Source organism: Puma concolor, chromosome A1 (genome assembly GCF_028749965.1).
Source record: "Puma concolor isolate L17-30 chromosome A1, mPumCon1.1.hap2, whole genome shotgun sequence".
NCBI classification, from domain to species: domain Eukaryota; kingdom Metazoa; phylum Chordata; class Mammalia; order Carnivora; family Felidae; genus Puma; species Puma concolor.
Window position 1 is genome coordinate 1,340,219 of NC_141667.1, and position 71,307 is coordinate 1,411,525.

The 71,307-nt window shown below is 54.0% G+C and overlaps 1 long non-coding RNA gene across 1 annotated transcript; it reads left to right on the forward strand.

Moving 5' to 3' along the window:
• The first annotated feature begins 23,774 nt into the window (after window positions 1–23,774).
• LOC147583983 (uncharacterized) lies at window positions 23,775–27,675 on the forward strand. The gene is made up of 2 exons (XR_015255053.1): window positions 23,775–23,929; window positions 25,330–27,675. It is a non-coding gene; the product is annotated as an uncharacterized LOC147583983 (long non-coding RNA).
• The last annotated feature ends 43,632 nt before the right edge of the window (window positions 27,676–71,307 follow it).

Sequence of the window (71,307 nt, forward strand, 5' to 3'; positions counted from 1 at the left end):
AAAAATTTAAGAACAGTTTATACACCCAGCATATATATATATATATATATATATATATATATACACCGAATATGTAAACTATGCAGCCACTGAGAGAACTATAGAAAATGCAAGTGTGTCTGTAGGGACAGAGAGCAGATTGGTGGCTGTCTGAGGGTGGGGGGGCAGGAGCAGGAGGGTGGGATTCAACAGGGAAACTGGAACCTTCGAGGACGTGCTCGGGGGGTTAGTGTGACAGATCCGCTGGTTTTTTTTTTTCAACTTTTTTTTTTATTTTTTTTTATTTTTTATTTTTGGGACAGAGAGAGACAGAGCATGAACGGGGGAGGGGCTGAGAGAGAGGGAGACACAGAATCGGAAACAGGCTCCAGGCTCCGAGCCATCAGCCCAGAGCCCGACGCGGGGCTCGAACCCACGGACCGCGAGATCGTGACCTGGCTGAAGTCGGACGCTTAACCGACTGCGCCACCCAGGTGCCCCTGATCCGCTGGTTTTAAGGGAAGGAGGTAGACTGTAAACTTGAGAGGATCCATTTTTCAAACGAGCGAGTCCGACTCCTGTACCAGTCCCAAAGCTAACGCGAGTGTGATCTCTGGACACACGTGGGCCGGGTTTTAGTAAAATTCCAAGGAAACGGAAGCTTCAACGGTGCCTCGATGGGAATGAGCTAGAGGCCTCCTGCAGCCTGGCGGACCGAGGCGCCCCCTCAGCGCTCCTGTGAGGCAGGCGCCTGGGGCGGCAGGTGCCGGGGGCACGGTGACGCTGTGCGGCCTCCGCCAGGCCTTTGCGAGCGAGCGGGAGGAGGCCCCTGCAGGGACAGAGGGTGAAGAGCCGCAAGGGGAGGCTCGGTCTAGGAGGAGAGGCTTGTGTGCGGACGTGCCTTGCGTGCGGACGTGGCCGGGGCAGAGCTGTGGCTGCGTCCTGTGGCCCCGTGGTGACACACGTCTGTGCGGGTCTGTCTCCGGGTCACTGTTGTGCGTGTGTGTCTCGTGGCGCCTGGTCCCCTCAACAGTCAATAGCCCTTCCTTGACATATTCAGCGTGTGGTTTGACTTTAGCTTATTCCTCACTGCAAACTTGGGTGTGAGCTCATTTCTGTGCGATGAAATTGTACTTGTTTCCACTGTCAGCCCCAAACGTTTTCTGCTGTCGTAAGGAGCCCCCACTGCCGACAGAACCCAGAAGGACCCCAAGGAGGAGGCCATCGGTGGGGAGGGGGACGTCTTTGCTTGGGGCCACACAGATGCTCTACGTGCTATAAACACCTGCCTCAGTATGCTTTCCAGAGCACAGGTGTGGGGAGTGAACTATAGGAGTTTGAGAGCACACCGTGGCCCAGTCGCCAGCGGTGGGGACGGGGCCCGCGGGGAGGGGGGGACATCCCTCCCAGAGCCCCGGCTTGGCCCGCAGCTCCCGCCTGCCCGCCAGCTGGGATTCAGTTTTCCAGCAGGCTGCCACTCGGGGCAGGGCAGCCTGCGGGGTCCGAGGGTCACTGTCCGTCAACTTCAGGCAATCCCGCGTTCTGCGGGATATTGCGCCTGAGGAGAGCACTTTCTCCGAAGGAAGCAATGGTTGTAAGTGCACGGATTGGCTCAGTTCATGCTTCCGTAACAAAATACCACAGTCTTGCTGGCTTAAGTGATGGAGATTTGTGCCTCACGGCCCCGGAGGCTGGGAAGTCCAGGGTCGTGGGGCGGGCAGATTGGGCGTCTGGCGTGGACCCGCTTCCAGGTTGCAGACCGACGTCTCTTTGAGTCCCCGTGTGTCGGAGAGAGTGGAGGGCAGAAGCAGGGCTTGCTTCCGCTTACGGGGTCCGTCTCACGAGCTCACCGTGCCCCAGCACCACCACAGTGGGCTCAGGATTCCAGCATACGGATTTGGGGAGTCGCACTCAGTGCGTTCATGAGTGTTTCAGACACGGACATGAGAGACCCGCCTGGGGCACATGGCAAGTGTGACCATCTAGCCGTGGTCAGAGAAAGCCCCTGCAACCCTCAGATGTTCAGGAACTTTTATTTTGGGAGTCGAAGCACTGACCACTCATGTTTCGTGGTACCCAACCACCACCCCCCATTTGTAACTCTTTCCTGACTGGAAACCGTCAACGGAAAGTCAAGTTCTGTGACCTCAACTTTTATCTATCTATCTATTTATTTATTTATTTTTAATGTTTGTTTATTATTATTATTTTTTTTTAAATTTTTTTTTCAACGTTTATTTATTTTTGGGACAGAGAGAGACAGAGCATGAACGGGGGAGGGGCAGAGAGAGAGGGAGACACAGAATCTGAAACAGGCTCCAGGCTCTGAGCCATCAGCCCAGAGCCTGACGCGGGGCTCGAACTCCCGGACCGCGAGATCGTGACCTGGCTGAAGTCAGACGCTTAACCGATTGCGCCACCCAGACGCCCCATAATGTTTGTTTATTATTGAGAGACAAGAGAGAGACAGAGCACGAGCATGCAAGGGGCAGAGAGAGCGGGGGACACAGAATCGGAAGCAGACCCCAGGCTCCGAGCTGTCAGCCCAGAGCCCGACGCGGGGCTCGAACTCACAGACCGTGAGATCATGACCTGAGCCGCAGTCAGAGGCTCAACCGACTGAGCCACTCGGGCGCCCCATGTGACTCAACTTTTAAAGGAGCGAAACACGAAACACAAGACACAAGGAGACTCTCCCCCAGGTCTCCGTAGCATCCTTCCAAGCCGTCCCCGGGGCTGCCACGACGATGACGATGACACTCTTGTTCTGAACGTGGGCCCCTGTTCGACACCCCGTGATTCCCAGACCTCGCCGAGTGAGCGAGGCGGGCTGAGCGGGCTCTGCCAGGGTGACAGACAGATTTATGTGGGACGAAGGCAGGTGGAGCCTGAAGGGAGCGCTATGTGTGGTTAGCTGTCCGAAAATAGAGCAGAAGACTTGCCCCTTCCCCACCAGACCCAGGCTCTCTCTCCGTGTTCAGATGCTTCCTTGGCAGGTGCGTTAAGGGGATGCATCCGTCAATTCGACATTCGGCACTTGAGGCCTGGGGTGCCGGAGCGACTCCCACCATCGGACAAAACGTAAACCTCAGTAAGTGGTTCACACTCCCTTCTGTGTGGATGAGAGATGAAAATACGTTCCAGCGGATTCTCTCTGGAATCTAAATTGTCCATTAGTTTTGTGGTCCTTCCAACTGAGCAAAGCATTTGAGTCAATATCTGCGACCTTCCCGCGACCCCAGCAGCAGAAACGTCTCCTGCGGCTTCCGAGGTGACAGGTGATGGCGGCTGGGACCGCGCAGTCCCTCCCCCGGCTGGGGGCGTCTCAGCGCCTCTCCTACCCCATGCCCCGCTTTGCTTCCCGGCTGCGCCCGCCCGGGCCTTGATCTCATCTCCTTCTTCAGGGAAGCTGGCCCTGTGCGGAGAATGTGCCCGAAGGCCGCCTCCGCCCCTGGCTGCGCTCGGCAGGCACTCCGGCCTCGGCTTTGCGATCGCCGGCGACCGAGGATCCGGGGTTGACATCTCTATTCTTTTGTCTGACAAAGCTGCGCACTGGCTTGTGAGAAAAATCAATACTGCTTCTCCCCGGCACTTTCTGCACAGGTGAGCTGACGGGTCGTGTCAGCCCTTCCCAGGCCCATCCCCGTCTCCGCGGTTTCCTTCTCTTGCCGTAGGGCCGAGCGTCCGGTAACGTCTCCGGTGGGATGAAACAGATGAGCTTCCACGACCTTGTCCCCTGGCGACGGGGTCCCTGGTGACTGAGCGCCGGCCGCGCCCGTGTCACCCAGGGTCTCGCGCCAATTTATGAGGCGTGTTGCCGAAGAGGCAGCATCTGTGGCTCTGCTCTTCCGCCGAAGGCCACCCCGGGCACTGTTCCATTACCCGTGTTCCAGAAGACGCACCTCTATTATATGAGCGTCTCCTGGGCCGGCGTCGGGGGCGGGGGTGGGTGGGCAGGGGACGGGCAGCAGGGAGGCTGCAGGAATCCGTCACCAAAGGAACCTGCTTGTCTGGCAAGAAGATCACATTAGGTAGAAACCCCCAGGGTTTTCCTGCCCCGGGTAGCCTGTGAGGGCCCCAGCCCTCTGGGGCAGGGACGGATTTTCAGCTGCGCCCTGGACCCCTGTGTGGCCCCCCCACCCGACAACTCCCCTCGCTGCAGAGGGAGCCCAGGGTGGAGGGGGGGGAGGGGGGGGCTCTGAGCACAACGGAGGTTTGCGGGTCTGAGCTGGTGCCTTCCTCTCTCCCCTTCCCAGGGTGACGAATCTCACTGTCACGCCCCAGATGAAGGTCCGATGGCAGCTCCTGGGGGCGGGTGGCCTGGCTGAACGAGGCATCTGCCCTGCAGCCAGGCTCCTACGTCCAGGCCTCAGCGGCCTGGAGGGTCATGTCAAAACACAGCCACTGGTTGTGTCTCCCCCCCTCTTCCTCCCTCTCTCCCTTCCTCTCCCTGTTTCTCTCTCTCCCTCTCTCCCTGTTTCTCTCTCTCCCTCTCTCTCTACCTCCTTCCCTCTGTCCCTCTGTCCCTCCCCCTCTCTCCCTCCCTCCCCCTCCCTTCCTCTCCTCCCACCCTCTCTCTCCCTCCCCTCCTTCCTGCCCTCCCTCTCTCCCTCTGTTTCTCTCGTTCCCTCCCTCTGTCCTTCCCTCTGCCCCTCTCTCTCCCCCCTGCTTCTTTCCCTCCCCCCTCCCTCCCTCCCTCCCTCTCCCTCCCTCTCGCTCACTCTCGCTGTCTTGCTCACTTTCTGCTTCTCTCATTATAAACTTGTCTTCACTTGAGATTCAACCACTGACCAAATGCTGAAATTTATGGGGTATTTATTATAAAAATACTTTCTATTTGCAAATGGCTACAGAGAAATTTAGGGTGCTTAGTAGAAATGATACATATAATAAGTGTGGTTAAAATCTGACAATCTTCACGCAAGAAGCAGTTCTTTGTGGTAACGCATCAGCTCTGGTGACAGTTGAGAGACAAGCTGTCCCTTGGGCTCTCAGTGACCTCAGCCTGCCCTCCACGGGCTGGGGAACGATGTCCCGTGTGCACCCGCCCTCCACGGCCTTTCTGAAGACATTCTCACAAGCCGGCGCCTTTTCCTGCAATTTTCACAAAAGCTTTCCTTTGCCGTAAACAGAATCCTCAAGATTAACCTCATGGCTATTCATTCACTCAAAAAAAAAAAAAAAAAAGCCCAACAAAAAAGAAAAAGAACAAGAAAGAAGTGTCCGCATTTGCAGCCGTGCTCCCTGCACGGGCTCCAGCCGCGCTGACCCTCCCAAGGCGCCCTTGGGAAGGGGCCTCCGTGCCCAGGGCCCGCCCCCGGGCCGTCTTCCTTGCGTTAAGTGCATAACGTGTTAAGCGTGTTCTAAATTCACCTTCAGGTGTCTCTTTGCATCTCAAATTATTGTGGTTGCATCTCATGCCTGAAGATTCTTCCGCTTTTGCTCCAAATCCGCAGTGGGTGGCCCCAGCGTGGAAGGGCCCCAGCGTGGAAGGGCCCCGGCGTGGAAGGGCCCCAGCGTGGAAGGGCCCCGGCGTGGAAGGACCCCAGCGTGGAAGGGCCCCGGCGTGGACGGGTCCCGGCGTGGACGGGCGGGCGGCATGTGCTGTTTCCGCTACAGGATCCTCCTCCCAAGTAAACCCCCCAGTGGAGAGTCCTCCTCCTCAAGTGGCAACAGACGGTCCTGTTCTGACGGCAGTATAGACGAGGTCTCTGGGGCCCAGCGGGACTCCCTTCTCCTGCCCCCCATGTCCGGGGTGCGCTCGAATCCCTCTTTGTGCAGGGACCTCCCGTCCTGCCCTCCGGGAGCCCAGGACCTCATCCGGCGACAGGAGAACATGCTGGAAGACTGCCGAGGAGCCTAACGCCACACTCCTGTTACCCCGGAAATGAGACCAAGACCCGAGACAGAAAGGCAGTGTCAGGTCGCCTCCCAAGCTTTGCCTCCAATTCGCATCCCTCGATAAGGTGTGGTTCACACTCGCCCCCAGGACAAATCCCCGAATCGGGGGAGAAGGTCTTCCGCCAGGTTCTCTAGCACATGAAGAACAAGACGGGGGCTCCCCAGATTACAAACTCCCCTGGGGCTGAGCTTGTGGGCGGCTTCCTGGGACCCAACAGCTGGGGGGGGGGAGAGTGGCCTCACGTGGACTCTCCCTCTGTGGAGAGCAGCACCCAAGGGAGCTGCGAGGTGTGTGATTTGTTTTACTTTTCACCCCTTTACCCCTAAGATGGAGGCCAAAGAAATCAGGGTAACTAATGGGTTCACGTGCAATATTCTAAAATCATCTATTTCCTGTACATGGATGGTTGGCCAGAACATTTGTGATTTCTTAAAATCTTATTTATCTCATTGTACCATGGTCTTAAGTTCTTGGGTACCTTTCCCTAGACCTTGAATACGTTTCTCAGTAACCCTACTTTAGCCGGTGATGGGATAAGGGCCCAGAGTCACCCGAACAAATTATAAATTCGAGTAAAAGTGAATATCGAGCAGCCTCTGTGAAAAACCGCGCTTTTTCAAAGAGTCAAAGCTAGAACTACCGGACGACCCACGTCTGCTGCTCCGGGTACGTCCCCCTGCAAGAAGTGAATTCAGGGGCTCAAGCAGCCGCCGGGCGCCGGGCGCACAGCCTACAGGACCCACAGCCGCCGGGAAACCGTCCCCTGGGCCACCGGACGCCGACGGACAGCGACGCGCCATCTACACAACCAGGATGTTACCGACAGACGGGAAGGAAATTTTCCACGCCACGGATGTACCTTGAAAACACGCTAATCTGGATGTGCTGGACACAGGACGGGTCCTGCACGGATCCACCTGCACAAGATGCCTGGAACCGGCAGGTAGCAGAAGTGGGGATGGGAGAGCATCACCCGGCTGCAGGGCGGAGGTGAGGCTGCATGTTGGGGCGGAAGGTAGGCGTGGGGCGCAGGCGTGGACCTCAGGCGTGGACTGCAGGCGTGGACCGCAGGCGTGGACCGCAGGCGTGGGGCGCAGGTGTGGACCTCAGGCGTGGACCGCAGGCGTGGACCGCAGATGTGGACCGCAGGCGTGGACCTCAGGCGGTGGTGACGGTGATGCAACATCACCATGGATTCAGGGCCACCAAATCGCCCAGGAGGAAATGGTTAACATGGTAACTGCTGTTACATAGGGTTTATCACATAAACGTGAGTGCCTCTAGGATGTGCATGTGCTCTGAGCTCACGTCCCAACCCCACAGTCGGGGATTAGTCTGGATTACTTAGCTCGTCAGTTACGGATGGACTAACGACAGGTTCAGGACCCCGTCCACCAGCCAGCACTCTGCGACATCAGGCCGTCTCACCTGCCTGGGTTTCCTCATCTGAGGACCAGGGATGAAAAGCGACGCCTTCCTCGCGGGGCTGCTGTGTGGACCCAGTGGGGTGGTCACGTGCCCACACTGGGGCCAGGGAGCTCAGCCGTTATGACCCGGAGTCCCCAGGTCACCGGGGCCAGGCTGTGATTCGGGAAAGGTGGGTCTCAGGAGCGGACCTCCATTTGGGGGGGGTTTGGGGCCCAGGGTGGGGGGGGGTATCGGCGGCCCCCATAGTGCCCACTGTGGTCCTGCCTGGTGCCGTGACTATCCACGTGCTGCGGGACAGCCCTGGGAGCGGCTCCCCCAGGACTGTGTCCCTCAGGCTGCTTCGGGGGCAAATCCGAGAGGAGGGAGCAGGTGGTAGCTTCTGCTGTGGCCGTGGGTTTCTCTGCTGGTGGGGGGAGGGGACTTCCAAGAGGGGAGACCAGGCGTTGCCGGGCCCCTGTCACACTAGCCTCCACCCACCGCATGGCCATGGGACACTGGCAACCCAGGGTTCACGCGGGAGGCTAACTCCTGGGGATGGAAGGGGTGGCCTTCTAAAGAAAGGGCACATGGCCACGGAGGGGTGGCCTCAACCACCTCCATCCCAGCAGGAGCGAGGGGCACCACTAAATTACTCGGAAATGTTTTGGAAAAGGAGATGTGTATCTTGGGTAGAATACGGACCATTACTGAGCTATCATTATTGGGTGCTGCTGGGGTCTGACGTGCTCATGAAATGGCATGCTTAGTGACAAAAATTTAGGTCCTAAGCCTTACAATCGGTCTGAGAGGCAGAGGATAGTATTTATGTTTCAATTTTACAGATGGGGAAACCGAGGCTCAAAACACTGAAAGGACTTGCCAGGGTCTGGGCCCAGGTTCCACGAACGCCGTGAGTAGCCCTGCTTTTGGGAAAGGACCTCGGATCTGTCTGGAAGGGCGTTGCGGGAGAAAGGACCTGGGACCTGTCTGGAGGGGCCTCACGGGAGAAAGGACTCAGGACCCGTCTGGAAGGGTGTCACCAGAGACCTTAGAGCAGGTCCTGAGGGTTTGTCCTGACGGAGTGCCGCAAAGAGCACCACACTTTGTGGCGCTATGGGCAGGATTCAGAGGCGGGCTTGGTGGCTGTCGCTCTGTCCGGGTGCCCTGCACCCCCCGCCCGTCCCAGTCTCCTCCAGCCGGGCCACACAGCCTGGGTTTGCGGCCCTCCCTCGTCTCTGTAGGTCTGGACCAGCAGCGGCCGCCGGTGAAGGGCGATTGTGTCCCTGGGACCTGGCGGTAGCAGAGGTCGTGACAAAGGAAAATAAGGGACAGGGAAGGCGCGCTCACGCGGGTGAAGAAACGTCAGGAGGTCGTCTGTGTGCTGCTGGCTGTTAACTGGCCGAGTCCACACAGAGGCCCCGTGTCACCACAGAGGTGAGTACCTCTGGGAGGAAGCTGCCGTCGGCCCCCTGCTCCCCAGGACCTTGCTGTTGTCAGAGCGGCCCCTGGAGGCCCCTTGGGGGTTCCCTCTCTGGAGACGCGGGTCCCGGGTCCGCCAGGCCGGGCCAGTGTTTCCTGATTTGGGGCCCTTCAAAGCCTGTCGGTCGGGGTGCCGGGGGGCCTTTCCCTCGTTATCGGAGGTGGAGCTGTCTTTGCCCCCGATCATTTCTGGCGGTTTGCAGAGAAGGGCCCCTTGTTCACTTACTGCACCGGCCGCCGGTGACACTGAGTCCTGGCAGCCAGATCTAGCGGCTGTAGTCCTCACGGGGACAGCAGGGCCGTGCTCAAAAGCCCCAGCAGGCTGCTCGTTGTGGGCGTTTCCCTGTGTACGAAGCGCCAGGGGGACGGCGAATCGCTGCGGCAGAGGAGGCCGTCTGGGAGGCGGGAAACCGAGCATTTCGCGTGCTGGTTTGCCGCTTGCCCGGCGCTGTCAGAGCTCTCGAGGCTTTCGGATTCAATGCTGGTGAACGTTCCGGGGAGTTTCCGTCTTCCCGGGACGTGCCGAGTGTTGCGCGTAGACGATGTCACTTGTTCCTCACTGTCACCTTGGAAGCGACAGAGTAAGTCTATTTTGTAGATAAGAAAACTGAGTTTTAGAGCAGTTAGCCGGCTCCCCAGGCTGCGAGGCAGATGGGGGCTGCGGCCTCGTGTGCGTCTGGCCTCACCTAACCCCAGAGCCAGGCGCTGAGCCTGACGGGGTGTGGTTCACACGCGCACCTGAGACCCCCGCTCGGGCCAGGCTCCTGGTCCGCTCATGCCGCTGTGCCCCAGAACCCAGTTCCAACTTGCTGGTTAGCTACAGGAAAGGATGGATGGATGGACGGATGGACAGGTGGGACAGTGGACGGACGGACGGACGGATGGAAGTGTGCGTTCAAAACAACGCAGATAAAACGAAATAAATTCCTGGGGGACAGAAATTGGGCCTTTAAGCTTCCACCCCGTATTTCTGTGCGTGTGTTAATATTGCCGTTTCCGAGTGATCCCTTTGGTGTCGAGATACAGTTTTTTAAAAAGCGAATTTAACAATTCTGAGTTAGAAATATTTCTGCGATTTGGGCATCTCAGCAGCATGAGACACAAAGGACGTGTGTTCTCGGCTCCGACAATGTAACGGCTGCCTGTCACTTGCCGACAGGAAACCCGATCCGAATCTGCAGGCTCCCCCTGCCTGTCTGAGTGTCGATAATTCTCCATTCCAGGGCCCGGCCCATTAACACCGAACAGCTTGAGAATACACTCCTCATTGATCAGATAAACAAGTCGTGAGATACTTTATTACAAAATGATGGACCAATTTAGCCATCTTTTCACCCGCGATGGACTTACATTGAATGTGAAATGGCGAGGAGTCTGCTTCCTCAGAAGAAATACGAAGTGAAAGCCAATCATGAAAATGCTTCGTCTAACTGCATTTATATTGAATTCAACACAAATTTAAGTCAGGCTCCTGATCAACGCAAGTTTTACGGAATGCGGATTGGTTTTTCTTTGTTAATCTTGCTCTGAATCATTTGTAACATTTTGCTTTGCAGCTATGGCATAATTTTGGCTTTTTCAGGGTGTTTCTTATCGAAAAACATTAATTACGTTTGTGACTTACATAAGCATTGCTTGCTATGCTTCTTAATTCATCTTAGGTCATGAATGAGTTGATTTAAAAATTTTTTTAAATGTTTATTTCTGAGAGCGAGAGAGAGAGCAGGGGAGGGGCAGAGAGAGAGGGAGACACAGAATCCGAAGCAGGCTCCAGGCTCTGAGCTGTCAGCACAGAGCCCGACATGGGGCTCGAACCCACGGACTCATGGACTATGAGATCATGACCTGAGCTGAAGTCGGCCACCCAACCGACTGAGCCACTCAGGTGCCCTTAAATGAGTTGATTTAAAAAAAAAATTTTTTTTAACGTTTATTTATTTTTGAGACATAGAGAGAGACAGCATGAGTGGGGGAGGAGCAGAGAGAGAGGGAGACACAGAATCTGAAACAGGCTTCAGGCTCTGAGCTGTCAGCACAGAGCCCGACACAGGGCTCGAACTCACGGACCGCGAGATCGTGACCTGAGCTAAGTCGGACGCTTAACTGACTGAGCCACCCAGGTGCCCCAAGAATGAGTCGATTTTAAATCCATTGCATGAAGATTTTAAACTATTTTTAACTTAAAACCATAACAGTTATCGACTGGGGCACAGTAGCAAAGACGTATTTATAGACAGCTACGTTTGTGCACGTCACAGAGATAGCTCACGTGACTGATAAAAACTGCAGAAAGCAGGGAGAATCAGGTGTTTGCGAGAAGAACAAAAGGAGGCTGGGGATTGGCCTTACCAGCATTATTTCTGGGTAACCCTCTCCTGCAGAGTTTGTGACAGAGCTGGGTGCAGCTGTACCCTGGAGAAAGCCTGTGAGTGCAGAGGTTGTAAGCCAGCACGGTGCCACCCGGGGCTGCCCTGTGGGGCTCAGGGGAGGCCCCATGAGGGTCACTTCCGCCTCAGCACATACTCGTGGCTCTCCCCGGGATGCCCCAGGGAGAGCCTACAGGGCTGTGTGTGGCGGTCCTGCTTCTACAAGGGAAAGCCATCCCGGGAGCAGGTATTTTCCCGAGGGTGTCTTCTGACGTCCAGTGGGTCAGAGCCTGCATGTCCAAGGTCCAACATGGTGGAACAGGAGGCGGGGCCCGGGCAGGCTGAGGGATTCTGTCAGAAGCTCCTGCAAAGTCAGGACTTGTGGGGACCAGTATCTCCAGTGGACGAGTGGGGAAGACGTGTCCTCTGGACTAGGTTGACCCTAGTAGATGGTCAAAGGAGAAAACCCTATTCATTCCGCGACACTCAAGCAGAAGCAGACGCAGGTCTTTTCTGAAGGAAGACACTTTATTTTTTTTTTTTAATTTTTTTTTTCAACGTTTATTTATTTTTGGGACAGAGAGAGACAGAGCATGAACGGGCGAGGGGCAGAGAGAGAGGGAGACACAGAATCGGAAACAGGCTCCAGGCTCTGAGCCATCAGCCCAGAGCCCGACACGGGGCTCGAACTCACGGACCGTGAGATCATGACCTGGCTAAAGTTGGACGCTTAACGGACTGTGCCACCCAGGCGCCCCTGAAGGAAGACACTTTAAACAACAGCAATGACTTCAAAGAGTTTTACGGATGAAGTTCCACGAAACGTGAGCTCAGGATGAGGATTCCATAAACAAAGGAGATGGGTTGTCACAGCCAAGGGGAGGCAGAAACCACACACACACCAGATGTTGGACTCATAAAAAGGATATAAATGCATACATGTAATTCACTGAAAAAAAAACAAAAGAGGAAAATTGTATTGTGAAGTAGCAGAAACTATCAAAGCCGATGCGTCGAGTTGACGAAGAACCTGACAGAACTTTCAGAAATGAGAAATCGAATAATTGAAACAAACAGCGAGTGGGTCACACAGAAGTTCAGAGACTGAATTGGAACCGAAGTTCTTACATACGAAATCCAGGGCACAGATTTGAGGTAGCAGCACAGAGTGCACCACAGAGTTAGAAGGAGGTGAGGGGTAAGCAGGAGTTAAAAGAACGCGGCACACGGAGTAGAGGTGGGGGAAGAGGCAACGCGCAAGGAGGCACAGCAGGGATTTTCCAGAATCCACAGCAGACACCAGACCTCAAATTCACGAAGCTTGGTGAGTCCCAAGCAAGAAAAATAAAGAGAACTTCTCCCCCGGGTACAAGAAGTGAATGAAAACACCAGTGAGAAAACTAAGATCGGTCTTCTCGAGACGGTAACAAAGATTTGCTGCAAAGGGGAGGACTGGCAGACAGCGGGAGGCTGAGAAGCTCTCAGAACTTACACACGTGTGGGGACGGCTCATGTTCCAGCCAGCTAGGGTGTGGAACCTTGTCACACATGAGGTACGGTGTGCGGGAGGCCGTCGCTTCCATGGGGCGGCCAAATGAGCCCCAGACTGGGCGCCACTGAGACTTTCCCTCCTAAGGCTTCACGAAAGTTCTCAAAAGAGCTAATTCCCAAAACCTAAATGTGAGCAAGAAAAGTACAATATTTTTTTTAACAGAGTACAACAAAGTCTAGCACCCAACACTATAGAATGAACAGTTTCCAACATCCAGGAAATGCCATATCAGGCATGTGCCCAAGTGGACACAGAGACCCGGGACCAGGAGAAAAATCAGTCTAGGTGACAGCTATTCCAAAGCTGGCTTCTCGTTAGCAACCAGGGAGGCCAGAAGACAGTGGACCAACGTCTTCAAAGTGCTAGAAGCAAACAGCTGGTCAGGCGCAAATATTATATAGGATTCAAATGAAGATTGGAGGCAATAGACATTTTCGGCTCTAACTACAAGCACTTGTGGCCAGCAGGCCTCCTCTGCTACAGGAAATGCTGAGGGTGGTTCTTTGGGTGTAGAATGACACCACACGGAAGCCACAACACGAGACAAAAGAGAGTAGCAGAAGTGGCAGGTGTCTGAAAAGGCAGATGCCTTTCCCTCTTGATTTTGTATAATCCACAAAACTGCTTAAAGCAAAAGCTGTAACATTGTCTCACGGGTTTATGATGCATATAGTTGTATTTTACATAACAGGCTCAGGCATAACAGAAAGGGTAGGGAGTATGGACATTACTGTGGCAAGCTTTCAATATTTTACATGAAAATGGACCCATTAAAAGTTAGGAATATATATTGTAATCTCTAGAGCAACCATGAAAAGAAACGAAATTCTGTAAACTTTGTAGCTGTGCCACGTGTGACAAAAACAGGCCAAAGGACAAGAATGAAAGGGAAACAGATGACAGATACAGATAGATAGGTAGATAGACAGATGATAGATAGATAATATAGAGATAATACATTAGATAGATGATGGATAGATAGATAGACAGATGATAGATATAGATGGATGGATGGATAGATAGATGATATATGATTATATGGATAGATAAACAATAGATAGATGATAGATAGATAATACAGAGATGATACATTAGATAGATGATAGATAGATAGATAGATAGATAGATAGATAGATAGATATAGATGGATGGATGGATGGATAGATAGATGATATATGATTAGATAGATAAACAATAGATAGATGATAGATGATATAGATAGATAGATGATAGAGACAAGGAGGGAATATATGATAAGAGATGACAGATACATAGATGATAGACAAATGGTAAGTAGATAGACTGCCATTGAGCTACTGAATCAATACAAGCGATAAAATTGTCATAAAAGCATTAAATTAATCCAAAATAAAGTAGAAATGAGGAAAACAAAGGTCAAATGAAAAATATGGAAAATACCTCGAAAGATGCCAGATTTAAATCTAACTCTATCATTAATAACATTAAATGGAAATGGTCTGAAAACTCTGATTAAAAGGCAGATGTTGTAAAACTGGATAAGTGAGACCCTAAATAAGTAGGCAAGCACTAAATCAGTGCACAAGAAACTAACTTTAAGTGTAAAAACACATATAGATTAAAAGTAAAGCATGTGCCCATACACATCACGCCGATGTTAACCAAGGATTGGCTGTATGATATCAGAAGAACAGAATTCTAGAATAAGGAATATCACCAACGATAAAGGGGTCGATTCATGAGGAGAACATATGAGAACACATGAGCAGGGCCAAAATGTGCGTGGCCCAACACCAGAGTTTCAGAGCACACAGAGCAAGAACTGACAGAAAGGAAATGAGAAATGGAATAATCCACAATTATGATTACAAATGCCGCCATTCCTCTCTTCGAAATTGGTAGAGCAAGTTGATAGAAATTCAGTAAATGAAAGGCTTGAACAACATCATCAACTGACTTAATTTCGAAAACACAGAAGAGTTCATAAGAGAAATCATATTCTGGACCTTAAGCAAGACTCCACAAATACAAAAGGATTGAAATGATAAAAAGTATGTCTTTGGATGTTAATGAAATTAATATAGAAATCAAGACGGGATGCTTGAAGTTTCCTCACATCCTTGGAAGTTAGACAACCTGATTCCAAATAGCCTGTGCATCTCACCTCTACCCCCTAATACGAAAAATTAGCAAGTGTTCTGATCTGAATGAAAATGAAAACACAACTTATCAATGTGCAGCTAGAGCAGTGCATAGAGGACAATTTATAGCATTAAATGCTCTCATTACATAAAAAGAAAGCCTCAAGTTAATTATCTAAGCTTCTCCTTATAAAAAGTAGGAAAAGAAGAACAAATTGAGCTTAAAACGGGCTGAAAGGAAGAAATAGAAATCAGAAAGACAGTAGAGAAAAGTGGATGAAAGTCAAGAGTTGTTCTTTGTAAAAGTCAACTCAGTAACCAACCTCTGGTCACGATGGTCAGAGAGCCAGGGCATGGCTCATCTTCCCAGGCCTGTCTGTGCAGTGAGCGGAGTACAAGGCGCCTGGAAAGGGGTCAGGGGGAGAGGGCAGGTGGGCTAGGACTCTGTGTAAGTAGTCCAGAAGGGACATGCGAGTGGCTGGCCCAGTTGTACTGGAGACCACCAGACCACACTAGACACACTGTGTGCGGTGCCAGGCAGCACATAAAGGACTCAAATTGGGTGGGAGGGAGGAGAGAAAACAAGGTGACATCTAAGATTTGACCCGGGGCTGGTGGTTTCATATCTGAGATGGGGAGACCAGTGCAGGTGCTGGTTTGGAGCTCATCGGCTCTGAATGTTGACTCAGATCTGTGTCCAGGAGCACAGGGTTGACCAGCCGGCCAGGGCGGGGGTAGGTGGGATCGATGTTGGGGCGGCCAGGGCCCAGAACAGGTGCTCACGGACGCGGATGGCGAGAAGGAGGCTGGAGACACAGACCTGCAGCTGCCTTGCTGTGAAAATGCAGTAGAGAGCGAGAAGGAAGAGAACCCAGAGACAGAGACAGAGACAGACCTGGGCACGCCTGCAATCGATCCTCCCTGGACTTCTGAGCCGTCTCACGAGGGTCTGGGTGCGCTCTGCACCAGGCGGGTGTCCCCGGGGGACCTGCCGGCCCACTTGTGTGACTGCCATGCCCTACCACATTTTCCTGGGAGTCTGGTGAGAAATGTATAAAGTTTTACTTTTCTTCTATTCTTTAGACCACATGCATTCCCCAGTACCAGTGGGATAGCGGTAGGCCTCCTGTTGCCTATGGGCTTGCGGTGGCCTCCGTGGTCATCCACGTGCTTTTCCCTGCTTCCCCCTGGCCCCGGGCCCACCCTGGGAGCCTGAGCCTTCCAGGAAGATGGCTCGTGTCCATAGAGACAGTTCTGTGCGGGGCTGTGGGCGAGGCGGGCGTCATGCTAATGCCACGTAACCGCTGACCCGCTTCTGGCCCTGGAGCCCCTCCGTCCGCCTAGACCCGGCCTCCACAGTGGGGGGCGTTCCAGGACCCCGGCTGGCAAGAGTTTTCACCTTAACTGCAGCCTCCTGGCCCCGTTCTGTCCTGGGCAAGGGCATCCCCACCTGGCTCCGTTGGCTCTCGCAAGTCCCAGGTCTGCAATGAGGCCCCTTCCTCCCAGCAGCTTTGGTGGTGGCTTTCCGTGTGCGAATTCCCTGCCGTGTCAATGATGCTCACTGGGTGTGTGCGTGTGCCTGCAAGGGGGTGAGAATTCCAGCTGATACTGGCTGGCGGTCCACTCACACTGCCCGCGGGAGCTCTGTTAGCCATGCTATGAGAAGGCATCGGTATCGCTGCCCTCGTTTTTAAGTTTATTTATTTATATTTGAGACAGAGAGAGCGAGCGCGAGCGAGAGAGGGAGAACGAGCAGGGGAGGGGCAGAGAGAGAGAGAGAGAGAGAGAATCCCAAGCAGGGTCAGCGCTGTCCGCACAGAGTCTGATGCGGGGTTTGAGCTCAGGAGCCGTGAGATCACCACCTGAAAGGCTGCCGACGCTCACCCGACTGAGCCCCAGGCGCCCCTTGCCGCCCTCGCTGCCCTGCCCACACGCACCACGCGCCCACGTCAGCCCCTGCTGGGAGGCGCCCTCGGAGGCGCTGCGCTGGCCTCCCAGACTGCACGTGCCACGTGGTGCATCTGGAGCTGCAGCCCCTACGGTCCCTACCTGCTGGGGGCTCCGTGTCTGTGGCCCCCCCTCTGCCCAGCCTACTCCTGCTGCCCTCACGCGGATCCGCTGGCCACGGGCAGGTCTAAGGGCTTGTATTCGATGTCCTGAGAGTCGGGCAGTCCCCTGTGTTGTTGGCTCCCGGCCCCCCAGACCCCGGCTCGCTGCATCTGCACACGCCCCTGGGTGTCCTCTCTTCCAAGACCTCTTGGATGGTGACGGCTTGTCAGGCCACACGACCCAGACCGGCGGGCCGTAAGCACCGGTGCTCAGCCCTCCCTCTGTGGTGGAAATGGATGGACGGGATGCTCAGGGGGATGCCGGCCAGCTGTGCTCCCCTCCTGACTGCAGAAGGTCCTTTCTGTTCCCTGAAGACACCCCTGCTTCCTCGGGGCGGTCCCTCCACGCCCCCCTCTGAGCCTGGCACAGCCTCTCCTCTGCTCCTCCCGGGCCCGGGCCGTTCTATGGCTCAGCAAGACCGTGCCGGGCACCCGGACTCACGGTCGTTGGGAACATTCAGTTTTCCTTGATCATCGGACTCATATTTAAAAGGCGAATGACATCTGGGGGAGTACGAACGATGTGCTCGTTACAAAAATGCCTCATCCAGCAACACAGGTCAGCAGGCTCTTGCCTCGGGAAGGGGGTTTGCCGTGAGATGGAGGTTTTTAGAGGAAAAGAACTGAATGAAAAAATTATAATTCAAATTCGTATAATATAAATTGTTCTTCACCCAGTGAATCCTGGTATCACAGTACTTTTTTTTTAAGAAAGGGAGCATGTTTCCTTGAACTCTGAGTATATTACATATAAGTAATAAATGTGGATGCATCTAGGTTTACGTACTAATGTTTATTATAAATTGGGCGATTTCTCAGGGGATGAACAACATAAATTAATCTTGTAGGTTTTGATGTCTTAAAGTAAAAAAAAGGAATTGTGTAGTAACTCATTGATATTTAGAAAATAGTAGACATATCCTGCAGTCTATTTTTTTCCGCTGCTGGAAACATTTGGGATTTGAACAACTATTTCTTTTAAAGCACAGACAAAAAAGATTGTACTTGTGACAGGGAGATTCCCTGGAGTCGGAGCCTCGCATGGAGGAAATGTCCCCAAAGCCGGGCGCCTTCCGGCCAGTTCTCCTGTGGCTGTCGGGGTCGGTGACCCTGCTGCTGGCACCTGAGCGCCTTCCTTTCCCGGAAAGGGCATTTCAGCCTCCGTGGGGGGAGGTACCACCTTTCACCTCCAGGAGGGCTGCCCCAATCGTGCCCAGGTCGTGGCATCTCAAGGGAAGGACGGTCCGACCCTGCCTGCCGACCCGCCTGCGGTGGCCGGAACCAGGGCGTGGGGGCTCCGCACGGCTGTGGGTGCTGCTCCCTGAGGGTACCCGCACGCACGGATCCGGAGCCCCCCCCTCCGCCCACGGGAGACATGATCCCCCCCGGCCCCGATTACTGGTTTATGAGACCTGCTTGTGCTGATGCTCCTGGTTATTGGTTTCATTTTTGTGTTTGTTGTTTTAAAGGCAACTGTCTTCAAAACCGAAAATGGTGAGGGGGCAGCGATTAGTCTGGGTGTTTTGGCCGTTTCCAAGATGAACTGAGTCGGTTTCCTGCTCCAGTGGTTTACGGGAGCCATTTAGATTGTGCAGGTGATTGAACTACTGCATCCCATCGATTGCTCCAAATAAATATAAATACAGCCGAAAGCAGCCTGCCCCCAAATGACAATAAGAGGGACGAGACGGAGTAGCTCGTAGTTGCTTTGGATACAAAAATCGATAGGATGATTCAGAGTCTAAAAAGAAAGATGTGGTTTGTCAAGTTTACTTATTTGTATTTATACTTGAAATTGAACGAAAGACCGATGAATGAATTGCCCGTCGTCACTCCCTGGATTTCTAGCAAAAGCCAAGAATTTTCCTGGACTGTAAACGATTAGCTAATTCATTAACGGTTTTCAGAGTTTGTGTGTAAGTGGCTCTTAATGATTATAGTTGATCGCTGTGGTGAAAATATACCGAGCAGAGATGATAAGTGTATAGCATAAATATAATATAATCGCTGGCTTCAGTCCGTTCCAGGAAGAAACGAGAAAAAGTCCTGCCCCCGTAATGGCAAAAAATGGCCACTATCGGAGTCGGCTAGGAAATGTGTAACACAGGCGGCAGGTGGCCCAGCGCTGGCCACAGAGGCTCCCCAGAGTGGTTCCGCGGGACATCTGCCTCCCGGATGTACGACCTTAGGAATCTTGGCTGCAATGCAGTTTCACTTCTGTGCCAGGTGGGCTCAGCCCAGAGCCCGGAGCCTTCTGGATCACGGACCCTGAGCAGACCTGGTTTGCTGTCCCCTTGCTGTGTTTCAGTGAGAGAGGACCCAGACGCCTGCAGCCCCAGCTGAGCACAGCAAACGGGCTCGCCTCGGGCAGCCCCGTCCCGGGGAGCACTCTCTGGCCTCCGCCTGGAGGCGCCACGGCTCCTCTTTGGCTGCCTGGCCGGTGAGGCTGTCCGCCCACGGCAAGTGTCTGTGCTGTGGATAGCTGCCTGGGAAACAGGGCTTTTCTCTCCTCGCATCCTGAGGAGCTGCACAAGAAGACAGCCTGAGGCCCAGCCAGTGACAGAGGTGAGACAGGAGTGTCTCCACTCCCTTCTGAGACTCGGTTCTGGAAGGAGGGCCTCTAGGGCCAGGGCCTGGCTCCTTCCTGGCAGAGGCACCTGCCACACTCCTGCCCAGAGTCGGAGGGCTACGGCCACTGCTGTATGACAACAGCAAAGAACAACGAAGAGTCCACAGCTAGAACCTGAGGGCGGGGTCCTGGTGAAGGTGGGGAGGACGGAGGGTCCACGGGGGGAGGATGGAGGGTCCAGAGGGGGGAGGAGGGAGGGCCCAGGGGGGGAGGAGGGAGGGTCCAGAGGGGAGGATGGAAGGTCCAGAGGGGGAGGATGGAGGGTCCAGAGGGGGGAGGAGGGAGGGTCTAGAGGGGAGGATGGAGGGTCCAGAGGGGGGAGGATGGAGGGTCTAGAGGGGGAGGACGGAGGGTCCATGGGGGAGGACAGAGGTTCCACAGGAAGAGGACGGGGAATCCACAGGGGGAGGACAGAGGGTGTACATGGGGAGGATGGAGGGTGTACATGGGGAGGGCAGAAGTCCACAGGGGGAGGATGGAGGGTCCACAGGGGGAAGATGGAGGGTGTACATGGGGAGGGCTGAGGGTCCACAGGGGGAGGACGGAGGGTTCACAGGGGGAGGACGGAGGGTGTACATGGGGAGGACGAAGGGTGTACATGGGTAGGGCAGAGGGTCCACAGGGGGAGGAAGGAGGGTTACAGGGGGAGGATGGAGGGCTCACAGGGGGAGGACAGAGGGTCCACAGGGGGAGGACAGGGGGTCCACAGGGGGAGGACGGAGTGTCCACGGGGGAGGATGGAGGGTGTACATGGGGAGGGCTGATGGTCCACAGGGGGAGGACGGAGGGTCCACAGGGGGAGGACTGTGGACTCTGATACGGGCCTGGAAGGGGCAGTGTGGTTGTGATGTGACAATGTGCCAGGGAGGGTGGTGACAGTGGAGGCAGAGCCCCACCCGCACCCACCGAGGAGGGGAGAGGGAGAAGAAGAGGAGGGACCATGAGGGGGAAAAGTTGACACAGAAGGACCTGGAACAGACACGCTGTGTTACCAAGCAGAGGGCCCCCGGGGCTTCGCGTGCACGAGGGGTGGAGGGTCACCGAACAGAGGGCCCCTGGGGCTTCGCGTGCACGCGGGTGGGGTGAAGCGTAACTGTCGCACTCAGAGACCTGGAGCTGTGGCCGCCAACAGCCACAGGCTCGTCCCTGAGCAAATTCCTCCTGATCTCTGTCCTTCCGGAATGTGAGGGGCTCACAGTTAAATGCACAACTTCGGGGTGCCGGGCCGGGAGAGAGACACATGCAAGGAACAGCTTTCCCGTGTTCCTGAAGCCTTCCCGCGTGGTCCCGGGTCAGCGGCAGGAGCAATGGGGTACTCCGAGGGGGCCCTTTCTTAGGGGCGGAGGCAGCCTGGAACGTTCTGGAAATGGGTGTCACCGGGCAGGCCCCTTCCTTGCAGATACCGCTCCAGGGGCTTCTCCCGCCTGTCACAAACAGCACCCACACCAGGGGACCTTGGGCAGAGCCTCTCCCGCGCAGCCCCCTGACCCGGGAAGTTTGTGCAACCGCCAGAGAGCAGTCCGGGCAGGCTTCCTGGGCTTGCGGGGCAGGAGGGCCCAGAAGACGTCTGGCAGCAAGTCCCGAAGAGCCATCGTGGGAGCCGCCCACTGCCCGCCCCGGGGACAAGCGGCCGGCCGTGTGAGCACAGCAGGGCCGCTCGGGGACTGCCCGGCCCCGATGACACCCCACACCCCCTTGCAAAGAAACGCCCTCTTGCTTCCGTATTTACCTTGCAACAGAGCGGGGGTCTGAGAGGGTCGAAGCCCCGTGAGGGCTGGCGGACGCCGGGGCAGGGGCCCGGGCAGGGTGTCCCCCTGCAGCTGCCGCAACGGGCCCTAACAACGGCTCTATTACCGCCCGCCCGCCCATCGGCCCGGGCGCCCTCCAAATTAGCCACAAAGAAGCCCGCCTGTCAATATTAATTCCGCCGCAGAGATGACTTGTTACGGGAGAACAAAGGTGCTCGGCTTGGGCAGAACAACTTAACTCCTTGTCTCATAAAATTTAAGCTGCTATTGATCGCCTCCTTCCATTGTGTGAAGGATTAAGGATGTGCGCACACGCAGGCGCGCACACGCAGGCGCGCACACGCACACACGCGCGCAGACACCGGCCGGGAGGGGGCTCGCCCGCGCCCCCATCGCTCAGGCGGGCTCGGCCCTCCCCCCCCGCACCCCCGGAACCATTCAGCAACACGAGGCAAATTAAATCAATGGATTCATCCTAGCAGATGGCCACTTTAACACTCAGTTAGCCTTTAGATAATTGAGCGTTGACTCCGGAATCATAAAATGGATGGCTCGTTTGTACATTTTACTGAAATAGATCGCCGAGGTTAAATAAATGAAATCCCATTTGTCAGGCGGTAATAAATGGTCTCCCCTTCTGCAAACAGCTCTGTTTGGCCTAATAAATACAGGGACGTTACAGCGCTCCTCCCTTGATAGGGTTACAGCTTAATGAAATGGTCTCCCCTCTGCTTGTTTCTGCCTCCTCCTGCACCGTGTGATAAGTAGCAAACCAACGAAGCTTGTAATTACAATCTTACAGAAACCCGGCCAATCTGTATATAAATCTCACCCTCCAATTACAAGATGTAATAATTTTGCAGTCAAGCTGGTAATGAGGTCTAATACTCACGCCTGCGCTAATCCCCCCTGGATGCTGACTCTATCAGATGTTAGCTTTGTAATTATACTGGCAGAAAATCATTATTTCATGTTCAGCAGAAAAATGAGGTTGGTGGGAAGTTAATTTTCTCTATGCTCTGTGAAGCGTAGACAAAATTTTAATGATTTAATCATTATGGTTACCCCTTCTGCAATTGACCCACGTTACTCGTGTAGAAACATTGGCACATTTAAAAGTCCCTGTTACCCGATAAAGCTTGCCAGGTATGCAGCTTTTAATGTAAGAATAACTGTATACAATTAAACTATTACCCTGCTGCTAGGGAAAGTTCATTGTATTTTTAGTTTTCATTATTGGCGTGTATGATTCACGGAGATGCTTATGTCTTGCCCACACTCTAATAAATGGCTAATTTAAAAAAAAAATGAATTATGCTTTCCCGATTATGTCAACCCCGCAAAACATCATCATAAAAGGCCGATGCAAGCAGGTGATTGCTGTGTGTCGGCCTGAGAAGTCATGGCTACTGGGTCTCCTGTTAGGAATGAGAACAAAATGGGGGGGGGGGGGAGTTGCCAAGACCCCATTTGGGGACTGTGACTTCTCGGATAGAGGCTTTAATATTTCCAAGGCTGGATGGGGCAGTGTTTAAAACAATGCACTCTCAAATGTAAGTGAAGTAATTTGCTTCTAACAGTATTTTCATTCCATATTTTTGGTAACATTTTGGGGACATGGGGAAATCACACACGTGCGCACACACACGCATGCGTGCACACACACACTTGGCATTTCACACCTGTGCACACACACGGCATTTCAAGCAAGTTACAGGCTAAAGGAAAGTAAGGGAGGAAGGTTATTAGCATCACACTCTCCAGGAAGATAAATTTAGTGGTAGACTTTTGAAAACATAAAACAGCATCCTCCCTGTGCTGTATTCGTGGTAAACCTAGCTTCGTTCTGAAACCCTAAAAACGTCAGAGAAACGTTTCTGGCGGCCTGGTCTACGCTTGCCGGTAGCTTAGCTCCCTCCTTGCTTCCATCCCCCCTGCTCGGGGTGTTGGCAATCCCACACGACAGGTGGACCGATGTCCCAGTGAGTCACGCACGGTGCTCAGGGTACAGTCGCGCTCCCCGTTCCAGGTTTACCTTTCCCCCCCGTCCATGCTTTTCTGCGAAAGTGAAGTCTTCTGAGTAGACTTGACCCGCCTGCCTCCCTAGGACCATCAGCTGCCTGGGGTGGGCCCCCGAGGACAGAGATGCAGCAGTTTGTGCGTTGGTGTCACGAGCAGGGGTAGCCGCGCAAAGGAGGAGACCCCAAGGAGGCGAGCCGCCATGGCTAGGGGCGGGGCAGGAGGAAAATTCGCGACCGGTAAAACAGCCTTTTGCTGAACCTCATCCACGTGGAGAGACTGGCAGATAAAATTTCACGCACATTATAATGATAATTTCCAGCCAGGTGCATGTGGGTGAGTCAACCTCGGAAGTTGGTTTCTTCCTTCACAAAAGGCCAATCACAGCTCTTGGAACATCAAGATAATTAAAGAATCTGCCTTGTTGGGATGCAAGCCAAAGGGACGATTCTCAGCCGACGCTGTGTCGGTCCCACGCGTCAGCACAGCTGAGGATCTTGGGAGACACAGAAGGACCCTTGCACCGAGGTGGCATTCATTTTTTTTTTTTTTTAAGAACAACTTTCCTTCCACCTAATCCAAAGAACGGTGCATCTCAACTGCTCTGTTTCCTTCTTGAGGTAAGTAGGGTGTGGCTGTCTTGACCTTTTGCAAGATGGGAGTGAGTGGTTGGCAGATTATAGTCTGGTCTGAGTGGTGGGTTTAGAAGGTCCGAGCAGCTCCCCCCCCACCACAGGTGCTCAGTCTAGGACTCGGCTCTCATCTGTGTGTACGTATGTGTGTGTGTGTGCGAGTACTTGTCTATCATCCAGCATCTATCAGCTATTATCTATCTATCTATCTATCTATCTATCTATCTATCTATCTTTCTCCTCCTCCTTCTCCTCCTCTTTCTTCTTCTTCACCTTCATCATCATCATCATCTCCTGCTGGTTTTGTTTCTCTGGAAAACCTGTTTAACCCTGTGGTCAAAACTCAGTATTTATTTCTGTGAAGGGGACAGGCATTAATCTGCAGAGTAACCAGATTCTCTACCAAAGGAAGACATTTTTCTTTCCAAAAAAAAAAAAAAACCCAAATAACAGACTATGTGACTAAGCACAGGAGGAGACTGGTGAAGCACACCAGAGCCGTGTGACGGCGCGTCCACTCAGTGCACCGGGCGCGAGTGTCCCCTGCTTCTCCCCCCACAGCCTCCGAGGCTGGTCTTCGGCAGGGAGGCATCAGCTCCAAGGGCAGATCTCTGGCTCCGAAGGAAGGCAGGTTAGTGGATTTCGATGCAAATGGTTTGCTTGTATTTCTAGGTTGTTTTATTTTCGCATAGTTTCTGCAAACTCCCCCGAGTCCTTTGTGGAGGAGGCAGGCAGGACTCGTGCGTGCACATCAGTAAAAAGGAAATATCAACCCTAACTAAAAACGAGATGTTTGGGTGGCCGTGGCATGCTGGGGTCAGATGCCTGGCACTGACATTTGGGGTCACAGAGGGCGCCTCTGCCACGTTCCCCACCACGTGCCCGTCGGTGCCGCCGTGGGATGCCGCGCGCACTTGCCCCAGGAAGGTCCAGCCTAGAGTTCGCTGCAGGCAGGATCAAGAAGGCAGTCAATGTGGGTTTGAGTCCTGGCTGGACATTCGACTGTGCGGTCAGACACTGAGACGGCATACTGGATAATCGTCCTCCTTCAGGGAGATCTTCCGAGGGTCGAATGCGCAGGTGCTGTGTGGCACAGTGGCCGGAAAACGGCGGTTTCTTGGAAAATGTCGCCGTGGTCTAACCCGGATTTTGAGTCAACCCTGCCCGCGACTGACACAGCAATGTGTCTGGCGGTAGGAGGCAGTGTTCTGGGAGCGCGCTCTTTGTCAGCCACGCCGGTTTGGAGGCGGATGTGGTGCGGCGGCCGCGGGACGGGAAGCCACTCTGCTGAGCGCGGGGACAAGGGGCGCCGATCCTGAGGCACAGCCTGCAGACGGCGCCACCTCCCACTACTAACCCGTCCCCACGTCCTTTGCTCCTGTGCGCAGGAAGCACGATGACAGCAGCTTCGCCAAAGTTCTTCTTCCTGTGATGAGACGGCAGAGATTCTGCTAGATATTGGGAAAATGGAGGACGCGCTCAGGGTTTCTCTTCTCCCTGACGTCTTCGCCGTGGTTACGTTGGCGCCCAGGCAGCGTGTGCGCGGGACCCGGTGGGCGCGTAAGGAGCGAGCGGGACCACGTCCACATCCTCCCCGCCCTCGGGTGGCCGGCGCATCCCTGACGCCCACCAGGACCAGAAGGCCCCGCGAGAGGACTTGGCTGGTGACCTCGCGGCAGGAGACTGTCGCGGCTCAAAGAAGCTACCGGCACCAGAAGCCCAGCGTGCTCCCTGTGGACCCGGTTTCCGGGACCGTGACCCCCAGCTAGATGTGGCCAGCGGAAGGGCTCGGCTTGCAGTCCAATGAGGGTGATTCTTAAGATTCAGACTTTCGACGGGGAGAGACAAGGGTCTCTCTGTTCCATGCCCTGGTCGGTGACCCGAGGAGAGCTACCGAGCTCCTTACGGCTCAGCACCCTTCTCCCCGAAGCGCAGACCCAACAGCACTTCCCGTGGCTGCCGTGAGGTGGGGAGTGGTTGGCAGGGAACCGAGTTGGTGGAGACACGGATTTGGAGTAAAACCAGGCTTCCGCCCTCCTCCCTATGGCCCCTTTCACTAAGATGCTCCCTCACACACACACGTGCACACACGCGCCAGCACACCTCTAAAAGCAATGGAAGTGGAGAACTGCCCAAAGTCAAGAGCGGGAGAGGCCGGGATCCTACTGCGTGATACTCAGCCCACTCCATGCCCCCCTCTGCTCCGCGCCCCGGCTCCGGGCGCCCCGCCCCCATCTCTCCCTGAACGTGTCCCCTGCCGTGTCCCCAGCAGGGCTACTCCATAGCGTCTGACCAACAGTCTGCCTTGGTCTCCTGGCCTTTCCCACATGCGGCTTCATGGCAGTCGGAGGAGGGAAACCTCCTGCAGACCCCCCGTGGGAAGCGGGGGAGGGGGCCTTTAGCTTGTTTGTGCCGAACCCTGACTGCCACACTAAACGCAAATGTCCTTTCAAGTTACTGACGACCGATGCCAATTTCTGAGATGGTTTTCCTATAAATGTAGGGGACAGTATCCTGTGGTTTGCAAACCACGAGTTACGACTCTCCCTTTATATGTGTGTTGGTTGGTTTCCCGCTGCAGTGAAGGAACCAGTTTCACAGCGGGGGGCTGGGGACCCCCCCAGATCACCTCTCAGATGAACACAGTCCAGTTTCCCAAATTCCTGGGACTAAAAATAATTCTATCCCATGAAAGGGCAATTTTTTGAAATGACGAAATCCCTCATTAGGTGAAGGGTCCCCCCCCTCCCCCTTTAAAGTCTGGTAACTCCTTCGTTTGTTTGTTAAACCTTTCATATTAAGGGTTGAGAGATGATAAGATTCCCCATGGACAGATGGCTATGTTTTTCTACGTTTCCTGTTTTTATTTTAATCACAGATAGTTATTGAGACTCGGTATCAGAATTGTACTTTTGATTCCTAATATACGCCAAAATACATTTTATCAAATATTTATAGTAGAGTCATGCATAAAGCATATAACCTCGAGAACACGAACTATCAATTTGTACTGCTCTGGACTCCATTTGGCGAGTTAAGGGATTAGGAATGAGATTTAAGGAAAAGCCAAAGGGTACATTTGTTTGTGATAAATATTTTAAGCATCTGTCATAAAATGTGGCCAACCCTGTCTGCACTTTGATGACTGATTTCCATGTTTTATCTCTCTCCTCACCCCGAGTTCTTTTTGTACATTTTCGCAGATAACTGCCGTGATTTTTCTTGCCCTGAAATTTCTGAAGTTCACTTGGAGGAACTCTTTCAGAACGGTGGACTTTGGGGGGAGGGCTTGAAAAGAAAGAGCCCAACCTCCCGCCCCCGGACAAGGACTCTGCACGTGAAGCCGGAAAGGTCTAGATGTCTCACGGCAAATCTTGCCGATGGGCGGAACCAGGCTGGACGCAAACCCCTCTGCACACTCTGATGGTGCCTGCTCTGCAATTTCTGTCCCGTCTTGATAAGGAACAGTTCTTTCTATCAGTGCGCCTGCCCGGAGGGTATACAGTTCGACACAGGTTTCATGCCGCAGGTCTTCTCACTTTTAGAAGGTCCACCTCAAGATAAAGCACTTGATTTCACCCTCGGGGTAAGCGTTGACTCCCACACATTTAGAATCTTCTTCTTGGCAGATGGAGTTTCTCCTCTCGGAGGAGAGTATTTGCATTTTTTGGATTGGGGGAGATTTTGACAAACCGGAAGTCCTTTGAATCATAATAAAGCATGTTGGAATGGTGTCGAACATGTTTATTAAAAATACATGTGTTTGCATTGGCAAGAAGCCTTTCAGAAAATGCCCAGAGTTCCCAGGCACTTTTCAGATTCTCTAGATAGTAAGTGATCACTTTTCAGTTTTCATAAGCGTGCCGAGTTGCCTTACATCCTCGTGTGTCAGGAAGTGCGGCGAGTAAAGAGCTGTGCCTCGCCTCCAGAGCTCCCGTTCGTTATCCCGACACCGTTGGCTGTTGCTACATGATAGGTTATTTTGGGGACAGAGGTATCATTTCTTCTACATCCAGTAAAAACGACCCTAAACTTTTTCAGAAGATGAACATCCTACTTTTAACTGCCATCATAATTAAAGAGACCCAGTGAAAACTGGGGACTATTAGATGTGCTAGTGACGAATTCTTGTAGCATCCTTCCTCCGTAAACGTCTTTGTTTCCCCTCCTCCCCGCAGGCAGCTCCCCCCTCCCCAGAGGATTCCGTCAACGCCCCCCTCCTGGAGCTTGGCGAGATGTGCTGGTACTTCCTTCTGGCCACCATGGCGGGAGGTAGAAAGTCGGAGATCCCTGGGACGATGAGCTTTTTCTCTTCTTTCCCAGTTTGTTCTTCGATTTTAGTTTCTACAAGTTTAGCTCGGAGCGGGGGGGTGTGGTTGTGTTTGTCTGCTTTTGGTTCATCCCGTGTGACTTTCGCTCACCTGGTATGTGGAGGCTTGTGTCTTTCAGCAAATTGGGAACGTTTCCAGCCAAGGTTTCTCCAGACACTTTCACAGCCTCCCCTCTGCCCTTTCCCTGGAGATTTCGGTGATGTGACGCCGGGCCCTGTGCTGTTGCCACGGTCTCCGTTTTTCCCGTCTCTTCTGTCTCTTGTTCCTGCTGCACGAACCCTGCCGCTCTCCCCTCAGGCCCACTGGTTATTTCTGCTGTCTCTTCGCTCTGCAGGGCTCCACTGGCTGGACCTTTCCCTTCGACGAGTCCCGTTTGGTTATTTTTTACAACTTCAATTTCTTGTGATTTTCTTTCACTTGGTTCAAGGCAATTTGTAAGCGATTATTGAAAGATTTTTTATGACAGCTGCTTTCAATTCCTTGTTGGATAATTCTGACATCTGATTCAGGTCAGTGTTATTAAGAGCTGAGCGTGTGCTGTCACTCCAGTCGTGACCGTTGCGTGATCTACCCCAGACACCCCGCCTGTCACGTTAGGAGACAGTGGTCCTACCGCAGCCGTCCTGGTTGGGTGTAGCACACGGGTCCTGGCCTCCTTTTGTGGTGCTATTTGGTGGGCTTGCCCACTGGCCCCGATGGCATCGCCCGAGAGAGTGGAATGGGTTCCCGCCAGGCCCCGGCGTCTCTCACTGGCAAAGACCTCTTGGGGTGTAGGAGGACAGAGAGACTTCCATGTTGGGCACTTGCCATGGTGGGACTCCTACCAGTGTCCCTGGATGCTTCTGGGTCTCTGAGCAGGAGACGGGGCTCCGGCCCAAACTCAATGCAGAGGGACGCGAAGACGGAGGGGATGGACGATAGGATGGGAAGTAGAGGGAGACTGTGTCCCCCAAGCGATCAAATTGGGGGAAGTCGGGGTGGATGGCTGTGACGTTTCCACTGACGATGGGACCCCTGGAGGTTAATAGGATGCCCGGTGCCAGGAAGGTAGATGTGCTGACTCTACAGCATTCTCTCTGTATCCTCTGTTGCTGCTTATTAATCAGGAAACCATTCGCGTAGGCGGGTGACACTTTAATGTGTCTGCCTGTTTCCTTTAATATGGATTTCACAAGAAGCTGAAATCAAATTAAATCACATTGTTGTGGTATTTTCCTCACTTTTTAAGTTAACGAAATGCCCAGAGGTGCTGAGGACATATTTGACAAAGTAACTTCATTAATCTCTGGGCAGGAAACAGGGAAATACCTACAGGGCCGCACACAGTCAGTGTCCCAGCGTCACCAGCGAGGTTGTGTCTGCAGTGGGGTGTGTCCGGCGCTGTGCTCGGTCCGCAGTTACGCGATCCTACGGCACAAGCTAGGCCTGGGGCTGGGCCGTGCTCCGGCCTGGAAGGTGCCGTGCTGTTTCCAGCAGGTGCTCTGATTCTCCAGCAGGACTGAGGGCCCTTGGTTTTGCGGAGGGCACACGGGAGGGCAGGGAGGGAAGCCACCGCAGGTGCAGGAACCCCGGGGGCGAGGGGTGGGCCACACGACACCACAGTGTGCTTTGGGCTGGGGAAATACATCGTGGTTTTCCAGGAAAAGCTAACGGTGAAGATCGGTGACTTTGGTTTTTAGAGCAGTTTTAGATGTACAAGAAAACCTAGCAGAAAATGCAGAGTCCTTACGTGCAATGGTCTCCCCCAGACCATCGCTCCCCTATCACCGGCGTCTCATGTCGGTGCAGTATGGTGACTACAGTTCGCGGAGGGGCGTTACCACAATATTATCAATTACAGTGCCATCAGGACCACTGTGTTCTATGGGTTGGGACAAATGTGTAATGACACGCATCCACCGGTATGGTAAAGTGCAGAAACCACTCAGCATTTCAGTGTCTTCATAGCTGTGCACTTTCCAGAACGTCACAGAGTTGGAGTCCTTCGGTGTGGAGCCTTTTCAGCCTGGCTTCTCTCCCTTAGTGATACGCATTTTGTTTTTCCCCATATCTTTCTGTGGCTCGATAGCTGCTTTCTTCTCAGTGCTGCATGAAATTGCGCCGTCCGGACGGACCCCTGGTTGTTTATTCGTTCACCTGCTGAGGGACACGCACCCTGCCTAGTCAACCTTTTTAGGGCAAGAACGTCAAGGTTGAGACAATCGTATATTTTTAAGGGGAAGAAACTGTGGGGTCCATGCATTTTTACCTCTAAGAGCCTAAGTGTTCCAAGGCGCAATCCAACTGTGCAGGAAAATCATAAACCAAAAGGACTACATATCTGAAAACTGCTCTTGGCTCTACTGAGAGGTGTTTATTTGACTTGCAGGTTTGGGCAACGGCACTCCCAGCAAACACTGCAGGGCTTTGGCGAGAGCGCCTGTGGTCGGGGGCAGGGGGCGTGGAAGGACCCACAGTGGGGGGACCCGGGGTCTATGTCCCAGAAATGCGGAAAATCCAGGGAAATTTGCTTCCCTCAAAGCACTACTTTATACGTTTATTCTTCAGTCCTTACCTTTTCACATATTAAATTCAGACTGTCTTCCAACGAAGTTCAAGCATTATCTTGAAAGATGTCGGGCAGAACACTGGCTTCACTTGTACACACAAAGATAACACGGCCCCTGCGATCGTACCGTGTGTAATTACACAGGTGCATCAGAATCAGCAGCTCTTGATGCAAATCACGTCACCACAGCTCTGTTTCAGCGGCGGGATTTAGGGGGAAACGTTGTTACTTTACAAAACGCGACAATTTGAACATAAGCAGAACTAACAACTCCTCCACTTTCCCCATCGCTATAGATGTTCCGTTATTTTTACCCCCAAATGAAGTGAACGGAAACTCAGTCTTCAGACGAAGCCGGGGCTGTCCTGCAAACAGGAACACGGGCGCGGCACTTAGGAAGGTGAACCCAGATACACCTGCAGGACGGTCAAGTCCCCACCGGCCACCGCTAGGGTGTTCTCCACCAGAGGGGCTGACGTCCGTGCGGACACCACGCAGAACCCGTTTGCGGAAACTTCCGGTCACACTTGGAAAGTTTGGCAGATGGCGTCTCTTCTCCTTTGATTTTTTTTTTTCAATTTTTTTTCCCCCGGAAACTCCAGCTCCAGGCCCTCGACCCCCCAGTTGGATACCTTTTTTGTTAATAGATCTAATCAGCAGCGTGTTAGACAAGAGAGGCCCTTTATGGGCGCAGTGTTAGGACAAGCGGAGCGCGGCTGTAGATGGCTAGAATAAACAACTCGGACCCGTTCAATTACAACGCTGGGGCCCGGCCTTTATCTGGCTGTGACATCATTTCAATCAAAATGTAAAATGATACAATCCAATAGTGGGGAGAGGTAGAGATAGGACACAGGCGGCTGCACTTAGTCATTTAATAAAGAGAAGAGAAAGGTGGGGCGGCCTCCTTCTGACAGCCGGCGAGGCCTCCGGTTCCCAAACTCCATTACCTGCTATAATAGTATTCACAAGAAGCCGGCGCAGGAAATTGTCTATTACTTTTTATTAGTGGAAGCTGTTATGCAGGATACAGCCTACTGCGCTGTTTTTTTTTTTTTTTCTTGCTTTGTTCGTTTAATTAACAAAAGCATGAAATCTCCCTATTGGCAGCTTTTCCCCCTCCAAGCAGGGATTTTATTCATTTCTTTTGTCTCCTTTGAATTTTTTTTTTTTTTTAACAGTGATGTTTTTCAGGACTCACGGATCGGTGTGAGAAGAAAAACATAATTCAAGGGCAAATACGTCGTCTTGGCACTGGTCGGGCGGCCGAAGGACCAGCGCAGTGCGTCCTTCTCTACGGCGCTCGGTGCGAAAGTTTCCCTGCCGCTTCTGAGACTCTCGTGGTCAGTCACCTGCTCCGTGTGGGGCTTCTCCAAACGGCCCTGCTGGTTCCACCCGTTGGGCCCGAAAGCAAGAAAGAGAAAAGGAGGTGACGTCTTAGAAAGAGGGAGCGAAGGGGCACCTGGGCGGCTCAGTAGGTTAAGGGTCTGACTCGTTTTCGGCTCAGGTCGTGACCTCACCGTTTGTGGGTTCGGGTCCCCCATCCGGCTCTACACTGACACCAAGGTGCCTGCGTGGGATTCTGTCTCTCTCTCCCTTTCTCTCTGCCCACTCCCCCGCCCCTCGTGCTCTGTATCTTTCTCGAAATAAATAATAATAAACTTTAAAAATAAAGAAAGAGGCAGTGAAGTTTGTCCTGAAGCAAGTTCCCGGAACCCTGGCCGTTTGGATGTGGGTGGTGGCCCTTGAACAGCCCATTCCAGTCGGTGAGTCCATTGCTTTTCCTCGAACTGTATTCAGTTTACAGCAGTCGATCATTTTTAAAGGGAAACAATCGTTATCCTTCAATGTCTTTGACCATTCTGTGCAGCAAGGAGACCCGTCGCACAACAACTGACTTGATGAGGTCTGGGAGGAGGTGGCTGAAGGCAGAATCGTAGGAGCCGGCCCGCGGTCACTCGGGTGCTTTCCGCATGAGCATTTGCAGGACTGTGACACTCCAGCCTTGGGACCACTGGGTTTGGATTTCCTCAGCAGAGAGGTAAGCGAGACGCCCCTTGCCGCCTGCCCCAGCCTCACCCAGAATGCAGCCTAGTTGGAAAGATAGTATCTTCACAGAGCCAGCAAGTTCCCTTGTGACACAGGAGCAAAACAAAAGTGTTTGTGAGGCCACCAGAAAGTCGGGTCCGTGTGGAACGGGAGGTTAAGCAGGCGTCTTACTCTTGCCTCTGAATTTCTGCCAAAGCTCCACGTGAGGACACCAGGCCCTCATTCTAGAAAGGGTTTAGGCTCTGACCGGCTCCTGTCGTCCCGCCCACCACACGAAGGGGCGGAGCTTGGGGGCACTCGGAGGGAGGACCTGTGCATCAGGGGAGCACGGCCAGCTTTCTGCCCCGTCCCCGACCCCCCTGCCAGTGCAGCGGCCTCCAGGGAAAGCGGAGGCAGACACCGGGAGCGCAGGAGCCGGGGATCACGGGTCTTTGTGCTGCCCGGGGCAGGCGGACGCCACCTGAGGCCGTTCCCAGGAGAAGCGCGAGAACGACCGGAGGCTTTGGGGTGAACTTGAACACGGCGCCTTCCCAGAGAACGCCGAAGAGGGAGCTTGGCCAGGAAGCCCACGGGGGCGTGAGAGGCCGGAGGGCGCAGCCGCTGGGGATGGCGTTCCTACCGTTGGGCAGGACCAGGCTGCAGGGGTCTCCCAACGGCAGGTGGAAGCGGCAGCCGGTTGTGGGCTTGAGCCCCTTCCTCTTGGGGAGATGGGCTGAGGGGTGTGTGGGTCGCCATCAGATGTCCCTGGGGACCCCGCCCTGCATCCGTGCCCTTTTGCAGGGTGACCCAGAAGCTCCACTGGCGAACGCGGGTGTCTCCCCACCTCCTGGATCCCGGCTGGCCTCGCTGCCCCTGTGTCTTCCGGCCGAAGAATGTGGCAGAGGTGACGTGCTTCTCAGCAAGTTCTGAGCCCGGGACTCCATGGGTGTCGTGGGACCCTGAGCACAGCAGGCCAGCCCAGCGGACAGGGGAGCCGCGCGGCCCAGTCTCGCCGGCCCCCAAGCTGACAGCCGGCTGACCCCCCGGGGGAGTGAGACCACCCAGGCCCAGCAGCCACAGCCCACACCCTGCCGATGGCAGAGGCACGCATGTGCGGAGAGCAGCCAGGCCTGGCGCAGATCCTCCGGCCGCCCGGCTGACCTGAGGAACGTCAGGCTGCCCCTGTGAGCCAAGGACACCCCTGGGCACGGCCCCCTGGGCATCAGGGACTCCCGGAGCTCCCGGCGGACATCTTCACATGAGCCAACGCAGCCCGGGAGGGCGACCTGCCTGCTGAAGGTTGGCTGCCGGCTTACGTTCCTGGAAGAGGGTTCGGGTACCACAGACCCTGAAGGCTTGACCCTCCCCAGAGCCTGGGCCTTGGAGGGGCAGCCGTGGGGGCTGCAGGAGGGAGGACAACAAAGCCCCCCCCCCCCCCGCCCCGAGACCTCCCTGCTGCAGGGTCAGGCCTGGAGGGTGGGGTCAGAGCTGTGCATGATTCTGGCTTCTGGCTCAACGGGCGGATGTCTCGCTGTCTGAAGCATGAGTGGCCGCAGTCAGGGGACCACCTGGGAAGCCCAGGGACAGGGCCCGGTGTCCAGGAAGCCTGAGGCCCGGGGGGAGGGGGTGATGGGGGGATGCCCGCTCTGCTGTCCCCACAGTTACGTGGACAGCAGTGGACGGTGGACAGTGAGGTTCTGGACGCAAGTTGGGCCTTGGTTGTGGGGACTTTGAACTTGGGTCTGAGGACTGTGGGCTCCGTTTGGCCCCTGGAAGGCTTCGAGGGCAAAGAGACACATAAAACTGCCCTTTAGACACACAAACCCATCACGGGGCACCAGCACACCAGCAGGGGGACACACAGCCACGGGGAGAAAGCAGGACCTGGACCGAGGGGCAGTTTCCAGCCTGGAGCTGAGGGTGCAGGGAGGGGACCAGGGCAAGGGGATGTGGAGGTCTGGAAAGAAGGTGCTAGGAAGGCCTTTGCTGTTGCCTTTGTATTTTCATCCTTGGGACACACAGTGGTGCCTAATACTTGGGATAAACAGTGGTGCTTAATACTGGGGAGGAACAGTGGTGCCTAATACTTGGGATACACAGTGGTGCCTAATACCGGGGATACACAGTGGTGCCTAATACTGGGGATACACAGTGGTGCCTAATAGAGCCCGGCCGGGGAGAAGAAGAACTCAGGTGCAGTCTCGCTTTCTGTTCTCAAGCAAATTATCCAGTTGTCACCGTTGTGAGGTCAAAGTGCCCGCAAACTGTGGGCCTACAACCAAGCCACGTTGCGGAGCAGCCTGGACTGCTGGTGTCCCGGCCTGTCGTGTCCGGGTGGCCGGCCCTGTTTGGGGGGAAACAGCAGTAATCAAATGGAAACACGGAAGAACCCAGAAGAGCTGGAAAGAGCCGGGTGCTCCAAGGTTGAGTGACGTCAGGGGAGGGCGCACTGGTGTGCGAGGCCTCACTGACGCCCGTGGCAACCCCGGGAGGGACGCACCACGCCCACGCCGTCCCCACCGGGAGATACAGCTCCACGGGCCTCGGGCGCGTGGTGCGGGGCCCGCCGTCGGCGCCTGTAGCTGTGGCTCCTCGTGGACAAGCCGTGCGGGGTCTGCAGACGCGTCCCCAGCGGCCGATCGCAGCACGCAGGAGTGGCCACGGAACTGGGAGGTCACCACACTGGTCACTCACCAAATCCTCGACAGATGTTCACTGTTTTCTGCTGGAGTAAGTGGTCCCGCAAGGCGCCCCTCCCAAGGACTCAGATGTCCTCCGACCGAGGCGGTAACACCAGAGCCGCCCCGGGGGCGGAGCCTTCACCCGCCCACCTGTGCACCAGACGGCTCCCTCCCCGACAGGACAGGTCACACACCCCAGAGTCTGCATCCCAGCTGCCTGCTCTCGGCGCTCACTGGGGCACCCCAGCCCGGCCGCTGGTCCTCCGTGCGGGTCTGTCCCCGCCCCCCCTCCGGTCGGCAGCCTGAGTCCCTGGGGTCAGGGAAGAGCCCCGCCCCTCTGGTAAGAAACTGCCTCCTTGCTGCTGTGCACCAGGCCCGCAGCCCCCACCCGCAGCCCTTCCTCTCCCCTCCATCGGGCTCTCCCCGATGTCCCCTTCCTGCTCCCTCCTGTCTGCTCAGATGTCACCTCCTAGCGAGGACACCGCGGCTCCTCCTTGCCCCAAGTCCCCTTTGCTTGCCATGTGATTCGCCCCTCAAACTTGTCTCCCCCCCACCCCACTCCATCCACTGCCATGTGTGCCCCACGATCCCAGCCCCGGTGTTCCCCGGGGTCTGGTCTCGAGAACCGGGAACGTGCCCGGTAACAGGAGTCTGGGAAAAGGTCGAGAGCTGCCCCTGCCTGGGTCCCCTCCCCCGCCCAGAGCGGCTCTGAGACAACGTGATTCTCACCTGTGAGCCTTAAGACCCGCCCGCTGCCGGGCACCGACGTCCCCACACACGGCTGCAGGCTCACCTCCTACCCTGAGGGCTTAACTGTGTCTCCAAAAAAGGACAGTTTCTTCCCTAAGAGGCACTCTGGACAGATTCCCAAGAAAACGCACAGGCCTCTGTTCCCATGTTCACGCTGAGGTGCTTTGTCACAGGAGACGCCCCGTTTCCCCCCGTGCGGGGCGCTGCTGTCCTCACGGGGACTCAGGCTGGCCGAGGAGTCCCGGGGTCACACTTCCATCCGAGTGGCCGCCGAGGGCCTTGCCTGCTGATGGGGCTGTGTCACGGCCATTTTAATCCGGCTCGTCTTATATTTGGCGAGGGGTTTGGAGGGCAGGGGCTCACTGCCGGAGCACCCGGGGACGTCCCGGAGCCTTGATGGCCACCCGTTGCTGACTTTGCGCGTATGGCTGGCTAGCACCTTCCGGAATGTGTGAGTGTCAGCACGAACAGAAGGAAAATGTGTAACCTCTCCCACAGGCACTCTGTCTCTTGACTCCAGGGAGCCGAATCAGGTGGGAGGGGGGAGCTGGGTCACACCCCTAAGGCGACGCCCGGGGCTCATGCACCCATGAAATGACTGCGCAGCTGCTGAGGGGCAGGGAACGGGCCCCCGGCCTCCGTCTGCCTTGGGAGAGTCGGACATGGGTGCCCCTGGGGGCCACGCGCTCCTGGCCCAGCTCCCGCCCGCATCCAGGCCCAGCGAGCGTCCTTGTAGCTGGACCGTAGTCAGGCTGTGAAGGAGCTACATTCCAATGTCCCGCTGGCCTCCCCGCACGGCGGTGCCTCGCTCTTGTGACTGTGAAGGTAGAGTTGCTGAAGCCTGACCTCGGCACACGGGAAAGCTTGCCAGCGAGAGGGCACGGACGCTTTGGGGGTCTGAGCGCCGCTGGCTACTTATGCAGAAACATTTCAACTCACCGCCACAGACACACGGGCTCTGGAAGGACCTCTGACAGAGATGAGGCCTGATTCTGGAGTTGAGAGGTGGAAACTGGGAAGGCCTGAGCGGTCTGCGAGCCAATGTCACTGCAGGTGCGACTCTTCTTTTTCTAGACGTGAGTGATTCTGCACGGCCTCAGAAAATCACTGTTAACCGCATACACGTGTGAGTTCTCGTCCGGAAGCAGGGGAGACGCTCAGCTTGGCCACGAGGCCTTGGGGGCCCTGCTTGCAGTCCCTGCGGGGTCCACCCGCCCCATCTCCCTGCCGAGCCGCTGGGGCCTCTGGGGCAGACGTTCAAAGGGAGTAGCTCAGAAATGCGCAGAAGGAGCTAACATTTCCCTGAGGACTGTGCCGGGGGTGGAGACGAGCCAGACGCGCAGCCACGGGCTGCGCGTTCCCTGGAGGACACAGGCCCTCTCGGTCACGCTGTAGAGAGGCCCGTTTCGGAGCTGCGGGTAAGATCGAGGGTGGGGGGTGGAGAAGGCCTCGCTTTCTCAGCGCCTGGCCCACAGGGGGCGAAGTCCCAGGATGGGGCACAGGCAGGTGGTTCCCTCGGGGGAGCAGAATCGCTCCTGGGACAGAGCGGAGGACAGCTGGGCCCCAGGAGGCCGCACCCGTGTCACCGCCAGGGGGTCGTGAGGCTGAGCTCCTACACGGCCGCCGTGCCCAGCCCTGCTGTGCTGAGGCTCTGCCCGCATCACCCCCAAGCTTCTGGGGTCTCGGTCGGCTGAGAGCCTTCTCCTGGCTGTCCTTGTGGCGGGAAGGCTTTTGGCGAGGTGGTGGAAGGAGCCACAGTGGGAGTTCGGGCCGGACACAGGACACAGCGGAGCCTTCCAGAACACCCCTGCCCCGCACCCCCAGAAGCAAGGCTGGCTGAAGTCACTGGGTGTCTGTCCCTCAGGATGCTGGGACTTCGGGCCTCTGGAAATGAGTCTTGACATCCCTATGCCTCACAAGCCACCGCAACAGGACGTGTGAGGGCGCGGGCGGCTCCCTGTTCTCCCGTCGAACATCTGGTCTCCTGAGCTCAAGCAGGTTTGTCCCCTCCCTCCTGGTCTGCCTGTCCCCGCAGACGCCTCTGGTGTCCAGGGGGCCTGAGCTCCCACAGGGAAGGGCTGCTTCCACATCTTTGCATTCTGACAGGTGCCTTGTCCGAGGTCTCCTCCACCGGGAGGGGTGGATGCGAGTCTATGGACCGGACGGTGTGAGGACGTCCAACCCTCAGGGAAAATAAAGTTGGGGGCGGCTGGTGCCTTCAGTTGGGTTGTTTTCAGATTCATGGATGTTTCTGTTCTGCCTCATTTTTCCTTTTACAAGTCAGTTTGGCACCTAAACAAAAAAGAACATTTGACAGTTAGGTCAACGTGTCCCAAGACTTCGCTGGACTTGGGGGTTCGGACGGAGGAAAATCCCTCTGGCAGTGTTGGGACAGTACGTCCAGGCGGCTCTCACGGAGCTCGCTGTGGCTGTGCTCACAGCCGGCTGACAGCCCTGAGTGATTGTTTTTTAGTTTATTTGTTTATGTGGAGAGAGAGACAGTGGGAGCAGGGAGTGGCAGGAAGACAGGGACACAGAATCCCAAGCAGGTTCCGCACTGTCAGCACAGAAGAGCCCAAGCTGGGGCTCGAACTCAGGAACCATGAGATCATGACCCGAACCGAAGTCAAGAGTCGGATGCTCAACCAAGCGCCCCCACCCTGAGTGAGGTCGGAACGTCAGTCCGTGCGATTTGAAGCGTCCGCTGTCGTGACCAGGCCGCTCGTGGTTGTGGTTTTCTACTCTACATGGCGTGAAATGACTCCCGCCCAAACCCGCGGGCTCACCTGCGGTGTGATGGCCTGGCTCTGGGGCTCATGGCAGCAGGAGGCCACGCACGGGGGGGGACACAGACTCTCTGGAATGGGGACCTCGTTTCAGGATGTGGCTTGTGTCGTGTGGCTCTGGGGAGGGGACGCTGCTCCTGTCTGGATTCCATCAAGAAGCTGGACGGGTCTGTGACGGTGCGTCTGACACATCACATCTAGCGGGTGGGGGAAGACATCGCACGTCTGGTGAGGAGCATGGGGAAGAGGGTGCTGTCTGGGGACACGCTCAGGGCTGTCTGCTCAGACATGGCAGGAGTAGGCTCATCTGGGCACGGTGCTGGACAGACCTGGGGCCCGCTGTGCGGCTGGTGGGGGGGAGCGCCCTTCCTGTCCCGGGGCGGCCCCTGGGGGTCAGAAGAACCCCCCAAAGCAGGGGGCCCACTTGGCCCTGCTCACAGAGGTCGCCCTGCTGGCGGGAGCTGCCCTCCTGCGCTTTAACCATGGAGACCCCGACTCCAGACCTCGCGGATGGCGCTTCCCCTGCGGAGATCAGGAAATGCCCACTGTTTCCTCGGTTCGAGGAGGATTCCCGGGAATTTCATGTCAGCTCATCAGTGACCTTGGGAGGAAGAAGGAGGTGGTGTCAGAGCATCACCGTGGCCGGGGGCGGGGCGGGGGCCAGCCCGGCGCCCTGCCCCGAGTTCTGGGGTCTCCTGAATTCATGCACCCAAGTGGAACTACAGTCCATCAGATGAGATGCCTAATCAATTAATATCTCTCTGGGGTGTTTTGCCGACCTTGGGCTATTTTCCTCAAGAGATTTTTACCTTTTTGTCAAAATGGTAAAGCACTCTTTTCTGTGAATTGCTTTCATTTTTCATTTCAGCGGAAGGAAGTGATTGGAGGCTGGTTCCCCGCTGGGCGCGGCCGGGGGGACTGCGGGTACAAGCCTCTGCCGTCTGCTCCCTGCAGTTTAAAGTACACGTCGTTTCCAAAATGCCCCTCTACTTAGGCATCGGTTGACTGTTGCCTGCACGCTTGGAGGCACCCACACGCATGTGCAAGCACGTCCGTGTGCCCCTGTGCATGCTGTGCACGTGTGCGGGGGCCGTCTGCCCCTCCCACCTATGACAGCACGCCCGCCAGGCACCGTCCTGAGCCCTGCTGGGGTATCGCCAGCACATCCGGCCCTTCCCTCAGAGGGCCTCCTGGGCCACAGTCCGTGTGTGCCTTGTGGGGGGTGTGGGGCCCTTTCCAAAGGGCTTCCTTTTAATAAAGACAGAAACTCGAACAAAGAGTGAAACGCCACGTGACGATCGCTGCACGAGTGATGAGAACTCAGTGCGCACAAACCACAGAGGACAGGACCATGGATGCTTCCAGAGAATTGCACCCAGGGTAATGGCCCCCATGGAGTAGTGGGTGAGCCATGGCTTCTGGGATAAATCAAGTTCACAGGGCAGGCCTTGTGGCCGACGAGTGTCCCGTGGGGGGACGACAGACCCAGGAGGACCCAGGTACTAATCCACAAGGCCCTCTGGGGGCCTGTTGGCAGCTGCAGTGTGAGGGGGCAGGGCTCCCAAGGAACGGGGGCTCTGGGCTCCCATCTGTGACAGATGGCCCGAGAAGTCCTGATGCTCCAATAGTTAGTTTTAAAAACTCAGGTTGGACAGGATCTGAACATCTCCCGTGGTCATCAGAGACTTGCTGTGGCCTGAATGTGCCCCTCACCCCCCACCGTATGCTGGAATCCTGACCCAGCTGTGGGGGCACAGCGAGAGGCCGTGACCAAGGCGAGGCCCTTACCCAGCCCCCACGCTGAGTGATACGTTTCCGTTGTGGGTAAGCCACTCTTTCAGTGGAATGTGGCCATAGGGGCCCTACAGATTAAGACTTTTCCAAATTTTTACATCAAATTCAGGGGGAAAAGAAAATAAGACCTATTGTTTGGAACTGTGATCCTAAAAATAAAATGCGCCGGGCAGTTTTCAACTTTGTTCCGCAGATGCGCTCCGGGCATTGACCAAGTCCGTGAACACGGCCAGGCTGCGGAGCGGGGCCATGGAAAAGAAGACAAAACCCACGCACTGGTCCACGTTCTCCCCAGAAGGTGTTCTGACTGCTGCGTGCTGCGGTGACCCAGTGGACACAGCACTGCGTCTTACTGGGTCCAGTCCCGAAGCCTTGAATCCACCCTTCACGTTTTATTAACCCCGAGACTCACACACTAGACCTCTCCCAGGTCCCGCGGGGCCAGCGTCCCTGAGGCCCCTGCCTGGGGTGGGGGACTCGCTTGGGGCGGGCGGGTCTCGGACGCCCCTCTCCTCGGTGGTGTCGACGCGGGTCCTGAACTCTTTGCTGGTCCCAGGGTGGAAAGAGAAGGTGGATCCGAGTCCTCCCTTCCATCTTCCCATCTCCTCTCTCCCTCCTCCCTTTTATTTCCTAAACAAGCTAAGAGTTTTTATAATTCATCACCTGGCTGACAGATGAGTTCTGCTAGAGAATATTAGAAAATGTCTCAAATCTCATATATATGCTAATGGTATGCCGAGGCCGGCCGGTGGTGTGCCGGAGTTTTAATCTGTCTTGGCCGGTGTGGAAAGTGCTGGAGACAGTCACTGCGCCCGACAATTTATGATCAAACAGCTGAATTGTGAAGGAAGAAGGACATGCAGAAAGGGAGAGTAATTTTCTGATTTAACAGCGTTGTTACTACAAATAAAGAAATCTTGATTTTGACTGCACTCGACATTAAATGAGTTTCCTGTGCCCTGTGCTGAATTTTTCATTTCCAGATCCGTATAAAGTGCCCTGCTTAGATACAAGTGACAGATAAGAAGACGGCTGCATATGGAAATCAAATGTGTATAATAAAGCCATCTTCTGTTTATTAAATAAACACATGTAGATTACTGTGGTGCCGGACGCACTGATAATTCTTCTTTGTGCCCCCCTTTCTTTGCAAGTCACAAAGAATCTTATTTAACAACCGCTAAGATCTGGGCTCTTTGGTGTATTACCTTCTCGCCATCCAGGGGGGTCGGCATCTGGAATTTACGGACAATGCTTTATTTTGCCTCTCCAGTCCCCGCTTCCGTGTATTACTTCAGTACATCATCGTGAGCACCTCGGTAATTTTGGGAGATACGCCATTACGTTGTGTCTGCCTAATATTTCCATTGTAGGAATGGTCGGATGGGCCAGTAGGCCGGGAACGCTAGTCTGAAGAGCGAGGGGAGAGCAGCAAAGTGTGTGTGCCTCAGGTGACGGGAAGGCAGGACGCAGTAGCCCGGAGCCTCCTGAGAAGACCACCGTTTGAGCACCTGAGCGGCCCAGGTGGAAAGGAGGGGCCACACCCAACAGCCCACAAGGCGTTGTCAGAGTCAACTCCCCATCGGTGCTCCCGGGGACGTGATTGGTCGTTTCGGCCAACGGAACAGGAGGGGATGTGTTTGGGCCGCAGACATCAGAAGGCGTCTTGGAGGCATGTGGAGGTGGCCCGGTGGGAGGGGCCGGCACGTGGGCCCAAGTCGTTGCTCTCCTGGGAGATCCCACATTAGCAAAGAAGTGCTGAGTTTCTATGTTCCTGGATTGGCAAAGTGACATTTTCCAGATGTTTCAAAGGTAGGGTAGTTAGGTTAAATTAGGGTTCAAGTCAGGGCCAAAATGGGGCATAAAAGTACAAAGTCCTTCAATTTTCTTCAAGTTTCAATATAAACCTAGATTCTCAAACATAGAAAGGGAATAATAAAAGTAACCTGCATTTCTTCTTACACTGTTATCAGCTTTAAAAAAGTTTAGCTATTATCTTTCCATCATCCATCCATGATTTATCTTCCATCATCTGTCTATGCATATCTATCTATCATCTATCAATCATCTATCTATCATCTATCAATCATCTATCATCTGGCTGTCTATCTACCTATTATCTATCTATCTATCTATCAATCATCTATCTTTTATCTATAATCTATTATCACCTATTTATCTATCATCTATCTATCAATTGTCTATCAATCATCTATTATCTATCTATCTATCTATCTATCTATCTATCTATTTATCTATCAACCATCTATCATCTATTATCATCTATGTATCTATCATCTATCAATCATCTATCTATCATTTATCAATCATCTATCTATCATCTGTCTCTCAATCATCTATCATCTGTCTATCTACCTATCATCTGTCTATCTTCCATCTATCATCTGTTTTACTTAGCTCACTTTATTTCCTTTCTTATCTTGAACATACACTACCTAGCTTTTATTCAAACAATTTGATAAGGAGAACAGCAGGTTACACGTTTATGCACATGGCGATCCCTTATGTTACCACAAGGTCTGGTCGAAGGTTAAATCAGTCTCACACAGTGCTTCTCAGGAGGTGGCTTTGTCCTCTGCACCTCTAGTTTCATTAGCAATGTCCGGAGACGTTGTCGATTGTTTAAACCCGGGGAGGCAGCCAAAGGGTTGCTACTGGTGCCTGGTGGGTCGGGACCAGGGACGCTGCTGTATACCTGCTGTGCACAGGACGGCCCACAACAGGGAGAGTAGGTGCCAATCTGCAAGGGCACTGGGGCGGATGTAGCAGCCTGGACAGATAGCATAGGACGTGGTCAGATGAGGAGGTGACGGGCCTGACCCGGAAGGTCAGAGAGGGGTGGTCTGGACCCCATGCCCCCTTCAGCTGTGCGAGTGTGGGAGACCCTTTCCTGTTCACCTTCCAGCTCTGTGCCAATGAGTGCATGTGACGGGGACACTTTCTGCTCCATTCTCTCTTTAGAGAAACACGTGTCCTCAGATTGGTGCTGGACTCTGACATCGGGGCTGGAAACGGCACTGGCCTGCTGTGGGCTGGATGAGCATAGCGAGAGAGGCCAGGCCAAGCGGGCCGGCTTGCAGCCATGGTGGCCGGTGCGGAGCCCCGTTTAGCCAGGTCACACTGAGATACCAACACTGACATTTCAGGACCCAAATCAGCCACCCAACTGAGAGCACCACGAGAAGATACCGTAATTTTTTAAAAGTTTGTATTTAAATTCCAGTTGGTTAACATACAGTGTGATACTAGTTTCACGGGCACAGTGTAGTGACTCAGCATGTCCATACGCAACGGGGCTCAGCACAAGTGAGACTCTTAATCCCCACCACCTGCTTCCCCCACCCCCCGCCCACCTCCCCGCTGGTGACCATCAGTGTGTCTCCATAGTTAAGAGTCTGTTTTTTGTTCCTCTCTCTCTGTTTTCTCTTAGCTTGCTTGTTTTGTTTCGTAACTTCTACGTACGAGTGAAATCATACGGTATTTGTCTTTCTATGACTGACTTATTTCGCTTAGCAAAATAGACTCTAGTTCCAACCATGTTGTTGCAAATGGCAAGATTTTATTCTTTTTGATAGCTGAGTAATATCCCACTGTGTGTGTGTGTGTGTGCGTGTGTGCACGTGTGTGTGTGCCACATCTACTTTATTCATTCATCACTTGGACTGCTCCTCTATCTTGTATATTGTAAATAATGCTGCAATAAATGTCAGGGTGCATGTATCCCTTTGAATCTGTATTTTTGTATCCTTTGAATAAATACCTAGTAGTGCAATTGCTGGGTCATGGGGTAGTTCTATTTTTAACTTTTTGAGGAACCTCCACACTGTTCTCCAGAGTGGCTGCACCAGTTTGCATTCCCACCAGCAGTGCGGGAGGGCTCCCCTTTCTCCACATCCTCGCCAACACCTGTTGTTTCCTGTGTTATTAGTTTTAGCCATTCTGACAGGGGTGAGGTGGTATCTCATTGTGGTTTTGATTTGTGTTTCCCTGATGATGAGGGATGTTGAGCATCTTTTCATGTGACGGTTGGCCATCTGGATGTCTTCTTTGGAGAAATAGCTGTTTGTGTCTTCTGCCCAAGTTTTAATTGTATTATTTGTTTCTTGGGAGTTGATTTTGATAAGTTCTTTATAGATTTTGGATACTAACCCTTTATCTGATCTGTCATTTGCAAATATCTTTTCCCATTCCGTTGGTTGCCTTTTAGCTTTGTTGATTGTTTCCTTTGCAGTGCAGAGGTTTTTATCTTGATGAGGTCCCAGGAGTTCATGTTTGCTTTTCTCTCCTTTGGCTCCAGAGATGTGTTGAGTAAGAAGTTTCTCTGGACACTGTCGAAGAGATTACTGCCTGTGTTCTCCTTGAGGGTCTTGATGGCTTCCTGTCTCACATTTAGGTCTTTCATCCATTTTGAATTTATTTTTATGTACGGTGTAAGAAAGTGGTCCAGGTTCATTCTTCTAAATGTCACTGTCCAGTTTTCCCAGCACCACTTGCTGAAGAGACTGTCATTTTTCCGTTGGATATTCTTTCCTGCTTTGTTGAAGATTAGTTGATCATATAGTTGTGGGGTTTCTATTCTGTTCAATGCATCTGTGTGTTTGTTTTTGTGCCAGTACCACACTGTCGTCATGACTGTAGCTTTGTAATATAGTTTGAAATCTGGGATTGTGATGCCTCCAGCTTTGATCTTCTTTTTCAGGATGACTTTGGCTTTTCAGGATCTTCTGTGGCTGCCTATAAATTTTAAGACCAATTGTTCTAACTCTGAAAAATGTTGGTGGTATGTTGACAGGGATTGCATTAAATGTATAGGTTGCTTCGGGTAGTATAGACACTTTAACAATATTTGTTCTTCGAATCCATGAGCATGGAATGTTTCTCCACTTCTTTGTGTCTTCTTCAATTTCTTTCATCAATGTTTCATAGTTTTCAGAGTACAGATCTTTCACCTCTTAATTAATTTTCTTTTAAACTAAATGTATATCCAGAAGTTTTATTTATTTTTTAAGTTTATTTATTTATTGAGTGAGAGAGAGGAGAGAGAGAAAGAGAGAGGAAGAGGGGCAGAGAGAGGGAGAGAGAGAATCCCCAGCAGGCTCTGCACTGCCAGCACAGAGCATGATGCTGGGTTTGAACTCAGGAACTGTGAGATCATGACCTGAGCCGAAATCAAGAATTGGATGCTTAACCAACTAAGTCACCCAGGTGCCCCACCTCTTCGGTTTATTTCTAGGTGTCTTATTGTTTTTGGCACAATTGTGAGTGGGGCTGGTTCCTCAATTTCTCTTTCTGCTGCTATATTATTGGTGTATAGAAGAGAAGACATTGCAATTTTTATTCACATCAACTTATGCTCCCTTTGAATCTTGACTTCACATCCCTTTTATAAGCTATTTATTCCAGGAAATCCCATTCTTATAGTATGGCTCTAATGAGGTGCTAGGGGCATTTACAGTGTTAGCTTTTATTTTTGAAGAGAGAAGAAATTGCTTCTTGAATGTACACAGTGAAACCGCACCAACACGCTAGAACAGATCCCTCAGGCGGGTTTCGTTCTGTGTCGGGGGAGGTGTGCATGCTTATTTTAGAAATACTTCTTTGTTTCCAAGCCAAGGAGACGCTGCTACGGGTGAAGTCAAAATAGATGTCCTGTTTACTATTGGGTACATGAAGGTGTGGTTTTTCTGCTGCACATTCCTGTCTTGCCAACATCCACCGGCTTGTGAAACGTAGGGCTGGCTTTTAAGTCCCTGCGCAATCCCGGGAAGCCATAGAGCGTGGGTTCCCTCTGTCTGTACGCCCCCATGACCGCCTCTTGATTGTCTTTCCTTTGATTCAGTCATCCCCATAGGGATGTGGGGCGGAGCCGGTCCAGGGCACCCTGGTTCCCTGCAGACAGCTCTCCATTCTGAGATAATAACTTACAGAAACAGATGCAAACGTTTTTTCCCTACTTGTGTGTTCAGACCATAATCTGATATACCTGGAGCTCAGCTGTTTCTACCTCCAGCTTCTTCCACGTGAGGACAAACTTCAAAGCGAGGACGGACAGAGGGAGGCAGGGAGAGCACGTGCAATGAAGAGGCCCCGCGTGGTGTGTGGGCCATCCCCCTGCATCAGCACCGCGGCTGAAGGACAGCTCCCTGTTTCACCGCAGGGAAGCGCTTCCAGGAGGGGGACCCTGCCTCCCTTCCTCATAGAAGGTTCCGGCATTCACCTGCAGATGCTGTCTGGCCCAGAGCAGGAGAGACGCTCCTCCCAGGGCAGCGGGGAGCTGGCCGCGTGCACCGCACTCACCCTGGCGCGCACAACTGGCCAGCAGCGCCTGCGCACGAGGGCGGAGTCTGGCCGATGCCCTAGCGGCCACACCCTCCAGCTTTCTTCCTCCTTGTCTTCTGTTTCCAGGAGCCCACCATTCACGTTTGTTTTAGAAACATTTCTTGAATATTTAGAGACCAGAGGAAAGCATACAGATACAAATAAGAACACATTAATATTTTCATTAGGGTAAATCCTAGTTCTCTTCTATTTTTCTCTATGAAATAAAAACAGAAACATTAGTAAAGTTAGAACACACTCAAGTAAATGTGACAATTGTGCTGTGTTCTTGCTTTGTAGGTACTTAAATAATTACACGTCACTTAATGGCTGGGATGTTCCTTAATCTGCTCAGCTGCCTCCACATCCTCAGATCTAATTTGTGATCAGCTTTCTCCCTGATGATAAGAGGGTGTGGTGCCCCCTGAACAACACCTGGCCCCAGTCGTGTAGACCTGAGACGTTGGAGGCAGCGAGGAGGTCCCGGAACAGAGACAGCGGTGCTGGCCGCTGGAGAATCACCGTCCTGGTCCGGCGTCCCTCCCCTCCGGGCGCCTCCCCGTCCCCAGATGAGTGCCCACCACAGCCCTGTGAGGCCGGCAAGGTGCAGTGAGCACCCCTGCAGCTGCAGAGGGGAGACCCAACCCTGGAGGTGGGGAAGGAACTGCACCTGCCACACCAGCCATGCCACGGAGGGGCCACCGGCCGCCCCTCCCTGAGCACCTGCTTCCCTGAGCACCTGGCTGCTGCTCCTTCTCTGCTTTGGGACCTACATGTGAACATTCTGGGGCATTCCAGACCGGCTGCCTCCCCCGTGCCTGCTGGGTCCAGCCTTCAGCCCAAGGCTCCAACCCCTCCCCATATTTGACCTTCCTGACTTCCCTTGCAAGGACATTCTCCTCGCCCCTGAGTCATGCCTCAGCATCCCGCGGTCGGACGGGTGTAACTCTAAGCTGTGACCCTGCCTGGCAATAGCGTGCGCCACTCACACCCTCCCGTGACCTCCAGATCCCCCCTCCCCTGACTTCCAGACCCTCCCCCTCCCGTGACCTCCAAACCCTCCCCTTCTCGTGAGCTCCAAACACTTCCCCTCCTGTGACCTCCAGACCCTCTTCCCTCCGTGAGCTCCAGACCCACCACCTCCCGTGACCTCCAGTCCCTCCTCCCCCTGTGAGCTCCAGACCCTCCCCCTCCCCTGACCTCCAGACCCTCCCCAGACCCTCCCCCTCCCGTGACCTCCAGACCCTCCCCCTCCCGTGACCTCCAGACCCTCCCCTTCCCGTGACCTCCAGACCCTCTTCTTTATGCAGCAAGTCTGAGGGGGCACCCGCTTACATTTGCCCACCCAGGCGCTCAACAAAAACAAAAGCACAAACAAAATCAGATAAACCCAAGACTCTTGCCGGAAAGCTCTGTGAAGGGGAGAAAACGTGCCGCTCCTGCGTCCCGCTGCTTCCGTGCGGTTTGGAGACACGAAGGTTCTGGAGTGACCTGTGGACCTTCACACACACCAGGTGCACAGTCGCTCCCCTGCCGATGTGCCCAGCCTGGATTCCTCCTCGAGAAACAGGTATTTCTAGACTCATCTTCACACGTCCCCAAAACAAACCTGTGTTTCCCCCAAACTTGTTCCATCTCTTGTGCTGATTGTTTCTCTCAGTGAAAGGAACCGCCTTTCACTGCACGTGTGTAGCCGGGTAACTGAGCTGGTGTTGGCTTTGACCTCGTCTCCCCTGCCCCCCGCCACGCCTGCTGATCACACCGTCCTTCTTAACGCCCCTTCCGGAGGCGCTCACTCCCTCGGCGCCGCGTCCCCCAGTGGCCCCTCCGAGCTCTCACCTGGACTCCGGCGCTCCACCCTGGGGCGCCTCCTCCAGGGTCCTCCCGCTCGCGTGATTCTGAGCCCCATCTCACAATTATCGGAGACTTCCTTTCCGACATCTTTCCTCCCAGGAGGATGGTTGACACAGTCACGTGGGTCCTGGAGAGAAAGCCCAGCCGTCCCCCCAGATGCCTGTTGTTCTCTGGCCTGTCCCACCATCCACCCCACGCTGCCTGCCCAGCGCATCCAGGCGCTTCGGGCGGGATATGCCCGTCATGCAGTGCAGGAGGTTTCTACCTCCAGCCCCGGCCAGGAGCGCCCAGTCCCTGTGACACTCAGAATGTCCCCCACACGGGGTGTTACATGACTGAAAACCAGTGGGGTCACATTTAAGGATCTCCTATCAATCTGTCTGTCTATCTGTCTGTCTGTCTATCTATCTACTTATCTACCTATCATCATCATCATCATCTATGTATTTATCTATGTATCTCTCTCTCTTTCTCTCTCTCATCTATCTATTCATCAAGGGAGAGAGAAAGACTTTAGAAAATGGCCTCACACAGTGGTGGGGGCTGATGAATATGAAATCTGCAGGGTGGACAGTGGGAAGGAGACCCACGGAAGCACTGTCGTGTCCACGGGCCGTCTGCTGGCAGGCGTCCTTCTTGCCTGGGGAGGATAGCCTCTGGTCTCTCCAGGCCTTCAACTAATTAGATGAGGCCCACCCATGTCAGGGTAGGGAGGGGACTGCTTTACTCAAAGCTCACCATTTTCAGTGTTAATCTCCTCCAAAAAGCATCTTCACAGAAACACCCAGAAAAATGTTTGACCCAAAATCCGGGAGCGGTGGCCCAGGCAAGTTGACGCAGAATAACCTGTCACAAGAAGACTGGGGCACGTGCTCAGGTGGACTCAGCAGTGCTCGAACACACACCTACTTCCTCTGTTGCTGTGGGATGGGCAGCTCACTGCTGGAACCGCTCAAAACCCTTCTGCACTTTCTACACACCCTGTCTTGTGGCTCACGGTCACATGGCTAAAGGGAGCTGCATGCCTGGGGCCCGATGGTGAGCAGAGCAAGTGTGGGCAGGGGAGCAGTCCTTGTGGCCACCAGGCAGGACTCCAGAGATCACTTGGGAAGGATGGTACGAGATAGAAAATGATCTGTGTCCCACAGTTAGACGGATCCCCGCATTACTTGTTCCAGGATTTTCCAGACATTTTGTCCTGTTACGGCATTTTTCTAAGGTGTGATTTGTAAACATTTTTTAATGTTTGTTTTTGAGAGAGAGAGAGAGAGAGAGAGAGAGGGAGACAGAACATGAGTGGGAGAGGTGCAGAGAGAGAGGGAGACACAGAATCCAAAGCAGGCTCCAGGCTCTGAGCTGTCAGCACAGATCCCGACGTGGGGCTTGAACCCATGGACTCATGGGCTATGAGATCATGACCTGAGCTGAAGTTGGCCACCCAACCGACCGAGCCCTTGAATGAGTTGATTAAAAAAAAAATTTTTTTTTAATGTTTATTTATTTTTGAGACAGAGAGAGATAGAGCATGAACGGGGTGGGTCAGAGAGAGAGGGAGACACAGAATCTGAAACAGGCTCCAGGCTCGGAGCTGTCAGCACAGAGCCCGACGCGGGCTCCAACCCACGAACTGCGAGATCGTGACCTGAGCTGAAGTCGGACGCTTAGCTGACTTAGCCACCCAGGCGCCCCTCTAAGGTGTGATCTGTAACTGCTTCAAGGGGAGAAAGAACTTGTGTGTAAAGCAGTGCTCCACAGTGGTAACTGTCCCTCCTCTCAGCGGCTGGAGGAAGGACACGGACACACCCCATCGGGCTGGTCTGTTTCCCGTGGAAACCGCTGTCCTCACTTCCTGGGGCGGCCGCCGTATGTCCGGGTCATCCCGGCCCCACCAGACCCGCCACACAGGGCAGGGCGCCTCCCCACCCCCGTCGGAGCGGCTGAAACGCCCTGGGTTAAGTGTTATTGATCTCAGAGCAGTTGCGTATTTCTTGGCGGTGTGATCAAGTTTCAAGCTGGTTCCCATTGAATTAATTTTTGTTGCTCGGTGTTTGAAGTTCAGACAGGAATAATTAGCCTGGGAAGGAGTCCGCGTGTTCTCGCCGAGTAATGAAGCTGGAGGCAGGCGTGAGCCCACCTCTCCAGGGAAAGGTTTGATTTTGAAGTCTTTCTGTGGTTTCCAGGAGGCCGCCTGACTGCCTGCAGAGGGCAGGAGACGAGGCGGTGGCTGGGCGGGTGGGCAGGTGCTCCTGGCCCCAGCTTTGCGTGGCGAGGTTTCGTTCGTCCTTTGATCGCCAGCGAGATCCGGGGCCTCCGGGATTGCGGCGTGAACGGAGGACGCGGGCCACACCCCTGCTTCACAACCTCCTTGGCCTGCAGTCACCCCGAGACAATGCCGCACAGGAGCTGGCCCCGTGGACCCTCACTTTCTCCTCTGGCCTGGTTTCCCTCCTCTGCTTCCTTTAGGTTACGTGTTGGTCCTACCCATGTTCAGGTGTGGGGGGTGCACTCTCTCCAGCCTCACCCTTCCTGGGGGACCGGGAGTGCCTCTCAGGGGCCGCCTCCCACTGGGCTCAGGGGCACCAGACGCCTTGGCTGTGGAGGAAGACAGTCCGTGGCCACACACGTGGCCGGAGTCGTGACTGTAATTCAATTTACTCACACGGCCGTGGGAGAATTCCGTGAGCTAACGTGGGAGAAAACTGTCTGAGAGACAGCTGTATAGATGTCGGCCACTGTCAGTGTCAGGAGAGCACGTACGGTCAGTGGCAGGTCCACCGTCACCTCCTGGAGGCGTCCACTTTCTACTTGAGCTCAAAGCACCAGCTGTATACCAGAATCCGAGGCAAAGCCGAGCACACGTGACCAGAGTCCCCTGGCGTGTCCATCCACGCAAAGACCAAGTGAGGGGCAACAACCATTTCATCAAAAGGTGGTGGAGTGGGTGGTTTAGGCCTTGCCCTTTCCAGTTGGAGAGCTGGAAGACTGGAGACTCCAGCTGGAGTCTCTCCACGGGGCGGGGGGTCCCACCCGGTGTGGTTTAGAGGTGACCCTTTCGATCGGCACCCCACATCTTAAATCGGCCGTCCCGTTGTGCACAGCTCGACACCCTCCCGGGCAGGGTCCTCGGGACCCCTGAATGCCGCAGACCCTGTGCTCAGTGTGGTAGCCGGGGGGGGGGGGGCGGGGGTCCGTGCACATGACACGAAGCTCCAAGCCCAAGAAGGCCGGGCGTGGGGAGGCAAGCTGATCACCGTGCAGGCTGCTCAGAGCCCCGGGTGTTTGGGTAACTGTGCTCTCTGGAACTTTAATCCTCTGTAAAAATTTACTGCCTCTTTTATTGATTTTTAAATCCAATTGTCATTACATTAGACTTCTCTGCAGCTAATCTTATCTTCCCCCCAAATTTTACAGAATCAGGTGGAGAGACTCCTGGCACAAAAACTCTTTGATTTCAGGGAAGAGGCAAGGTCGGCAGAGGCGGAAAGGGCAGGGAGGCGCTGAGTCCTTTTTCCCTCCCTCGCCTGTGAGGGCTGCCTCACCCAGCCCGGGACGGGGCGTGCCCCAGAGGCCCCGCTCGTGTCTGGTTCGCCCCCCACCCTGTGTCTCAGGAGTGGACCCCGTTCCTGTTGCCGGAATGAATGAGGGTGACATCCAGAGATGACCTCATCCGACTTCAGAGACGTGTTCCCGGGGCCCTGAATCTGAGATCGGCTCACTCTCTCAGTTATTCCTTCAAAAGATGCTGTTGTGGGACTTGAGGCCTGGAAAGACAATGGTCAGCCCAGATTTATTACTATTAACCACTCGGAAGATAGAGATTTCCAAATGTTTCCAGGGGCACCTGGGTGACTTGGTCACTCGAACGTCCGACTCTTGTCTGCTCGGGTCATGATCTCAGGGTCGTGAGTCCCAGCCTCGCGTCGGGCTCTGGGCTGACAGCACGGAGCCTGCTTGGGATTCTCTCTCCCTCTCTCTCTGCCCCTCCCCTGCTCATGCTCTTTCTCTCAAAATAAATAAGCTTAAAAAAAAAAAACCTGTCCAGCCCTCACCCAGACTTTGAACCTCGGCTGCCGTGTCCCCAGTGGGCAGGCACCCAGTCTCTGTGTGAGCGCCTCCAGCAGCAGAAAGCTCACCTGATGAGCTCATTCCCGTTGTATAAAATCGCGCCGGAGCTGGGGAGGGTCCGAGGCTGTTTATTCTGAGACCCTCGTCTCACAGGCGGGAGGCTGAGGACAGGGTGGGCGTCAGATGGGTTCGTGGCGACGTCAGGCTACACCTGACGTCTCCTCCAGCTGCGGTCGTCGGATCTGTGTTTATGAGATCCTTCCCTCCCTGCCCCCCGCCCTCACCCTTCTCTCGTGCCTCTTCTTCTCCGAGAGTGTTTCCTGACCGCCCACCTCGTGTACCAGGCACCCCGCAGAGGAAGGGTGGGCCATCTCCGAACAATGGCGGGTGACGCTCTCGTGGGGACACGGGGCAGGCAGTTCCGGGGTCTCGGAGGGAGAAGAGCCAGGTCGTGGGGACAGTGGATGACAGGGACAAAGCCCAACACGGACCGGTGGGAACACAGAAGTCGGGCTCACAGCTGGGGCGGCACAGGTCACCGGGACCCTCTCCCTCTCCCGGCTCCACCTATGTTTCCGTGTTGGCTGCTTTCTCCCCCACGAGCAGTGTGGGGACCACCCCAGGTAGGCACGGACACAGACAGAGCAAGCCGAGGCCGGGGAAAGAGAGCCCATTGCCCTAAGTCTGTGAGAGCCCAGGAAAGGACCAGAACCCAGACTGTGACGGGGCGTCAAGATGGGCCTTGGCCATGGCCTACCTCTGTGGCCAGGAGGGACGGACGTTGCATCTGATAGCACGGGAGGGGGGATGGGACAGACGGGGACTGACTAGAGGCGGGGATGCCGGTCAGAGGTTGATCCTGATGCTGCTTTGGGGGATCAGAGAAGACACCTCGGACCGAAGGGGTCGGACCAGGGCGGGAATGGGGTCGTTTCAGGCGGGAGCAGTGGGGGTGGGGGTGGAAAACTGTCCGGACGCAGGGATCAGCACAGGCCATGCGGGAGGGCAGGGGACACGCCAGCACGTGGTGGGTCTGGCCGGCTGGGCGCTCAGCCAGCACCTCGGGCCGGTGGGAGGCGTGTGCTGGACGGGAGCGAGGGCTCTGTGGGCCACGTTCGCATTTGTGACTTGTCAGGGATGATTTGGGACCATGGCAGGTTTAAGTACAAAGGAGATCTGTTCAGACTTTGGTCTTAGAAGGACACTCGTGGTTGCAGTAAGAGTCGAGGGGCCCCTGACGGCAGGGAGATGGGGTAGGAAGTTACTGCAAAAATCCAGGATCGCAAAGGCTGTGGTTTGCCACGATGGCGGCTGTGGTTACGACGACTTTGCAGGGATTTCTAGGCCCGAGAACGCAGGTCTCCAGGGGCGTTTCTTCCATTGGCCTCAGTTTCTCCGTGAAATGAGGGAATTAGTCAATAACTTCAGACATCCCTCTGTCTTCAAAATTCTACGTTTCGTACTGTGTGATTAAAACCTAGGAGGAAGCCCAGTGATCGCTCTGGAAAGCGGAGAGGCGTGCACGTGTGATTGCAGCCCAGGCCTCTCTCCTGGTCTCTCCGGGGGATAATGCTGGAAATGCCATCTCAACAACATTCACGTCAATTTCTTCACATTCAAATATTCTAAATACGATCAGTATTCGGACCTGACTGCGCACATCACAGAGCAGCTCCTCATGCAGAAACCGCCCCCCAGGTTTCATCTCTCACGGGGCCCCCGCCCGCCATCCAGTTTGCTGATGCCCCTCAGATGCTGCTCTCCCTCAAGACCCCAATTACCCGCCGGCGGATGCCGTGTGCCCAGAGGGAGGCGGCCGCCAGGGGTTAGACTCAATATTTGCTCAGGACACACATTTGCGGTGCTGACACGCACCCCCTGTTTGGGAGGCAGACGGCCAGGGATGAATTTTGAATGGGCGAGGAGGGAGACGTTCACTCTGCTCTGCTGCGCGTTGACGTACGAGCTTCGGACGCGCAAGACGAACACTCGGAGCTCCGAGTTCTTAGATTAAATGTTGTCTTTGTAAATCAAAAGTAAGCAAATCCTGTGTAATATGCCTGACATATATTTATTACAATGTTCTTTAGAAGCAATTTCCATTCTGATATGCCATTGCCGGGATCATTATTAAAGAGTTAAGAAGAATGGGGAATAGGTGATAAGAGATCAGATTTTTCAGGGACGTAACCGCAAAATGGATGGTGCGTTAGAAGGACATTAAAAAAGCAATAGGTTCAAACTATTAGGCAGAGAGATGTCAATTGACACAGGCTCGCGTTCTGACACCCCGGCCTCAAAATTAGAAAGCTGGGGTCTTGCCGCTGTGGTTTTAAAACGTCTGTGTGGGAGGCTTTTAGTGCTCTGCGGAGGAATGAATCAGCTTGGAAGGAAGGCACAATTATTAATATGTTTATCCTGACTTTTTTGATTTGGAAACAAAAAATAAAACTACAAGAAAATCAGAGGGCAGATAATAAGCAACTACGAGCTTTCCACCTTAGAGGAGCAAACACATTTGCCATCAGACTTTTAATTTATTTGTGCAAGTAAGTCCTTAGTGAGTGGGGGGCCTCTGGTGCCTCCTGAGAGCCAGAACTGTCCGCTCCCCCGTGGAGGCCCCTCCCAGCCGTGTGCGGGGTCCCCACACGCTTGCACCTTTATTTATCACAAGTACACCCTTACTAGGCACATACGTTATTTACGTTAATGACCTGTATACCTGAAGATGGACAGAAGGTACTGGGCTTGGCTTTTTTTACAATTCTGATGAAACATGGGGGGTGGGGGTGCAGGAAAATACCCACCTGAGTTTGGCCATCCCCATGCTGGCTGGGAGGCACTGAGGACACTGTTCACCTCCAGGGCCGGTGTAATAAGCCACCACAGGCCAGTCGGCTTAAAGCGGTGGGAGTCTGGAGCCAGGAGTCAGACATCAAGGTACCAGTGGGAGGAACTCCCTCCGGGGACTCCAGGGCTGGGTGCTTCCTTCCTCTTCCAGCCTCTGAGGGCCCCAGGGGCTCCTTGGGCTTCAAGACCCAAGCCAAAAGTCACCTCCTCCCAGGCTCTGCCTCCTTGGTCCCACGGCCTCCTATCTGTGGTCTGTCCCCCTGCCCCGACCCCCTGGTCAGGACACATGCAGTTGCACTCAGGGTCCTCTGGACGGTCCAGAATAAGCCCCTTTTCTCAAGATCTCTAACTTAATAATGTCTTTTGCTGAATAAAATAACACCCTCCTCTTTCCATATAAATGACGCCCACAGGTCCCAGGGATGAGGAAGTGATTATCTGAGCGGGGACATTTGTTCAGGCTCCCCCACGGTGTTTCTTTCTCGGGACGTGATGGCCGCGCTGAGGAGACCATCAGGACAGGACATGTATCGGGTACGAGTTTTCCCGGGGGACTTACCCGGAACTGGAGCTGCCAGACGCCCTAGTGCCCGGCGGTGCCCTGGACCCCCACACCCCGCACACTGTCCCCCACGCGGGTTGTCAGCCCAGAGTGTTTGCCACGATCAGCGTTCAAATACTCATTTGTTTGGAAAGGGCGGCTCCCTCTTACTCGTAGGAGGACACGACGGTTTCCTGTGTGGCGCTCGTGGTTGACAATCTTCTTAGTGACTTGTATACGGCTCTTCACATGTTGTGTGGGTATTAATCCTTTTTCTCAGGGACGCGCGATGCAAATGACATCCCCCAGGATCAGAAAGATGTTTCTCTGACCATAAAGACGTTCGGAAATGTAAAGAAGTCAGTTTAGCCCATCTTTCACTTCATCATATCTACACGGTACGTCTAGAAGAGTCCTTCCCCATCACCTCATTTTGTCTTATGGTTTCGTTTGTCGACAATCTTGGCGTATGCTGTAGGTAAAGCTCTAATTCTATTTTATTTTTGCCCATGGGAGGCTTTCGTGAATGGGTCACCGTCTTCTCACCGATTCATGATGTTTCCTCTGTCGTTCGTTTCTGTTTCCAGATTTTGTTCGTTCCACTGACGCCCTCCCTTCCATGGGCTGGGACCACAGTGGGTGGTTACTGCGAATTTAAAGTAAGTTCTGATGGTGGGCTGGGGAAACCTCTTTCTTTCTTTCTTTCAACTGTTTTGATTATTCCTTTATGTTTCCTTTTATATTTGTTATTTTAAATGTGTTTTTTTTGTTTATTTTGAGAGAGAATGAAGTCACATCTGTGAGCAAGGCAAGGAGAGAGAGAGAGAAAGAGAGAGAGAGAGAGAGAGAGAGAGAGAGATAGAGAGAGAGAGAGAGAGAGAGAGAGAGAATCCTAAGCAGGCTCCACACTGTCAGTGCAGAATCTGACACGGGGCTCGATCTCATGAGCCCTGAGATCATGACCTGAGCCGAAATCAAGGGTCAGACGTTTAACTGACTGAGCCCCCCAGGCGTCCCTCCTTTTATATTTGAATTTTAGGATCAGTTTTTTAAACGTCTATTGAAAGGCCTGTGGGTTTTTGTTTTGTTTTGTTTCTGATTGCATTAAACTGAAAACCAGACTCCGGGAAGAGTTGACCCTCCATCCTGTAGGGTTGTCTGTGTCACGGGTGGGTCTATGCCACTACTTACTATATATTTTAGTTCCTGAAAAATGCTGCATAACATCCCCCACATGGGACTTTTATGCCTTCTGCTACTTTGTGCCGATGCACTCTAGTTTGGCCCTTACATTTTCTGAAGACGTTTGCTGCCGATCTGTAGGAAGGCTGGTCACTGCTGGATGCTCGAGCCCATGGAACTGGAGGAGACCTTTAACGAGCTTCACCGTTTCCCCACGTATTTCCCGGGATGTTCCTTGCTGACGATGGCATCATATCCATTTTTGAATCTTTTTTTCTGAACGCTAGGTGCCCAGCACCGGGCCTGTGGCGCAAGCCCTGTATTACTGGGTAGCAAGTAACCACACCATTAGAGGCTTTACCACAACACACATCCTCAATTCACCTCCCGAGGGCTGGGCCACCTTACCTCCACGCTGGGCCACCCACACAGGGCATCCATGCCGGGCTGTCCATGCAGGGCCATCCACGCAGGGCGCCCACTCGGGCCCGTCCGTGCAGGCCCATCCAGGCAGGCCCGTCCACACGGGGCGTCCACACCAGGCCGTCAGTGCAGGGCGTCTACGCAGGCCCATCCACGCGGGGTGTCCACGCAGGGCCACACAGGCTGCTGTCCAGGTGCTGGGCCGGGGCACCTGTTGGGAGCTCCCATCTCTTCTGTCACATGGTTGTTGGAAGGGTTCAGTTCCTTGTGCTTATAGGACCCTCTTGCTGGCTGTTGGCCAAGACCCCTCTCAGCTACCACGTGGTCCTTCCAGGCCCTGAAACACGGCCCAAGAAACTTCCGTTCCCATCTTCTAATCAGCTTGTAATATAACATGTAATATAACATGACCAGGGGACTGACTTCCCACCTCCTTTGCTCTCCTCCACTGGCCAGAGGCCACCTACATTCAGGGGGCAGGATGCATAAAGGTGGGACCCACGTGTGGTGGTCATCTTAGCATTCTGCTGGCCACAGACACCATTCCCCCAAATACACATGCAGAAACATGCATCCCACCCCAGGGTCCCCAAAGGTCTCACATTCTGGCGCCCAGCAGCAGACACTGGACTGTGCGTCCACAGAGGTCGTGGCTTCCCATACACGCCTCCACGGTTCCCCTCTGTGGTCAGACGTGGCTGGCCACCTCGGCGGCCGGACATGTTGGCCCAGGATGACCAGCAGTCAGGGTGACAAAGTGGACATGGGACAGGGGAGGCTGCGGACAAGGAGGGGTTCCACAAAACACACCTGTATTTGTCCATGACCCCGTCTGAACGCTGAGGGCAATGACAGCTGCCTCCCCTCTGCCTTCCAAACCGTGTGCCTAGAGCCTTTCAACAGCTGAGAATCAGGGGGCTGTCAGCAGGTGCACAACAGCTCTGTTCCTGCGAGGACCATCATCACCTTGCCCCCACCTGGGGACGTTCCAGGTCACCCCTCCCTACTCAGAGTGGTCATGCTCCCCTTGACCCGGGGTAAGATCTGTCACACCCCGCTGTCCCTTCAGCCGTGGGCCAGCCACCGCAGAACCCCTCGGGAGGCATGTGTATGCCTCTCCCATGGAGGTGCCCTCAACGGACAGCCTGGTCCACGGGGCACCCTGGTGGGGGGTGGTGGTGCAGGTCTCAGCATCCCAGCTCCCTGTCACTGGATGCCTTTCTCTACAGGCTATTAAAGAAGTTCTAGAATCTCAGCTCAGTTCCCCGCAGAGGACCTTTGGGTCACAGTTTCAGTTAACCACCTGCACAGGCGGTTGGAACCACTCCCTGTGGCTTGAGTCAATACCACGCAATTGTGCTGCTGCTGCTGCGAACTCATGAGTTCAATTCTCAGTGTATGTTTCTTCTACCCAGAGGCAGCATCCTGAGAGCCGTCTCCAATCATTCTGTAGCTTCTGTCCATGTGTATTGGCAAAATCTTGCAATTCGTTTGGTGCACATGGGTGTGTCTCAAGGCATCACAGTTTGCCCTCACTCCCTCTACATCCAGCTCATCTCTGCTGTCCCCGCTGACCCCCCGTGGCCCCAGACCTGCCTGGACTCGAATTATGGGTGTGGAAACAATGAGAGGGCGTGGGTGTGGGTGTCAGGTGGGTCGGCGTCCCCTGAAGGTCAACGTCTGAGATGTGCTTGCGTGTTTTCCAGGCAAGGGGAGACTGACCCCTCAGACGGGGGAAGAAGGGCTACATTTAGTATCAGAGCGGTTTGGGCAGAATTAGGGGCATTAATTTTTACAGCCTCATGGGATCCTGGCCACACGTCCCCGCTCCAAGTTTCAGGGTTCAGGTCCTGCTGCCCGATCAATGTCGTTAATTAACCGACACCCTCACAAGGTCGTGAAGCAATTTGTGTTTCATTTTTCAAAAATGTTTAAAATATTTTGTAACATTTATTTTTGGGAGAGAGAGAGAGAGAGAAAGAGAGAGAGAGCATAAGCAGGGGAGGGGCAGAGAGAGAGGGAGACACAGAATCTGAAGCAGGTTCCAGGCTCCAAGCCATCAGCACAGAGCCCGACACGGGGCTCGAACCCACGAACCGTGAGATCGTGACCTGAGCTGAAGTCTGACGCTCAACTGATTGAGCCCCCCAGGCGCCTGACATTTTATTTTTCAATTGCAGAGTTAGATTTTAGGCTTGGTTTGCAAGAGTTTTGACTGAGTACTCACAAAAGACATACAGTTATTTGTCAAAGGAGCTTTCTGGCTCACCTGTATCTTGAACTGAATATTTAAAGCTATTGGTTTCCCAGGCGTTCCCCCCAAGTTCTCGAGCAGGTACGGGGGCCTCCAATCCACCTGCAGTCCCCCCACTCATGATCCCACCAATGTTCCGACAGAGCCCTGCAGGGACGCAGCACGGTGTCCGGGGCGGCCGTGGGAGACTGTCAGCCAGTGGGTGCGTGATGGAGAAGAATCAGGAGTGGGCATCCTTGTTGTCAGAAACCACTCAGCTCTGCCAGTGTTGCTGCTGAGTGGTGGGTGACTTTCCCGGGTTAGTCTGAGACAACAGATTGAAACACTAGACTGTGAGGAGGCGTTTGCCACCAGGCTCCTGCCAAGCCGTCACTCCCAGCTGTGGCCTCTTTCGTGGCCCCTCCATTTTGCTTGGAGCCTCTCACGACCAAAACGTGTTCTGAAGTTAACAAAATGTGTAAAAATGTCTCGCCTCCCTCAGGAAGGGAAGCACGTGGCGACCCTTCTAACCGACCGTGTAGGCAGCGCAAAGGATATTTTTCAAGGAAAAAAGGTACGACAACTGAGTGTCTTATCAAGCTTCCCTGATTAATCTTCACTCCCATCCCCGGGGAGACGCTTTCTCCAACATTTCAGTACAGGTGGCGCCTTGGATTTTCCCCGCTACCGAGCAAGCAAGCTCCGAGAGCTGACCCCGTTATCCTTAGTAACATCCAAATAACACCTGATGCGGATGGGGCCGCGGTCAGGACAGGAAGGAGCGGGGAGCCCCTGGGCTGTGTGACACCCTCCCGAGGTGAGTCTCAGACCTTAAAGGCGTGCTTTTTTAATGAAACAGACCCCCCACCCAAAGCGTCTGGGGGGGCAGTGAGGGATGGGAGCCGGGCGTGTGTATTTGTGAACGGCAAATACCGTGGAGACGTGAGAAGGGCTCTGCCGGGCCCGCCTCTCCTGCACAGATACCTTGGGTTTGAGCTTGGTCAATAAAGTTATCATGCAATTATCATCAACTGGTCTTTAATTTTTAATCTTCACCTCTGGGGCTGTCTGTGCACTGAGTGCTGTATTTCATCGGAAGGTGGGACCCGGATCTGACAGAGAGGAGGGGGTGTGGAGAAGATAATCAGCGCCGCCATGAATAATGGAGCTTTAATAATTTTTGCTGCATTTAGAAATCAGTTCCCACACTTGTTACATGACCAAAGTGCCTGGAGCCACAAAGTTGATCAGACTCATCTCATACTTGGTGAAACTCTGCAGCCTGCATGAGAGCAAGGCATAGGTTTTCTGGATGGAAGCTCCTGGAAGAGAAGTCCAGGAAAGAGATGTCTGGGTGACCACTGTCCATCCATAGCATTGCTGGACGCCCACACCACCCCGGGAGGGGGCTCTTCAGGCACTAAGATTGAGAGCAGGTTGAGGACAGGGCTGCGTCTGTTAGAACCACTTTAGCGTTGCTTATTTTAATGAGAAAAGATAACTTTTAAGTTACAAAGGTAGTATTTATTCATTATCAACAATTTCTAAAGTTAAAAAGTATCTATCAGGAAGGGAAACGACCCCTCTTCTTCCCTGTAGGGTCCATCCTAGAGAAACAAAATGAACCACCAGCCCAGATTTGGTTTGAATGTCCATATTGATGACATCGCATAATCAAGAGGGTGTGAGGTTTATTACTTACATAACGAGGTCTTCTGAGGGAGGACAGAGGAGAAACCCCAGCTGATGTGAAATGGCTTGAGGCAGCGGAGGAAGGAGACTGACTTGGGGTTTGCACCGTGGTTGGGGGAGGCTGGAGGGAGGGTTTCCACGTGAGGGCAGAGGTTTGTGTGGTTTCACTATCCCACCGGTGCCAAAGGAGAGGGTACCCAAGCTTTCTGATCAGTTTACCCAGATGTGGGGCAGAAGGAAAAAAGAGAGAGGTGAGGTTAACAAGCTGATAGCAGTCAAACATCAAAAGATAGACCCACAGTATTTCATCTCTTAGCCTTCTTACTGCAAAAGGACCATTGTTTATAGTGTCCTTAGTATATATCCAGGTATTTCTATAAATGGATAAAAAAATTCTTATGTGCAAACTGTATCTCCATCTTTCACCCATTCATCCATCTATTCATCATCTATTCATGCTTGCGGCCCTCCAACCATCCATCCACCATCCATCCACCATCCATTCATGCATCCATGCATCCCTCCCTCCCTCCCTCCCTCCCTCCATCCCTCCATCCACCATCCATCCATCCATCATCCATTCATGCATTCATGCATCCATCCATTCATCCATCCACCATCCATCCATCATTCATTCATGCATCCATCCATCCCTCCCTCCATCCATCCATCCATCCATCCATTCATGCATCCGTCCATCCATTCATCCATCCACCAACCATCCATCCACCAACCATCCATCCACCATCCATCCCTCCATCCATCCATCCCTCCCTCCCTCCCTCCATCCATCCTTCCATCCACCATCCATTCATCCATCCACCAACCATCCCTCCCTCCCTCCCTCCCTCCCTCCCTCCCTCCATCCACTATCCCTCCATCCATCCCTCCATCCATTTATGCATGCATCCATCCATCCATCCAGCATCCATCCATCATCCATTCATGCATCCATGCATCCATGCATCCATGCATCCATCCATCCATCAAGCATCCATGCATCATCCATTCATGCATTCATGCATCCATCCATCCCTCCATCCGTGCATGCATCCATGCATCCATCATCCACCATCCATCAATGCATGCATGCATCCATCCATCCTCTATTAGTGCAAAAGTGGCATCACATTACACATACCATTCTGAATTTGTTTTCCACTCAGCAATGGGTCTTAAAATAACATTTATCTGCAGACCCACCTAGTTCTCCTGATGGTTTCATACCGCTCTATGGCCCCTAGCAGTGGCCATTTGGGATAATTCCAGTTACCACATCACGGGCAATCCTTGACCCCTGTACCTGTGCAGGTATGCTGATGAGATAATGCTCTCGGAAGTGTGACGGCTAGGTCATAGGGCAAGCGTGTTAGAAGTTTAATGGATATTGCTAAATTGCCTTCTAAAACTTGGTTCTAGAACACTGCAGCCAATAGGTCACCAGAATCTCTATTTCTGTTCAACTGGGGTGGGGGAGGGACATTAAAACAATCTATCGATTTGAAATAGAAGAAAGTCCTGTTGCAGAATTAGTTTACATCTTTCCAAATAGTTATCAAGTATTTTTATTTCTTGTTTCTCTGAGCTGCCAGTTTTTATCAAGTCAATCATTCTTTGTTTATTAATCTGTAAGGAGATCCTCTCTAAAACACAGGCTGCGAATGCTGTTTCCAGTTTGTCTCTGTACTGTGAGGGGACGTTTTGCTCTAGAGAACTTTCTCATTATTATGAAATCAAAATGAAGAATTTCTATTTTATGGCCATTTGTTTTGTTATTTTTAGAAACTACTTCTCTGATAAACAGTCAGTTGTTTCCTCATCACCTATAATTGTGTTCTAATAGTTTTTTTTTTTTTTTAATTTTTTTTTCAGCGTTTATTTTTATTTTTGGGACAGAGAGAGACAGAGCATGAACGGGGGAGGGGCAGAGAGAGAGGGAGACACAGAATCGGAAACAGGCTCCAGGCTCCGAGCCATCCGCCCAGAGCCTGACGCGGGGCTCGAACTCACGGACCGCGAGATCGTGACCTGGCTGAAGTCGGACGCTTAACCGACTGCGCCACCCAGGCGCCCCAAATAGTTTTTAATGCTAATCCTTAAGTTGGTGCTGCACGGGACTTCTCGTGTTGCTAAAACAGAATTCCTGGATTTATTTTGCCTAATTAGATAGCAGATTGTCTCCACGCCATTTAGAAATTATAGCTCTTCTACTTGGTGACCTGAAATGTTACTCTGACAGCAATCGTTCTGATTTTGTTTCATTTCTGCATTTTGTATGTTTTATATTGATCTCCATGATTTCTCTCCTGCTTCACATGGCTGTATTTATTGTGCTTTATTATATATTTGGATGTCAAATGAGCCAGCTCCTCTGAAATATCCTTCATTCAAAACTTTTTTAACTGTTAAAAATATTTATATCTCTGGAGGATCTTTAGAGCCATTGTGTCATGTTACATGAGTCTTCTCTTTGCCGGCAAACGTTGAAGATTCTGTTACTATTTAAATTGGAAATGCATTAAAAATATGGATTAATCTAGGTAGAACGGATGTCTGTATATAGTTGCCTTTTTAGTAAGAACAAGACTTGTTGTCATTGATTCTTTTTTTAATACAGGTTCTGCATTTTTCTTAAGCTTATTTACAGGTATTATATATATGCACATATATATGTATGTATTTGTGTGTGTGTGTGCGTGTGTCTGTGAACTGAACTGTTTCCTCCTTTGCGTTTCTAATTGGTCGTTGGTTTTAAATAGGAAAAGTGTGGATCTTGTACTTTCAATTTGTTTTTGAAGTTATTTATTTTCCAGGCATTTGATTGAACAATCTGCAAAGAGTAATGGTCACCTCCTTTCTGACATCTCCACCTTCTCACTGTGTGACCAGGGCAAGCCTTCCAGGCCACTGAGGCTCTGTTTCCTCATCTGTACAATGGGCATGGCATCTGTCTAAAGGAACACCCGGGGGGGGGGGCTCCGCCTGGTGAAGACAGGGTGCTCCCTCAGTGCCCGGCCTCCCTGGCCGAGGAACCCCCAGTTCCCCTGGACAAACTCGTTCACTAGGAGGTCTGGGCCGTGCGTGAAGTGTCGGGGCCGGGGAGAAAGGAGTGCAAACATATCTTGGGTGTGCACACATCTGTTTGTACGGGGGGTTTGGGGTGAGGGGCACGCTGGGTGACATGGGGAGTGTCTCCCCGGGAATGGGGCAAAAGTGGGTGTGGGGGCCCTTTTCTCTTACAGGACATATGAACGCGGTCCACTTCCCATTTTATTGGCTCAAGATGATGAGGAAACAGCTAGATAACATCCCGATCCACGAATTCGTACAGAGCAGAGAAAGCGTGAGAACGAACTAGTTCACCTGCTTCACGAGCCAGAGCCGTCTGACCCTGGCACCGGGGACTGCTTGGCTCCCTCGCTGCAGCAAAGGCACAGGGGCCAGGCTGGGATGAATCCCTCAGGCACTCAGGCTCGGCACAGCTCACCCCTGCGGAGGGCTCCCCACTCTGTGCCCCTCGTTTCGTGGACGAGAACGCCACTCCAGCCCAGGTGGAGAGACTCCAAAATATCCCCTGGGCCGGGGCGCATGAGGGGCCTGCGTTCCTCACGGCCTCGTTTTTAAAACTGCACGATGGCACTGAAGCAGGGTTTTCACCCTCCTTCCTGTGTTGTGACCTTTGGTTTTCTGCTTGCCCTGGTCTGCCCGGCAGGACAGCCTGGCCGTCCCAGAGGCCTCTGCTCCGTGCGGCCCCATCCACCCACCTGCAAGACACTGGACCCCTGTCACTCTTCCTGCTGGTCCAGCCACACCGCTCTTGGGAGCCCCCCCCCCCGCCCCCCCCAACCCATCCTCACACACCAGCCAGGCTCTGCACGATGTCTTTATGTAACGTCTAGACCACGTTACCCATCGGTTAGAGCCCTCCCTCTAGTCTCCACAGCCACGGGAAGGATTTCGCGGCCCTGCGCCTCGATCTCAAGCCCCCTCCGTCCATCTATCCTGCTTATAGCTCTGGCCTCACCAAGGACCTCACGAGTCCTCCTTCAGCCAGGCCACCCTGCTCTGCCCACCTGCCTGCAGGGCCCTGCGGGGGTCTCCCCACCACAGCCGCCAGGCCCGGCCTGCTCCCCCGCCCACCAGCTGTCCCACACTGGGGCTCCCCTGCGTGTGCTGGAGGAGGGTCCCCCTGTGGGCGCTCAGAAGAGGGCGCAGGGCTTGGGGACGGAGCAGGGCCCCCATGCCCCCCCGCTTTATCCCCTTCGACCCCTCACTCTCTGCTTTGACTTGTGCCCACTTTAGTTACTGCTTTTAGGCAAGTCCCAGACAACTCTTTACGGGTGGCCTGGTGACAGCTCACACGTGCTGGTTTCGAGTTCAGTTCACTTCTGATTTCTACACTTTCGCTTTCTGCCTCGAAACCCAAGGCAGCCATTCTTTTACAAGAATTTAAAATCTTGGTCATTTGTAGAGCACATGAAGAAACTCCTGGTCTCGGGCGAGGGCCAGCTGACCCATCCAGGTCAGAGATTAAGGGCCAGGCCACAGATAACACCATGGGGGGGGGTGTGAGCCTCGAATAAAAGCAGGATGTCACGGGGCCTGTGCAAGAGTCTGAAAGTGACCCGACGACATGCTCTCATGACCAGGTGCACCGGCCCGATGCTATCTCCGTCCCGTGGGGCATACAGCTCCAGCACATTTTTCTCCTGAATGATCACAAGTACAGATTTTTTTCCTGATTAATTAACAAGTTAATGAGTGTGATTAAGTACACACTATTTTTTGCAAAGATTAAAAAAGAGCATAAATATGCCTTTCTACTTCTAACGTATAAAGATGCTGCAACACATTTTCTGTCCCTGTAATTAAATGTCCATAAAACTTAATTTTGTAATTTATATTCGGTGTCTAATTGCTGCTCTTTGACCTATAATTTTTTTTACGAAACTGTCTCGAATAATAATATAATACCATAAAAACGTTAAATACCAGTAAAAATGAAACTGAACGAGACAATCTAGACGATTTCTTCAAAGAGCGGTGTGGGGGCCGCCCTTCTGACGATGTCACATTTTCTCACTCGCGTGTGTAAGCGTGTGCACGCATGTGTGTGCAAGGCTGAGATCTGGAGCCGGAGGAGCCTGACTGGTGGTCTGGACCAGCGGCTCCCACACTTGAGCGTCCGAGCCACCTGAGGGCTTGTGAAGGCGGGGTCTGACTCCATCCACAGCGGGGCTGATGGGGCAGGGCCTGGGTGGGGCCCCAGTTGTGCATTTCCGGAAGGTTCCCGGGTGACTCTGCTGCTGCTGGCCGGCTGGGCGGGGCTCTGGGAGACCGTGCTTCACGGTCAGCTCACTTCCGATCTGTGACATGGAGGTAATGGCACCATCCCAAGGGTCAGCTGACTTAGCTGTTGGGGCAGAGTGACAGGGGACCGCTTGTTGTCCGCAGCAGATGGCACACTGTGGCATTCCTCTCCAGCACCGTGATGGGGAGGACGCACGTGGGCCCCATACAGGTGCCACACCGCTACTCTGGTCCCCGGGCCAGTAGATACAACTCACACCCGCTTCTGATGGTCTGCCGGTTCTGAACTCCCGTTTGCAGGATGGTGACAGATCAACAGTGGCTGAATGTGGGCCTCTGGGCCTTCCTGGCACCATCAGACGTGGAGTGCAGCACATAGTGGGGTCGCAGGTGGGTTGTCCTAACCAGGCTGGCCACGTGGTCCAGTCTACTGTGCCGGGGGCAGGGGGCCTCTGGCTGCTGGGGAGACAGTGCAGACCCTAAAGTCAAGCTCCCCAGAAGCTGGAAATGGCTGCCTGGGCAGGTGCCCCCCTCCCTGAACCGGGCCTCCTCCCTCTCATGTGCTCGTGCAGGCCTCAACCCTTGAGTGTGGGTGGGACCTGAGGCTTCCAGTGGGCAGAATGTGGCACGGGGGACCGGCCCTCACTCCTGCGGTCATGTCCCCTTATGAAGACTCCATCCCGGACACTGGAGATGTCTCCTTGGGGGCTTGATGAGGCAGGGATCGTGCGGTGACTCACACGGTAAGGAGCGGTGGGAGGTCTGAGGATTCGAGCCTGGCCCGGGCCAAGGCCTTGCCCCGGGGAAAGGGATACTAACATCCACAGTGAGCTTGGTTCTTCCCCAGTCCAGCCTCCAGGTAGGGACTCAGCCCATCCACACCGGGAGTTGGCTTCCACCCCGAGCGGGCTGCCCAGACTCCTGACCCACAGCCCTAGGAGGCAATAAATGCACGTTGCTTCCAGCTGCTGTGTTTGTGGGAACTTGTCAGGCAGCAATGAAAAACAAGTACCTTTGGAGATGTTCAGAACTTCATAGTTAGAAATTCTTTCCTTCACATGAGCCAAAAGGGGACTCTGGTTATTTGATAACGATGAGTGACAGTGACACGGGGGACACTAGGATGTGATAGAGTCAGTCCTATCTCTCTGGATTATATCTGTCCGCATCCAGAGAGCAGGCTGGGAAGAGGGCGTAAGCCGCGAGGAGGGATCGTGGATTGAGCACAGACAAAGAGGGTAAGCGAGTGGGGCCGTGGGTGGGGGGCAGGGGCGGGGCTGAGCTCGGGAAGGGACTGGATGGGCCTGTCTGAGCCCATGCGGACCGTCTAGCTCGTGTTCCGGGGGGGAGAGGAGGAGATTAATTTAATGATTTAATGACTCGGCATTCATCAAAAGGCTGTTACGCATATTTTTTAAAATAGGAAATTCAGGACCCTTCACTGTGGGCCAGTGGAGCGGGTCCAGACAGGACCGCCGCCCCAGGGCAACTCTCAAGGCTCCCTCCCAGAAATGACGGGCGGATGGACAGACGGACGGACGAAAGGGGCTCTGCACCAGGCTTGCTGGGGGAGGGGATATTTTCGAGGTCAGTGCAGAACGGAAGAGTCTGCCCGGGGCAATGGGGCTCATCGTTCAGGGACAAGGGTTGTGCGGTAAGGGGGTGCTGGTGGCGGTGAGGATGAAACCCGTCCTGCCTGAGAGAAGTCGGGGACGCTGGCCAGGGACCCTCGGGAGACCCTCCACAGGCTGGGCGGCTCCGGGAAAGGGAACCGCTTGCGTTTGGGTGAGTCAGTCACACGGGGTCCGTCCGGAAGGACCGACCGCCTTCCTCGTGTCCCCGCACATCTGCCCGGGTCAGTGACATTTCTGTGCCCGCTTTTCCAGGGAGACGAAGTAGCAAAATTAATAAGTGACAAAACCGACGTATTTTCTTTCAGGCCAAGAAGAGAGAAGCAAGGAGCACAGCACACGGGCGGGGGCCTCGCTCACCTTGGGCTCACCTGTAAACTCGGCGTGGACGGATTTCCAGGGCGCAGTGCCTTCCGGAGACAAGAGCAGATGCTCCAGCACAAACGGCCTTTTTCCTTCACAGACACGTCGTGCCTTGTTGCCTTCATGCATCGCAACCTGAGATTAGAAACATTTTTGTGTGTCACCGTGCGGAACGGGATTGACGGCGAGGGGACCGTTCCCGGCTCACCCGCTGCACAGTGGGGGCTGTTTCCCGTCCGCGGGTGCTGCCAGATGCTGCCCGGGGTGGGACCCACAGCCCGGGATCCTTGTGCGGATTAGCGGGGACACAAAGTGGGATCAGTACCGGGCGGGCCGCTCCCCGGGGCTGGCTTTTACCGGGCCCTCCACACGTCCTTTGCAAGTAGGCTTTCGTTAGTTTCTGAATCCAAAGCTCCTACAGGAGAGGGCCGTCCCATGTCCCTTCCTCCCTCGTGCCCCCCCGCACCCCGCCAACGCCAGCCCACAACGATCGCACTCGCTGTGATTCTCGGGGACGTCCCGACAGGAAATTATCACACGTCATTACGTGGCTTCAAACACAATTTTCCAGCCTTTGCAAATCAGTCTCCGTGAGCGTGAGGCGTAATGGGAACTGTCTGTTTCACTTTCTTCTGGACGACGGACAATTTATGTTTTCTCTTTGCAGGAAATAAAAAAAATCCTGTTTGAAATATGTAAACACCAACTCAGCAGGTAATAGGGTCGGGAGGAAAAAAACCTCCCTTGCTGTCGTCTCACACTCTCCGGTCCCCGATAACCGCTCAGAACACCCGTGCCCTCAACTCCCTCAAGCCCGGAATGTGCGTGGCCCGGGGAACTTCCATCCGGGGTTTCTAGAAGGCGCCCGGGTTCTGGACAGCGGGGCGGGTGTGACGGGAGGGGCCGCCGTAGGGGACGGCTCTGCTCCTCGCACCCCGGCACTGCTGCTTCTGACTCTATCAAATAACCATTTGTCTGGAGGTCTTGTCTGAAATAATTTGAGCTGCCAAATCCTGAAATGAATAGGTTTTGTTAACACAAAAGGCTAAGGGCCTGGCTGGAAATTGTAAAGAGCTCCCGTCCCCGCGTCACGGAGGCCACATTGTCGGGCGCCCAGGCGTTTCTTTGTCGGCGTCCTTCTGCCTCGGTGGGTGTGGGATGATGGATGGTCTGGCTGCTGGAGGCAGAGAGAAGGGAACGCCAGGCCGGGTCTGGGAATTGGCTAAGTACTTCTGGGCACTTCGACCTCACCGCGGTGCGCGGCGAGCCGGCCGCCTTGATTTATAAACTGGGGTGGTGATGGATGATCTTTTAAGTGGACAGGACGGGCCCAAGCCGCGCAGATCGGAGCCCGCAGACAGGGCCGCCACTTGCCGCGGGAGAGCGGCGGCCTGGCACGTATGTGCCCGAGGTGGGCCGACAGCACGTGCAGAGGCTCCCGAGTCTACCCACTGTGGCCCCAGGGCCCCGGGCCACGGCTCCAGGTCAGCCACCATGGGGGCAGGAGGGAAGGACACACTGGGGAGGGAGGGCGGCCTCCTCCTTGTCCGGGGCCCCCATCCTGCTGAACTGAGCTCTGGCCATGGCCACGGGTCTGGCCTGTTTTCCCAGGCTTTGTTCTTGCCTTGGGACACCTCCCCCCCCCCCCCACGCCCCTGCCGCCCCGGTACCCTGAGGACCCTGGTCTGCTGCTGAGAAGCATGTGGCCAAGCTCCTCCCACTGGGCTCCCTTGTCCACCACACGTGGGCTTCCTGGCTTCCTTCTTCCTGAGCTGGAGGTGAAATGGCAAATGTGGGGTCATGGGGACCCAGGGGGGCAGGGCAGGAAGGACCGGACACACGCCCTCGGGGCTGGGCACCGGGTCCTTCCGGCTCTCCTTGCCTGGGGAACCCCAGGGGCAGAGGGGAGAGGCCTGGAGAAGACACCAGGGCAGCACTGGTGGGGGTCGCCGTCTGCCTAGCCGT